The 71445-nt window shown below is 31.7% G+C and overlaps 6 protein-coding genes and 1 non-coding gene across 14 annotated transcripts in view; 6 read left to right on the top strand and 1 right to left on the bottom strand.

The window, feature by feature from the left end:
- The window catches only part of LOC8259334, a 7413-nt gene extending 4641 nt beyond the window's left edge, over positions 1-2772 (top strand). The window contains exons 4-6 of one of the 3 annotated variants that reach the window (XR_001536360.3): positions 914-1648; positions 1735-1838; positions 2423-2772. Coding sequence is in view for 2 of the 3 variants with exons in the window: in XM_015728495.3 (XP_015583981.1) it covers positions 914-1648; positions 1735-1779 (780 nt within the window). In the remaining variant the exon portion in view is untranslated. Of the gene's footprint in view, positions 1-913; positions 1649-1734; positions 2279-2422 lie in introns of those variants that run through there. The other 2 variants (XM_015728495.3, XM_015728496.2) reach the window with 2 other exon arrangements.
- An 18975-nt stretch (positions 2773-21747) lies between these two features.
- Positions 21748-24327, top strand: LOC8282060 (probable WRKY transcription factor 9). The gene is made up of 5 exons (XM_002527889.4): positions 21748-22344; positions 22517-22651; positions 22743-23126; positions 23200-23313; positions 23416-24327. Exons 1-5 carry the CDS (start codon positions 22057-22059, stop codon positions 24091-24093), a joined length of 1599 nt encoding a protein of 532 aa, XP_002527935.1. The 5' UTR covers positions 21748-22056; the 3' UTR covers positions 24094-24327.
- Positions 24328-29421: 5094 nt separating this feature from the next.
- LOC107261963 (uncharacterized mitochondrial protein AtMg00810-like) lies at positions 29422-30203 on the bottom strand. The gene is made up of 2 exons (XM_015724624.1): positions 30106-30203; positions 29422-30055 (listed from the first exon to the last, which is right to left on the bottom strand). Exons 1-2 carry the CDS (start codon positions 30201-30203, stop codon positions 29422-29424), a joined length of 732 nt encoding a protein of 243 aa, XP_015580110.1.
- Positions 30204-41897: 11694 nt separating this feature from the next.
- On the top strand, positions 41898-52250 carry LOC8273515 (pinin). 3 transcript variants are annotated; one of them, XM_048375589.1, is made up of 11 exons: positions 41898-42110; positions 42212-42328; positions 42740-42805; positions 43071-43247; positions 43331-43444; positions 43998-44069; positions 44394-44477; positions 44600-44700; positions 45000-45084; positions 45602-46023; positions 51777-52250. In XM_048375589.1, exons 1-10 carry the CDS (start codon positions 42030-42032, stop codon positions 45986-45988), a joined length of 1284 nt encoding a protein of 427 aa, XP_048231546.1. In that variant the 5' UTR covers positions 41898-42029; the 3' UTR covers positions 45989-46023; positions 51777-52250. The 3 variants fall into 3 exon arrangements, with proteins under 3 accessions (XP_048231546.1, XP_048231545.1, XP_048231544.1); XM_048375588.1 differs by lacking the exon at positions 51777-52250 and adding an exon at positions 46206-46405; XM_048375587.1 differs by lacking the exon at positions 51777-52250 and having other exon boundaries at positions 45602-46152.
- LOC112536282 lies at positions 45271-45416 on the top strand. Its single transcript, XR_003080327.1, has one exon. It is a non-coding gene; the product is annotated as a small nucleolar RNA snoR135 (small nucleolar RNA).
- Positions 45889-52250, top strand: LOC8273514. The gene is made up of 3 exons (XM_002527891.4): positions 45889-46023; positions 48417-49205; positions 51777-52250. The coding sequence occupies exons 2-3, from the start codon at positions 48507-48509 to the stop codon at positions 51861-51863; spliced, it is 786 nt and encodes a 261-aa protein (XP_002527937.1). The 5' UTR covers positions 45889-46023; positions 48417-48506; the 3' UTR covers positions 51864-52250.
- Positions 52251-62046: 9796 nt separating this feature from the next.
- On the top strand, positions 62047-67681 carry LOC8273516. Of its 4 annotated transcripts, none has more exons than XM_002527892.4 (8): positions 62047-62207; positions 62328-62463; positions 62706-62786; positions 63012-63100; positions 63199-63273; positions 64738-64799; positions 66342-66539; positions 67311-67681. In XM_002527892.4, the coding sequence occupies exons 2-8, from the start codon at positions 62341-62343 to the stop codon at positions 67394-67396; spliced, it is 714 nt and encodes a 237-aa protein (XP_002527938.1). In that variant the 5' UTR covers positions 62047-62207; positions 62328-62340; the 3' UTR covers positions 67397-67681. The 4 variants fall into 4 exon arrangements, with proteins under 4 accessions (XP_002527938.1, XP_015580106.1, XP_015580108.1 ...); XM_015724620.3 differs by having other exon boundaries at positions 62703-62786; XM_015724622.3 differs by having other exon boundaries at positions 62325-62463.
- The last annotated feature ends 3764 nt before the right edge of the window (positions 67682-71445 follow it).

Raw genomic sequence — 71445 nt, 5'->3', positions numbered from 1 at the left:
CTAAGTAGCAATTTCTCCACCGAGTTGTTTTTATTTCTCAATGAATAGAATCTGAAAACTTGAGGGGTATGTTTTCCTATATGTGAGAATGGCACTTTTCCCTGATGAAATTGTATTCAACTCCATGGTATCACCCATTTCTGCAAATGGTTTAATACTTCCCTTTCCACTTTGAAGCAAGAGGTCATGGACACAAGTACAGTACCTTGTAATTTTTCTTTGGATTTAGGAATAACTTATGCATTCAAACTGAACTTGTTGAAAGATAGACTTTTTGGAATGACATCTGATAGAATGTATCATGGATCATAGACATGCATGTGCTTACATATGTACATGTTCTAGTGTATTTGGTATGATGTGCCAGGGATGAAATATAAAGACTGTGTTCAGGGATGAAATATAAAGACTATGTACCTGTACCTGGCTAAAAGACTGAAATTGACTAATCTAGGACCGGCTAATTGGTGAAAGATGCTTTAGAATAGTAAGAATTTGTTTACGAGTATGATATAGTAGAAGGTAGAAGTGTAAATGTTCTAAGATTTATTGAACCACACACATCTGCTCTTCTTGATCATTAATGGTGGAAAGACCATTACCAGATTAAGAAGTTTTTGGATTATTTTGGCATTGGTTGGTTTTGCTTAAAGAAAAGGTAATTCATAAATTGTTTTGTTGTTATACACATAATTTCTTTTAGAGATTTATTTGGAAGAGGTCTTTTCCTTAATAATTTCTGTGACATTTTGTTTTTCTTTTCACCACTGCAACCATATTCAGATTTTTATACAATAATCATACTCATTTAGTTCTCTCAATAATAAGGGATGGTAGAAGATTCAGTTAGATTTGTCTTTTATATGATTTATCAATTGTTGACCCTTGATCCCTAAAGTTGTTTTCTTTGTAGGTAGTCAGTCCTTTGGAAAAATCAAAACCGAAAATTGTGCAACAGCAATCTTCTGCCCACTTTGCGGTGAATCATACTCGTGGTCCTGGAAGATCTGATAATTCAAAAATATCGAATGAAGGCAGGCTTCAGGTCCTCAAACCATCACGAGAATTGAACAGCATCTCTTCAGCTGTGAAAGATAGCTCGAGTCCTACAAATGGTAGCACACTATTAGTTAGCCCGCTTGGAACCACTCCTTTGGCTGCTTCATCTGGTCCCTTGAAGAGCTCAGGCCACAGTCCAAACCATGCCCGCTATTCTTCTGTTTTGCTGCCAACCATGGAGAAGAGGTCAATGTCTCAAGTCCAGAGCAGGAATGATTTTTTCAACCATCTTAAGAAGAAATCCTCTATGAACTCCACTTCTGCGGTTTCAGACTCTAGTCCTACTCCATTGTCATCCAGCTCTGAGAAGTCTGGTGAATCAGTTTCGGAAGCTGCTGCTGCTTCAGGTACTGGGCATGGTGGGGATTCTTCTTTACCAGAAATCTCCATTACAGGTTTGTCGAGTGACAATGGTGATGCTCACAACAGGCATCGCGAGTTTGGCAAGATAGAGAAGGATCCAAAATGTGATGCGACTCCTAACCCAGATGAGGAAGAGGCTGCTTTTCTACGTTCACTTGGTTGGGATGAAAATGCTGGAGAAGATGAAGGCCTTACAGAGGAGGAGATCAGAGCTTTCTATGAGGAGGTATCCTTTATTCTAGAATCTAAGCAATTTCTTTGCTTTCCTTGATATATGTAGTTTAAAGTGCTTATGTTTTATCATTTGTGCAGTACAAGAAAAAAAGGCCGTCGAAACTTCTCCATAATGGAACATAGCTGACAATGACACTTGACTATTAAAATCGGAGCTGTGGCGACGCCTCATCCGTGCTAAGGTCATCCGACTTGGGACTCCCTATATATGTAGACTGACTTGCAACTTTGAATGGATATGGTTTCTTTTGTTCTCTTTCATTCTTTGGTGATGGAGATTAAAATCTGATCCAATGGCATTAAAAGGAATAGCGCACTGTCTGAGCTTGTTGGAAATGGATTGAGATGAGTTATAATTGATCCACTGCTGAAGATAAATGATCTGATAAACTTGTGTGTGTAGCTTATTAGGGTTTTCTGAGGTGTAAAAGGTTGAGAGAAGAGGGAGGGTAGGAATAGTTCTTTATTTTCATTATGGTTTGCTACATAGGGTACTGGAGAAATAAATAGGGTATAAGAAATTTGGGTTAAATCTGTCAAGAGAAGAATTCAACAAAAAGATTTATTCTGTTAATTGCAAAAGCAAAGCAGCAAGAAATTAATTGTTGTTGGTTTTACTTTATTTCCCTGTTTTAGATTACTTGTTTATATTTGAAATAAGTGTTTCTTTTTCTTTAAATTTTTTGCGGAAGGAGGCAAACACAAGGTAAATATATGTGCCTTCACGTATGGTTTGTTTGAAATTACTGACATTTCACAGTTCCAGTTTATGCAAGGTTTGATGTTTTTGTGGTGTGAGCATTTTGAGGTGCGGCTATCTATGATGTAATAAATAGTGCATTTGGTGGTGAACGTAACCGGCTTAGGTATCCCCACTTTTTCAAAACTGGCCAATTCAGTCTCCAACAGGCCTACCTGGTTTGGTAAGTGCAGGGTTGGAAAGGGCTTTTGCTGGGTTTGCTTTCGGAGGTAGCTGGTTTGGGAAGCACATGGTTGGTAAGGGCTTTTGCTTTTGAGATAAGAGTACTTTCCTTCACTTTTTGTACTCGTATGGGATCTACAGTGACATTCAAAAAAATTTCATTTTCTCTGATATGAACAATTAATCTATACTAATCATATTTCTACCTCTAATAATAGCAACTAATTATACTAATCACATCTTTATTCAATTCAATTTAACTAATTATACCAATCACATCTCTAATAAAGAAATTATTTTTTTAATTTCTTTTTTATTACTTTTATTTCGGTAATATTTTCTTTTTTATTTGTATTTTGATTTTATTAATTGAGCAATTATTAAAATAAGTTAAAAGAACTTTCCAAATTAGTTTAAGTTGTTAAAAATTAACTCATTTAGACTAAATTAATTAATTATTTTAATACCCAAACGTGTTAACTTTAGAAGTATATCACTGTCAGACGCGTGTTAAAATCTGAGGCACGTGTGCCTTAAATTGGACCATATACCTACATGGACTGAGGTCTATATTATAAAAATTGATAACACTATGATTGGTGCATGTGGTAAAGGTTAGGCTTAACAATCCCAATGGCTTAATTAATCTATGAAATAAGTTTTATCTAAAACTAAATTCTCTCGTGTCTAGTAATTCATATTCAGTAGAACTATTAATCCATAATTAATAAAATTTTAATATCTAAAATAGCTTTAGTTTTTTTATTTTATTTTTCTAAAATGATTTTAATTTTTTAATTTATTTGTCAATTGCTATACTTATATCGGTATATCCTACAAAAAGAACCTCTCCCCCGCATATAAATAAAACATAGAAAATTACTCTACGTTGGAAGACCCTGGCCTTAACATGGGCCAAAAGGTCCATGTTAGGAATATCAACGAAATTATAAAATAAAAGGGAATTGCACAAGTCTTCAGTTGGACGTTGGTCTAAAAGGATGCTTAATCATATTGATTCTTATATATCATTTCTTTTATTTAGATCTCTTTTATAACTAAATTATGCCTATGAAATATTTATCAAGGTGAGAAAATCACCTTTTATTATAATTGTTATTATTATTCGACTCTTTTAAAGATTAAAAATCTATAAACGAATGCATATATTTTGAGTAATAATGTAATTAATTTAATTTATTTTTAATAATTTTTTTTTATTTTTTAAATTGGTTGATAAAGGAGTTTTACTATAAATTTTACTGTTAGAACAAAGTCCTATTCTTTAGGGACACTTAGTTGTACTTGACGTATTCCATGCTTCTGTTACCACTTAGCTATGTTTTGCTAAAGTGGGCTGTTTTCATATTTTCTGTTAAGATTATATTTTGTGCGGCTATATAAGCCAACATTATTATCAATAAACGCTAAATCATTGAAATCTAGCTTGTTGTGTACTTGTTCTTTTCTCATATCAAATCAAAATTCTCAACAATCTGGTATCAGAGCCTGCACTGGGCCTGAGAAATTCTAGCAACAGCATAGAAGATGACTCAGAAAATGACTACTGATAACTTCATACAGCCAGCTATTCCTCGCTTTGATAGTCACTATGATCATTGGAGCATGATAATGGAAAATTTTCTGCGGTCTAAGGAATATCAGGAGTTGGTGAATCATAGCTACGTTGAACCAACAATTGAAGCATCATAGTCAGAGGCACAATGAAAGAAGAATGAGGAGATAAAGCTGAAAGATCTGAAAGTCAAGAACTATCTCTTTCAGGCCATTGATCGCACAGTTCTTGACACCATTCTCGAAAAGAATATTGCTAAAGAAATTTTAGATGCCATGAAAAAAAATATGAAGGAAATGCAAGGGTTCAAGAGATCTCATCTTCAAGTTCTCCGCAGAGAATTTGAAACTCTTGAGATAAGGAATGGTGAAGGAGTGACATAATACTTCTCAAGGGTCATGATAGTGGCAAACAAGATGCGAACTTATGGAGAAGATATGCAGGATGTTAAAGTGGTAGAAAAATTCTACGCTCTTTAACTGAGAAGTTTAACTATGTTGTTTGTTCTGTTGAGGAATCAAAAGATATTGATGCTCTCACTATTAATGAATTACAAAGCTCATTAATAGTTCATGAATAGAAACTTCAGTGAAGAGGAACAGGCTTTGAAAGTAACACATGATGGAGGAAGAGGTCGTGGTCGTGGTGCCTATAGAGGAAAAGGAAGAGGGAGAGGCCGAGCAAGTTTCAACAAGGAAACGGTGGAATGTTACAAATGTCATAAACTTGGACACTTTCAATATGAATGTCCTGAGAATAAAGAAGCAAACTATGTAGAATTTGGTGGCAAAGATGAAATGCTTCTAATGGCTTATGTAGAGCTGAATAGGACTAGAAAAGAAGATGCATGGTTCCTTGATTCAGGTTGTTCAAATCACATGTGCGGTGACCGAGCTATGTTCAATCAACTTGATAAAGGATTTCGGCATTCGGTGAAACTCGGGAATAACACAAGGATGAATGTAATGGGTAAAGGAAGTGTGAGTCTATTACTGAATGGAGTCAATCATGTTGTTACCGAAGTATATTATATTCCTGAGTTAAGAAATAATCTTTTGAGCATAGGGCAGTTGAAGGAAAGAGGCATGGCTATTCTGATCAAAGAAGGAATGTGCTAGATTTTTCATCCGGAGAGGGGCCTGATTATTCAAACCAATATGACCAATAGAATGTTTATCTTGCTAACTCAGTCACAAGCTTTTTCTCCATCGCAAGTTGGTCAATGCTTTCACACAAAAGCTGAGAACTTGACTCATCTTTGGCATAGAAGATATGGGCACCTAAGCTACAAAGGTTTGAGAACCTTGCTGAATAAAGAGATGGTACATGGACTTCCTCAACTCTCAACATCAAATGTGACATGCACTGACTGTATCAATGGGAAACAACATCGTGATCCTATTTCAAAGAAGAGTAATTAGAGGGCATCTTAGAATTTGGAACTCATTCATGCGGATATTTGCGGCCTGATCACTCATACTTCTAATAGTAATAAGAGGTACATCTTTTTATTCATTAATGACTATAGTAGAAAAGCTTGGGTGTATTTTTTGACAGAAAAATCAGGGGCTTTTAATTCTTTTAAATGTTTTAAGACCATGGCTGAAAAGGAGACATGGCTATTTATCAAGTGTCTACGCACTGATAGAGGAGGCGAATTCAATTCAAAAGAGTTCAATGAATTCTGCACAGAAAGTGGAGTAAAGAGGCAACTGACCACCGCTTATATGCCACAGCAAAACGGTGTGGCTGAATGGAAGAATAGGACCATAATGAACATGGTCTGATCAATATTGTCTGAAAAAAGCATTCCCAAAACCTTTTGGCCAGAAGTAGTAAACTGGACTATTTATGTCCTAAACAGGTGTCCAACATTGGCAGTTAAAGACATTACACGAGAGGAGGCTTAGAGTGGATTGAAGCCATCAGTAGAACATTTTTTAGTTTTCGGCTGCATAACACATGTCCATGTTTCGAAAATAGGGAGGACAAAACTTGATAATAGAAGCATTACTTGTGTGCTATTAGGGGTTAGTGAGGAATCAAAAGGTTATAAATTATTTGATCCTGTTGCTAAGAGAGTCACTGTGAGTAAATATGTAATTTTTGAAGAAGGGAAACAATGGGATTGGGATGAGAGTCTTCAAAAACACATTGTAGTAGATCTATAGTGGAGTGAAAGTGAAGAAGGGGTGAGTGAAAATGAGAATAGAATTAGTATGATGAAGAAGTTAGTGATGAGGAAATTAGAAGAGAGGAAGCTAACTCTAGTGAGGGTGAAGAGAGGGTAAGAAGACCACCTGGTTGGATGAGTGATTATGTTAATGGTGAGGGCCTATCTGAAGATGAGATTCATATAGCTCAAGTGGTATCAAATGACCCATTATACTTTGAGCAAGCGCTGAAAAGTGCAAATTGGAGGAGGGCCATGGAAATGAAATCAAATCCATCGAGAAGAATAAGACGTGGACTCTTACTGAGCTGCCAGCTGGAGCAAGAAAAATTGGTGTGAAGTGGGTTTACAAAATAAAGTACAACGAACATGGAAAGATTGACAAGCACAAGGCACATTTGGTTGCGAAAGGGTACTCTCAACAACAAGGAGTAGACTACACGAAAGTTTTTGCACCAGTAGCAAGGATGGATACAGTGAGGATGATCATTGCTCTAGCCGCACAGAAGGATTGAAAGATTTTTCAATTGGATGTTAAGTCAGCTTTTCTCCATGGTGAACTTAGTGAAGATGTTTACGTGGAACAGCCGAGAGGATATAAAAAATGGAGCAGTGAGCATCTGGTCTATAAATTACACATAGCTTTGTACGGATTAAAACAAGCTCCACGAGCTTGGTTTAGTCGAATTGAAGCACACTTCAGCAAAGAAGGTTTCTAAAGGTGCGATAGCGAGTAGACATTATTCATAAAGAAAAACAGGGAAGGAAAAATTATCATTGTAAGTGTTTACATTGATGATTTAATTTTTACTAGTGATAATGAAGTTATGATGTTTGAATTTAAAAACTCTATGTTGAAAGAGTTTGATATGACTGATTTGGGAGAGATGAAATTTTTTCTTAGAATTAAGGTGTTATAAAAATCTGACTGGCATTTTTATATGCCAAAGAAATTATGCCATAGAAATTTTGGAAAAGTTTGGCATGAATGATAGTAATTCGGTAGGGAGTCCAATTGTTCCAAGTTTTAAAGATGGAATCTCTGTTGATGAAACTTATTACAAGCAACTAGTTGGGAGTTTGATGTATCTCACTACCACAAGGCTTGACATATGATGTTTGTCACTTGTCTCATAAGTAGATATATGGCAAAACCAAAGGAGATTCATCTACAAGCAACTAAGAGAGTGTTTCAATATTTAAAAGGGACTGTGGACTATGGAATTCATTACAAGAAAGAAGGAGAAGGTGAATTTTTAGCATTTACAGATAGTGACTATGCTAGAGATATAGAGGACAGGAAGAGTACATTCGGATATGTGTTTTTTATGAGTTCAGGTGCTGTTTCATGGTGTTAAAAAAAGCAGCCAATTGTAACCTTATCCACCACAAAACTTGAGTTTATAGCAGCTGTTGTTTGTGTTTGTCAAGAAATTTGGATGAAAAGAATCTTAAAAGAGTTGGGATATTCTAAAGAAAGCTGTATTACTGTGATGTGCGACAACAGTTCAATCATCAAGCTGTCAAACAATCCTGTTATGCATGGTTGTAGTAAACATATTGACATAAGATTTCATTTCTTAAGGAATCTTACTAAGGATGGTGCACTTGAATTAGTTTATTGTGGCAGTCAAGATCAAGTGGCTGACATAATGACTAAACCATTAAAGATTGATGTTTTTCAGAAGCTTCGAACAATGTTTGGTGTTTGCGAAATTTCAACCATAAACTAATTGCTTAAACTACATTTAGTTTAAGGGAGAGAATGAAGGAGCTTTACTGCAGATTTTATTGTTAGAATAAAGTCCTATTCTTTAGGGACACTTAGTTGTATTTGATGTATTCCATGCTTTTGTTACCACTTAGCTATGTTTTGCTAAAATGGGCTATATTCATATTTTCTGTTAAGATTATATTTTGTGCGGCTATATAAGTCAACATATTATCAATAAACGCTAAGTCATTGAAATCCAGCTTGTTGTGTACCTATTCTTTTCTCATATCAGATCAAAGTTCTCAACAGTTGAAACCGGTTAAAGTTAAAACCCTAAACTGAAATTTATTGGTTCATTGTCACAATCTCTAATTTTGTACGTGTTAGAATAATTTTAAGATTCATATTTAAGAAATAAATTAATATCAATAACAAATATTTGAAATGTATGTTTTATAATTATTTAGTTTATATTATAAAATTATAAAATTTTAAATAACGATTGATTAATATAAAATTATCTTCGATTATAAGGTATATAAAATTTATCCATCATATATAGATATAAAACTAATTTATAAATAAAATATTTAATTTTTTTAATAAAATATTTAATTGAAGCCAATTTGTAGAGAAAGTTGACCATTCAAGTGAATTTGTATTCCATGTATTTTAAAGTAATTGCCAAAAAATCACATACTTGTTATCAAATCTAGCACATAGTTTATAAATTTTTAATTTTAACACCATATTTTAATATTGATTTTAATTTTAATTTCCGGTAAAATTATCAATCAGATTTATTCATGTGACGTGAACTCTGGCAACAACAAGAAAATAAGAGACTGAGGTAGCACTATTAAAATATTATTGTTTAAGTAATAAGATTAATGAAATTTTAAAAAAAAAATTAATTTTATATGCTTAAAACGATAATATTTTAGTAATGAGACGAGTCAATAACTCTAATATTGAATCAACTTTTTTCTTGATGTTGTCAGAGTTCACTCAAAATCAATAAATTTGGTAAATATTTTTACTACAAGTTAAAGTTGAAATTAATTTTAAAATATAATGCTGAAATTGAGAATTTAAAACTACATATTAGATTTGATCAAAAGTGTAAAGTTATGATTTTTTTGATAATTATGTCTTATTTTAAATCATTATTTTTTATGATTATTTTACAAATTAAAATGTTATTTTTTCTTTAATAAACGAAAGATCTAATCAATATTATTCTGCTAAAAAATAGGAGGGTTTGTTTGTTTGTTTGTTTTTTTTTTCTTTTTCTTATGGTTTGGGGAAGTGTACAAAGGCACTTAGAGATGAAGTATACAAAAGTAAATATTAGAAATAGGAAAAGAAAAACATGTGGCCATTTTTCTATAATGATATTTTTGAGATACGAAACATTGCATGTGATGTCAGAGAGATTGGATAAAAATGAATGAAATGAAATATTTGATATACAAAAATTGTGAGGTGAAGAGAAGCTTCCATGCAACATTCTGATTGCTTCCTTTCTGTACTTCCAAAATCAACTGCTAATATTAAGTTCTTTTTCTCTGAACGAACTTGCTACAATGGAGTTAGATGGCAATGGGGAAATGTCCTAGACTTAAAAATAAAGTAGTAAACTTGGAGGCCAGGTCTTCCTTTCATGAGAAGTTACTGCAAGAAATAAAAATAAAAAATGATACTGAATCTGCATGAGGTCCATGATGAGATTAAAGTGGATGATAATGAGGATGAGGATGGTATTCTGCTCCAATTTCTTTTTGTCTCAGAATGAATGCCAAGGAATTGCTTGCAGAATCCTGGCATAAGGCAGTCATAATCAGACTGTTAGGCAGACCCATTAATTGGATATGAAGCTTCATGTTGGATGTGATATGGGGGAAGTGCAGTGAATTTAGGTGATTGACATGAAGAATGATGACTAATTAGGAGGGTGGGAGTGTATTACTTTTAAATATTTTTATAGTTTGTTTTCAAAATACATTGTTTTTATACTATATTTTATTAAAATCTATTAAAAATTTTATTTTATATAATAAAATAGAAAAATAAAATAAAATAAAATAATAAATTTGAAAGAAATATTTTTGTGTTATGAAATACATTAGCTTACTAATATTGAATTCTTTAGAAATTCTATTTATTTTGATAGAGTTTAATTTAGTTATAGCTAATTTTATACAAATTTGATTATATAGAATTCTATATTAGCTTTCACTTCGTTTAAAGCACGTAAATTTTAGAGTTGCAAATGAATTACATAAGTTTTATGGATATCAACTAAACACGATATTAACGAATTCATAAATTTTTAGTGACTTTATAGAGTTTATGAATGTACGAGTGATTTTTATAGACTTTACTTTAAAAAACAATTATGTTAACATTGATAGACTTTTATTAATTTTTATTGATTTTCACTCAGTATTATTTCAATTACTTAAAAATAAAATTAATTATTCTACTTTTTTTTTCTTCTTTTTTTTTTTTTTCTGTTTTTTACTCAAGCATTTTTTAGTATAATGTCATTTGCAATTCTATACATAAATAGTAGACTTCATTTTATTGATGTGTCAAATGCATACCTACTTTTAGTTTTTCTACCTTACAATAGGTACATTATTTTTTTTGTCAAGATAATATTTTTTTTCAAAAGAAAATATTATATCACGATTTGTTTTCAATTAAACCACTTATACTCGCTATATCTTGTTTATTACCTATTTGATAACTACCTAAACTAATAACAAACACCATTACCAATAGAAACAATTATCCAAATAATATTTCTAATAAAATCTAGAAGTCTGTGGTGGGGTTGTTTGCTCAAAACAATCTTTCAAAAATCACTACTCTTTATTTGAAATTCATATTTTTTATTAGACCTCCTCTTAAATTTAACTAAAACTTTGATTAATAATTTTTTATTTATAAATACAATAAAATATTATTAGTAAATAATTTTTAGCTCTTGAGTTTTATCCAATTTCTTATTTTCTTAAGATGAATAATATAATAAAGAGAAATAATGACGATAATATAGGAAAATTTGAGAAAAAAATACGAATTTTTTAAAAAAATCTATTAATTCTTAAGGAGATGTGTAGGAAGATTTTGAAAATTTTTATTTATAAATAACGTATAAAAATTATTTAAAGCATATAAAAATCTATGTCTATAAAAGTCAATAATTTTTAAAACTAATTTATTTTTGTAAGCTTTTATAAAATTTATAATTAAATAACTCTTAATTTTGATAGATTTTTTTTTTAAAATTTAACCCTATGTTTGAAATAAGGTAAAATAAAGAAGAAAGGAAAATAAGGATACAAAATAAGGAGTTATTTCAACTTTAGCTTATTTGGAAAAAAAAGAGAGAAGATAATCTTTTTATTTTTCCCTTAAAATGGAGAAAAAAATAAAGAGATTGAAGGAAATGTTGTACTATTTATATTAATTTTAGATCTTACCCTTCTTCTTTATGAACCTCTCTTCATTTATTAATTAATAGGGAAATTAGATAATAATTTGCTTTCCTTCCATATTTTTTATTTTCAAGAATAGGAAAATACATTTATTTTCTTTTCTCTTTCCTTAATCCAAATATAGAAAAAGAAAAATAAAAGAAACGAAAATAAAATTTATTTTTCTTCTTTATTTTTTTTTCTTCTAAGAAGTGTTTAAACATAACATAAAAATTTATATTAAATATCTTATAACTTATATAAATTTATATAAATCCTTTTAAAAATTATTATCGAGTACATCTTAATTTTTAAATTTTATCAATTTTTTTAATTCTTTTAATTTAATTAAACCCTTTTAATTCGATCCTCAAACACCTTTGATATTGAGTTTTAATACCTTTTTTATCATAGTTAATGACCTCTCTATAAATTTATCCTTTGAACTTCCAATTACATTTTTAATTACCTTTTTCTCTTTTTTTTTTTCCTTTTTTTTTAATTATTATTATTTTTTGACGTTGGGAATAAGATGAAAGCTAAAGTGCTTGGCCTTCAAAAGTAATGATCTTGGCTGCCACTCTTTCCATTGCCCCTCTAGCGATTCGTCATGCTTCTTGTTTTCTATTTTTCACTCCGTATTTGTTACTTTAGTACTTAAAAAAAGATTTCCTTTACACTTCATTTCCACCTTTCTATCTTCAGAGAAAAACAAGAAAAAAAAAATTAAATTTTGAAAGAAAAAAAAAATTCACTACTAATTATTAGTAAAGATGACAAAATTTGATTCGTCTGAAATATTATTTAGAATTATGCTGATTTACTTTGTCACCATTTCTAATTATTGATTTGTTTCAAGGCTAAAATACCAATTTGCCTCCTAAACCTGAAGTGAAGTCAACGAGCAATTAACTTATATTTTAATTTTTTGATTAATTTATCGGAATGGGTATCGAGCAATTCCTAGATCTTAATCGCTTAGGAGAACCGGTCTTATTTAGTTCGGTCTTTTTTGTGACTCTATTTTTTACTTTAAATATTTAAAATTTTTTAATAATATTTTTTATCGATAACTATCATTTATGATAATTTATAATATACATAAAATTTATATAAATAACTTTAAGAAAATTAAAAAAATATTTCAAGTAAGATTTAGTAATATTAAATTAAATTAAATTATAATCTTATGCGAGTTTGATAATATTATTTAATTTAAATTTTTAATTAAAAGTTTTATTTAATTATTTTTATTAGATAATAAAAGTAAATTATATTAAAATTAAATAATTTCATCCTAAATCCATAAAAAATTATTTTATAGAATTTGACGTTTAGTATAAAATTCAAGGATCAATTGGAAGTTTTTGTATTAGTTAAATCTTTTGAATTGGTTGAATTTATCATATTTATCAAGTTACTGAGTAAATTGACCAAAAAATTAAAATATTTTAGCTAATTATCCATTGACTCCAAATTTAGGGGAGGAGATAATTGGCAATTTAATCTTTATTTAATATACATTTTAGTTGTCACTAATTCAAAATTAATGATTTTAGATTTTTCAATTTTACTATCTGACTTAATTCTAAAAGTAAGTTTCTCAAGTTCAAGGTTTTGTAAAATTATATGATCGAGCCTCTTATTATATTTAATTTTTTCCAACACCAAACTTTCATATTAATTTTTATATGTGATTGATTGTCGAGCATGTCAGACTAATTACCTTAAACAATAAATATAAAATATATGACCGTTTGACTTCTAATTTAGATTATCTTAGATTCTTAATTAAGTATATATAGTTTTATTAAATCTCTATGCAGAGCTAAAAGATAAACTATTAATAAGCTAAAGATGTAAAAATAAGTTATGAACATACAAGAATGAGCTAGGAACATGTAATTAATGAGCCGAGAATATAAAAATGAGCTTAAGAAATAAAGTCAAGAATTAAATTATTATAAGTTAAAAGCAACAGTGTTAAATATGAGCTAAGAAACAAAATATAATAAATACAACGTTGAAACAATAATTAAAAAACTTCAGAAATTTGATTACATAAGTGAGTTATAGAATTATAATTGATCGATGCAAATATTTAAAGAGCTTTATCGTCCTGTAAATTAACTATTAATGATTGCTTGACCAATCTAAGGATTGTTATTCCAATCTAAGAATAAAGATAAAAATAAAATTTATAAATTCTGGATCTATTTTGACTTGATTGGTTGATTGGTTATGAGATTTGCCCATTAAAGAATCCTTGCCTATTTTTTATTTTCATGGCATATAAAATTCTTTTGGAGTATTCTTGGTTTACTCCTGAATTAATTCCTCACTTTAAAAGCACATAATGCTGCTTTTTAGATTTTATACATATCGATAAGGATATAATTTCTAATTTTCTGACTTTATTCCACTCCACTTCCTGCTTATTACGTAATATATGTTAGGTTTTTTAATTGTCAAATCATAATATCACTAGTAATTGTTTATTTTGTTTTTTACAAATAGGTATTACTTGAAAACTGGTTTTAGAAAATGGGAAATTATCAAAAAAATATTTTATTTTTCAAAATTTAATTGACTGTAACTCAAAGCAAATTTCTTTTTTCTCAATAACAATATCCAATAATTACAAGGTCCAATTAAAAGACTTTCAAAACATGTGCAACCCTAACCCCACTCTTACAAAAACAAAAAGAAAAAGAAGTCTCCCAGAATGCATATATTATTTTAAGCAGATAATAAAATTTAAAATTAGATGCTTCATCATAAAGAATTTTGCATGCAACGAGCTCCTGTTTCTTTGTTATATTCTTCGCTCAAAAGAAATACTTTATTTTATTAATAAAGACACTCTTTGCTTTCAACATTAACTTATCTTTAAATATTCCACCACAGCTTTGCAATTATATATATATATTCACTTGTGAAAGATTGTTACATGATGGATAATACTTGCCACAATAAATTATTAGTCCAATAGCAAAACATGTTACAATATATATATATAGTAATCATTCCTATCCTTAAATGAATATAATTTCTTTCAACAAATAATATTAGTTTACAGTTATAGGTTAAGCCAAAAGTTCATATATATATATTTTTTTATTATTCATAAAGGGCTAATTCCGTCGATTATATAACTGTGAATAATAATTTTCTTACATTTAATGTAAAAATAAAAATTCATTTAATATAGAGGAAACGACTCAAATTCAAAAATCCAAAAAGTTTTAAAATTTTGATAAAAAAGAAATTTAACATAATTAGATTGTCGGATGCATTTATAAGTTAGTGCTACATATGACAATATAGTTGTTTAGAGTATGACACTATTTGAATTATTAAACTTATAAAATTTATTTGTAAATCTAAAATTATATATTTTGATTAAAATGAAAATTAATTTATATTTTTATATAATTAAATGTATGATATTGATCATAGTTAAATTAAATTCTAACAAAATAAATAAAATTTTTAAATGAATTTCATATTAGTAAATTTACCTCTTTCAATTTTTCATTTCTATTTTACTTTTCTTCATAATGAATTCTCCTCTCAAATTAAATGAATTGTTTAATGGATTTCAACTAAATACAATATTATACATAATTTTTCTTATTATAGGCTATATCCACTTAAGATCAACTATGATTTAGTTTTGTTTAAGCTTCATTATCAACAACAATTGTGGCGTAATCTGCTTTTAAGGCTGATAATATAAAGCTTACTGTTGGTGCAAAACTTCCACAAGGATTTGTCTTTATGTTCGAAAGGGGGGGAATTATAAGAGATGACCAAAGTCTGAATTTGGTGGCTGCTGTTCAGAGCTCTTATAGAAGTACTTCACTGCTTATTTGTAAATTATATGGCATTGGGATGGATTGGTTTGGGTGAAAAGTGACTGTATTGAGGCTATTGAGCTTGTGAGCAACCAGAATTCTTTGGCTCTATTATTTAGAGAGGTTGATGTTAATTTTGGGGTCATCATGTGGAGTGCTAATTTTGTAGCCCATGGGCATTAGCTAAATTCATGTGATTGCTTGTGGCTTCATAATCTTATAATCTTTGACTTATTGTAATGCCTTTTTTGGATTGTATTATTATGACTTCACCTCTTTATTGATTGCACTCTTTGTTTTGAAAAGTTTTGTCCCTATGGATTTTTCTTTCAAAAGTTGTTTAATGAGACGACAATCTTGAAAAAAAGACAGATTATTATGAATCCTTTTCCTCTCTAAAAGAACTGATGATATTTGATGGTTAAGAGAAACCCAACATTTGATTGTAGTTATTCAAGAAAAAGCTGAGTTGAATGCCAATAATACCTTTATTTATATGGTTTCTTTTTATTTACGTCTCTTGTTACCAATTTTCCTTTCTTTTTATTTTCATTTTGTTTTTAATTTTCATGCAAAGTGCCACTGTACCATATGATATCACATACGAAGTTAATTTCTATTCGGATCAGGACTTTCTAAAACATAAAACTAATGAAATTAAATGTATTTGACCAAAAAAATACTTTAAAATCTAAGCGGCATACCATTAAATTAATATTATATTATATTTTTTTTTTTTATTTTGGCCAAATGCATATTTTTACTCCTGAATTTTGGTCATTTAATAAGTTTAATATTCTAATTTTTGATTTAACCTGTTACTTAAATTTATTTTTTTGTGATATTTTAACATTTTTTGATGTGTTTTCATTCAATACGCCCACATATATTACACAAAATATGTTTAAATATTACTATTAAAAAAGTCCATGTATATGTTAGGCTAAATTGAAAGTTAAAGTTTAGATATTAAGAAAAAAATAATTTTAAGTGTCTGTTAGGTTAAATAAAAAATTAGAGTGTTTAACTGATTAATCAATACAAGTTCTGGGATATAAATATATAGTTGGTCTTTTAATTTCTTTAATGCAACATATATATATATATATATATATAGGGATTCAAACTTATATGTAATTTAATAATTTTTCTATTACTTTATTGATTAATAAGTTATATTCTAATTCAATACTGACTCTAATCCTAAAAAATGGTATATTAATTATATTTTAATATTTATATTAACTAATAATTAGTTTTCTAATCAGATAATACTACTAATTCTATCTTAAAAATATAACATATTAATTATATTTTAATATTATATTAACTAATAAATTAGTTTTCTAATCATATAATAATTCTAATTTTAGAAAGTAACATCTTAAATTATATTCTATTTTATATTTAGTAATAAATTAATTTTTTAATTATATAATAAATTTGTAATCCTAAAAATAGTAATATTAATTATATTGATATGATATTAAAATTAATCATAAATATTTTCAAAATAATTATTATATTATTACATTAATAAAATTCAAGGAATTTTAAAAAATCAAGATAGATATTTAAAAATAATTAATTTACTATTATTTTTTAAAATATTATAAATTAATATTAAATATTAAAAATCTTATTAGATTGAATCATCAACTTAATTTTATAATTAAAATAATAATCACGATTGCGCGCATTATATGAATAAAAGAGCAGTTAAATGTAATACTAAAATTCTTTTGCATTAAACATGGAAACCTTTTCTAAAAGTAATAGCATTATTACAATCTAATTAGTAATAAGAAAACATTTACATCTATTGGCGCATGACTTTTTTCATCTCTCTTGAGTAAAAGAAAAATCCTAATTCCTTGAACTTTCAATCGTTAAAAGAAAACTTCATATAGCCTGAACAGAGAGTTCGAATTTATAATCTCTTGTGGTGAAAAAAGGAATTATAGAGATTATCTTACTTGAAATTTTAGTTTTTGTTGAATTGGTTTAGATTGCATTACTTTTCTCTGTGTTTAAATACTATATTTTTATTGTTGTTGTATTATTAGCTTAATCATTGCTTTCTATTTTACTAATACTAATTATTAATATCTTTCAAAATTTAATAGGTAAAAAGGGTTTAAAAAGTGAGCATTATCCATCTTATTTTTTTAATCCATTCACATAAATAAATAATTTAAAAATTTATTTTCCAATCAAATACTCATAAAATCAAAAATTTATGTGTTCGTTATGAAAGTTAAGGGAACATAAGAAAATATTCAAATCAAAGAAAATATTCAAACCAAAGTAACTCATATCACAGGGGTTACTAATTCAATATTAACTAGCAAAAAATTATTATAGTGGTAAAGCATTTTTGATATACTCTTTATATTTGTCAAACTCTATTTAAAAAGTGATAGGTCCAAATTATATATAGATATTTAGGGTATTTTAAAGCTTAATGATATATTTTCTATATATAATATGGTGAAAGTACGTACTTTACCTCACTTAAACTTAATTGTCTATTTTGAGGTAATATTAGCAAAAGAGGAAATTATGAAGAAAAATACTTAAAAAAAAATTTAATTGAATATATTCGTGTCAAGGCTTAAGATTAAGACACATAGACCTGTTATTTGTTGTGGTAATCGAAAATTATAAGACCCAAAGGGGGGTATTTTGGTCATTTTATATAATTATTAGGATTTATATTAAGAGCTATTTATGAGATAGTATTTGGTGTAGAGGATGATACCTTTAGTCTTATCTATTAGATAGATTTATATTAGGTATATTTTATTTATGAGATAGTATTTGGTGGAGAGAATGATACATTTAGTCATATCTATTAGATATATTTATATTATGTATATTTATCTTTAGGGAAACTTACTTAAAGGAGGACTCTTCTCTATATATATTTATGTTTATCTAATTCTAAAAGAGTGAGAAGAGGTTTTTCCTATGAGCACTCTGCTACATCTCTCACCTATACCTGCTCACCATTATTCTCTATACAATTTTCTACAGTTCTTCATAAACATTTAGTTTTAGTTTTCATTGTTCTTTTGAGATCTAAGGAGTTTTTCAAGAAGTAGAGAGTGATAACCAATAATCTTCTTACTTGAAAAAATTCTGGATCTAGAGAAAGTTTTTACTTTATTGTTTTATGTCTTTCTATTTAATACCATGATCATTGGGTTAAATATGTTAGACTAGTTTTCATAAGTGTTTAGTTTAGTCTTTTTATTTTTGTATGAATCTTGTTATTTATTTATTCAATGAATGATTTCTTTACCTTCATATCTTTATTAGTTTCAGTTGTTATTATTAATTAACCATCATATTAATTAATAAAAATAATTGTTATAAACATATTTAGATTGAATGTATTAGAGACACCAACTTTGCTTCAATCTTTGTAGGTACAAGAAACTTCAGTTGCATCATTAGTTTGAATGACCAAAGGAAAATGCATATTACCATCTCATTTATTAGATCTAAGTTTAAAGTAAAACAAGAATTTTACTAAGTAAATGGCTAGAAATTTCTATGTATTTAATTAATTAATATTTATAATTTTATTTATTATTTAAAAAAACTAAAAGAGAAAATAAATTAAAATTATTAATACTTATAAAAGTAAAACTAAAATATTAAAAGGTTACTAAACATAATTTTTTCATTTCTTATATTTAAATATTCTTTAGAATACTTTTTGGAATAATTGTACTAATAGTCACTTAACTTACACTAAGTTTTATTTTAGTTACATAACTTTTTTTTGTTCATTACACTCATTTAACTTTAAGTTTGGTAATAGATCGGTCACTTGTCTAAAATTTAGTGGTCTATTCATTGAAAAAAAATTCTCTAAATCTCCTAAAAACATAACATAAAATCTCTAATACTTTAAAATGAGATCCTTAATTCAGAAGTTCTGAGAAAAACTGAATTCAAATTCTCAAAAATTGATTTGAGTGAACTGTAGTTGCAGACAATTTGAAAAAATGCACTCGTACACTGTAAGTTCTATATACTCGTTATTTTACAATTAGCATTCAGATTTAATTAATTTGGTGGCTAGATACTCGTATGATATTGAATTTCTTACACCAAATAAGAGCTGACCACTCATCCTCAAATAGACATGTTAAAATATAAGAAATAGAAAGAACAAATAGCTTAAATACAAACAAGTGCAAAAATATTACTAATTTGGTGTTTGGACACTCTCTTTTTTTTCTTTTTCTTTTTTCACTTTCTTTCTTTCTTTATTATTATTATTATTATTATTGTTATTATTATTTTTAATTTAGAAATATTATCTTGAATAAATAAATAAATAAATAAGGTAATTACTTTGGATTAATTAATCTGAAAAATAAAAAATTATTATAATAATTAAGAAAATAGAAGATAAAAAGGAAAGAAAAAAATAACACCCAAGATTTATTATCAAGCCTAGCAAATTTTTGAAGATTAAAATTAGATTTTTAGTTCTCGATTAAATTAATAATTTAGTTAAATGGTATGATAAATAAAATAGCAACTTATTAATTTTTCAAAATATATACTAGTCTAATATTAGATATTTTAGATATGTTATTATTTTAGCGAATTAAATAATTAAATTCTAGAAAAGTGATTAATCTACTATTCAACTTAGAATTAAGTGAATATAATAAAAAAAAATATCAACAAATGAAACTTAGGATGTTAATTGTTAGGCATGTAACTCTGTTCCAAGCATATATAACATTTGTATTGTTTGAGATTGGAGACAAAAAGAATAGATTTGACTTTTGTTTAGTTTAGTAATCCAAATTTTACGTAGGAAGAATTTATAAATAAGATTTTATAATGCTATGAACGTGGAGTATATATATATAATATATATATATTAGAGAGGGGTCTTCGAGTTGACAAATTCAAGATCTGATCCCAAGGTTCTCCCTGTTATGGGATTTCGTACGGGGCTCATGTTCCAGGGAGATTAAGAAACTTAAGATGATGTCAGAACTATTCTTTTTTATTTTTTTTCATTTTACTAATTATATTGTTGTTAATTGCCATTTCTTTTATATTTAAATCACCAAAATGAATCTCCCCAACCCTTAATATTAGTATTTTATTTTTATTGACAACTAAGATTATGTTATATATTGCTGCACCATATTTATATTTTCTTTCCCCCACAGTTATCTTAATTGTTGACTTATCTAAACACATGCATACAGGTCAAATCAATAATTCAGCATAAAAAATCTGATTTACTATGATTATGTTTATTTATAAAAAAATTATATTAAAAATAAAACAGAAAATAAAATTTTATATTTATTTATACTATTTTTTAAAATAAAAATAGAGAACAAGTTTTTATGTTTTTAAAATCTTTTTAATATAAGTTTGACATATTTTCATTGCTAAGAATATAAATAAAGAATTAAAATATAAGTACGATATCCTTCTTTTATAATAGAGTTATATAAAATTGTTAGCAAGTTGTAATTATCTGTATTTAAGTGAAAAGTTCTGATAATAGATTAAAAATTGGGTTCTACCAAATGAATTCTCCAGGGAAAAAAGAAAACCATGAATAAATATGAAATTCATACCAAGCAATAATTTAAAAATAAAAATAAAAAACTTTCATACATATATTTCTTTTCACCGGTCGATTTCAGAGGCCTAGAATTATACACATTCATGCTTAGTTAGCTGCAAGTTAGGCTCTTTAATAAATTATGAGTAGGGTACGACTTCAAATGCTAGTTTTCTCTCAACATCAAACAGATGAAAGTGGGGCTTTTCTGCTAATTTTAGTTCCCCACCTATAAAGATAAATTAGTCATCTATATATATATATATATATATATATATATATATATATATATATATATATATATATATGGCCTAACTTAATTGTAACCCATTATTTTATTTATCAGTTTCTGAGTTTGTTGAAGAAATTTCTCTTTTTCAGAATTTGTGCATAAATTAATTAGAAGTTTAATGGGCTGTGAATTATATAAAAAAAAGTATTTATTTTTTTATTTATATTCATCGTAAAAATAAATTTTTATTTAGTATGGAAAGGATAATTTGAATCTAAAATGTCTAATTCTAAAAATAAATATTTTTACCATTTGAGTTACATTTAGTGCAGAAATATTTTTTTTATTTATTTCATATTAATTGTTAAAAATTTTAAAATAGGTTAAAGTAAGGCATATGTATTGTAGTATTAGTTCATAAAATAAATATTATTTTCTATTTTATAATTTTTGATACGTGATATGGATGTTGAACTCACATGACCCATCAAACTTGGTTAAAGGAAAAAAAAAAAGGAAAAAAAAAAACTTTGCTAAAAAAAAGGCAAATAAAGGGTGGGTTGTAGGGGTGTGATGGTAATTTCGGTAGGGAGAAAATCTCAATAATGAAAAATTGGGAAGCCCTAGTTCATAAATTAAAGATTAGTGTTAATTAATTAAGGTTAATTAAAGTCAAACCTTAGATGCGTCCTAGTGTGTCTAATTACACTTCTTTGAGACGAGGGAATTGACTTTGGTGCCTCAAAAGCAGCATCAAGAGAGAAAGAGAGAGAAACTAAAAAGCAAAGAGTTCAGAGAGAGATACCGAATCTAAATTGTTCTCAAAAATGGGAAGAGAAGATATGAAAATGGATATTGATCTGTCCCTTAGAATAGATACTGAAAATAAAGAAGATACTGAACTAAAAGAAGAAGAAGCAGAAGAAGAAGAAGAAGAAGAAAAGGAAGCTAAAAAAGTTCAAGAAATAATGCAAGAAAACAACTGTCAAGAAGATGATGCACAAGAAACAAATGATTATAATGAAGCCACAGCAACTACAGGTGTAGCTGAAGGAGAAGTAGTTGATGATTCATGCATAGAATTATCTTTGCAAGATACCACAAAGACAGAAGAGGTACTTCTTTGAAAAAAAAAAAATACTTAATTTTCTAGCCTTCTTGAATTATGTGAAGTTTTCTCAACTGCATGTTTATAATTGCATTCATGAAAGGCTCCATTTTTCATGGTTATTAATTGCTTATTAAGAGCTATATATAAAAGTAAAGCTATGAATTATTATATGCCAGTTACCTGCTTTACAAATGGAGATAAGTAGAATGAAAGAGGAGAATGAAGTGTTGAGGAAAGTAGTAGAACAAACCATGAAAGATTACTATGATCTTCAAATCAAATTTGCAATTGTCCAGCAAAATACCCACAAGGTAATTAATCACCCTTCTTAATTTCAATAAATTATTTACAGATGTATATATTTATGTATTTATTTCTTGTATTTATTGATGTTTATTATAGGATCCACATGTGTTTCTTCCCATTAGAAATAATGAGAAAGATCTTGATCAAGAACCAAACTCAGTTCCAAAATTTTTGGATACCAAAACTAATGATCAAAGATTTTTATCACATTTATCAATGAATAAAAGGATAGTTGAAGAAAGTGAATTAGGGTTGTCATTAAGGCTGCAAACTGATCACTCAGATCAACAAGAAAAAGAGGAAGACAAAGAAGAGAACAAGGAAGAAAATGGAAACTACATGCCGCCGTTCCCTTCGGTGCAAAATAAACATCCAAGAACTGATCATCATCAGTTGGCTGCTGGAGTCACTAGTCCTGGTGCTTCTTTAGCCAACAGAAAATCTAGGGTTTCAGTCAGAGCCAGATGCCAAGGAGCAACAGTAAGCTACAACAATTTCTCAAAGTCCATGATTATGTAGTATAAAAGATAAAGATTTGAGCTGTTTTTTGTAGATGAATGATGGTTGCCAGTGGAGAAAGTACGGGCAGAAAATTGCCAAAGGCAATCCTTGCCCCCGAGCCTACTATCGTTGTACTGTGGCACCAGGATGCCCAGTCAGGAAACAGGTACATATTGATCAGTCTATGCAAATTATGTCTAAATTCAATAAAATTCCATCAATCTCTCAATTTGGAGGACTAATTATGAACTGGGTATCTTTGTTACAGGTGCAAAGATGCCTAGAGGACATGTCAATCCTGATAACAACTTATGAAGGAACACATAATCATCCACTACCTGTTGGTGCAACAGCCATGGCATCAACTGCCTCAGCAGCTGCTTCATTCATGTTACTCGATTCAAGTAATCCTTTCTCCGATGGCATTTCTAATTTCACCCCACCATCCATCCCATACCGCGGCGCATCTCACGTGTTTTACCCTCACTCCTCGCCTTTCCGAAGCGTAAACCCTAATGATCCTTCTAAAGGGATTGTTCTTGATCTTACTAATAATTATAGCACTCATCATGATCATCAGCCTCCGCCACAATTCCCATTAGCTAGCTCATCATCATCAGCTCGGCCGGCATTTTCTTGGTTGCAAGGCATGAAGTCATCAACTCACCAAAATAATGGCAATAGTACTCACTTTACTAGCGCTAGGGTAGTAGAAGGAACAAAATCACTGCTAGCTGAAAATGTAACTGCTATTGCTTCTGATCCAAAGTTTAGGGTTGCTGTTGCGGCTGCTATTACATCACTCATCAATAAAGAAAAGGGTGGTGCACCTCCTTCTTTGGTTGCTAATAAGGAAGCAGGAGAGGGTGGCAGCTCATCTAGTAGCAAGAATTGGGTTCTTGATTCCCTCTCTGCAAATGGTAAGCCAATTAGAAACTCACCTTGAAAGGAAAAGAATCTGTACAATGATCATTTCTTCATAAAAAAAAAAAAAAAAAAACTAACACAGATTATGTGATATTACTTATAGTGTTCTACTCCATTTTCTTATCATATACCCAATAAAAAACACATCCCAAAATTGTAATTTCTTCATGTCAAGATCATAGCTGGCTTTTATTGCCTTCTGTAAGTACTTGAATTTAATATAATTCAAGAACAAGACACTTCTCACTTTTCAGTGCATGTCTTTGTTTATGCTTCTTATTTACTTGCTTTGTTCCTACAATTTACATATTACTCATGAACACATCACAGAATTGTCTTAATAAAAAGAAAACACTGATAAAAATTATTTTTTATTTTTAAAAGTTCATTTGCTGGGGAATTTTGTGAACAGTATGCTACATGCCTGTAATACTGCCATGTTTGAAGTACAAGAAAAGGTATCTGAATTGGGCTTAGCTATAGCTTGATCCCAAAGAATATTCCTTAAGAAAAGTTGAACCTTGAATAGCCAAACCTTTTGTACTTTACTTGGCAAGTTATCATCAATTTAATAATATGCTTATTAATTTCAGCAGCCTTCTTTTTAATTGTGTACTGAGAAGTAGTAATGATATATAATTAAAATAAAGTTGTAATAGAATAGGGATAATTATTAGGGGTTTGTTTAGTTTGGAAAAAAAGTCATTTCATCTTGTAGTTTTCTTGTTTATTTTCTTATTTTCAAATTGTTATTTTCTAAGTGAAAAATTGAAATATTTTTTAAAAATTACAATCCATTATCTCTTTTCTTTTTATAATTTTACTAATATCTTTTCAAAATAACCAATATTATAAAATTAAATAATTAGAATACATACGAAATTATAAAAATAAACGAAAAACAGAAATACTTATTATAAGAATGAAATTCAACATGATACTGTCTATGAATAAGTTATAAATACATGTATATAAATATATAAAGTTTTGAACCGTCATATTTTAATATGGTGGTCAAGCATTAGTGCCGGAGGTTGAGAACTCAAATTCAGTCCTTTCTTTGAAATGTGGTGGTTTATTCCCCACTTTGTAAAAGAAAATTTCCCCTTTTCTCTAACTAAACAATTACCATACTAACCACATCTATCAATAATAAAATATTTAAAATTTTGAAACAAAATGAGAAAAGAAAAAAGGTAGGAGTATTTGCTGAGTTTACCTAAATGTAACGGCAAATTCAATAAAATACTTGGAGAACTCACTATCTTCTGAAGTGTCTCTAGATAAAAAGAAAAATATAAGAGATAAACTAAATTTTTTTCTATATAATAGTGCAAATGTATAAAATATTTTAAAAAAATTGATTTCTATTTTTTCATTTGGAAAAATTGTAAGGATAAGTACAAAACTAAAAGTTTTATGTAGTTTTACAACTTTAAATGTGTGTTTGTTTATAAAAAGAAATATGTGGTTAAAAATTGTGACAAAAAAAATATCTCATCATTATAAAATTACAATTCACAAGGATTTAACCATCTTTATTTCGTTCAACCATCATTATTATGTTACCTAGATTTAGTTGTTTAGCAGTCAAATTGCAGTTTAATAATTCATTGATATATGATGTAATCGATTTAATAGACAAATAATAAAATTATGAGTTATTAAGCTCTAAACTCATGTAATTAAATATAAGCAACATGATAATAATGATTGATCGGAATAAAAATGACTAGATTTTTTACAAATAACAACATATATTTTTTGTCATTAATTACATATCTCTATTTATCTGGGAAAAAAATATTCAAAATTATAAATTAGTAAAAATATATTAATTTTCTTTTAACTACATAACTCTCTAGACCTAATTATTTCTTGTCATCTAAATCATTATTTTTAAATCTGGACTAAACTGGTTGGTTTAATAAAAAAACTTATTAATAGCCTATTATATATAATTAATATCTTAAAATATAAATAATATTTATTATATCGGTCAAAATGTTGATTCACCCAATCTAACCGATTGAATCAATAAATGAGGTGTTCAATTTTGAAAATATTGATTTAACTAGTTAAATTGACTCTATTTTGTGACGATAGTACTTATGCTCTAGCATTAATACGTGTGTAGCAAAGCCAAACTTTAGTCGAATTCTTACAAATATTTCTTTCTAAGTCCTCAAAGTTTTTATATTTGTTTTATTCTTATATATTTTAAATTTCATATATGAAATTTTATAATACATTTTTATGATCTCTCAATTCTTTTGTCATATAATATCTATAAAAATATTTGTTGGCTCTACAAAATATTTTTAAAGATGTATAAAGCTGAATAATATATATTTATAATTAATTGAGAATTTCCATACACAATTAATTTTTTTTTTTGAGCCAGTTTAACCGATAAAACAAGTGAACTTTAGAATACTAAATATGCATAGGGCGCATAAGATAAAGGGATAAGGATAAAAAGAAAAGCCGTAAAATAAAGGGATAAAGATAAAAAAAATATATTGTAGTTTTATTATTTTATAATTTTTGGTATGTAATGCTTTTTGGATAAAAATAGATATATAGTTACCAATTATAGCAGTATTTTATTATTAAAAAGTTTTGATTTTTAAGAATTTAGTTATTTTCGTTTCGATTAGTCAATATTATCATACTGTTTGTATATGATAATATGAATTTAGAGTTTAATAACTCATAATTTCATTGTTTGACCGTCAAATTATGGTTTAAAAGGTTACTAATATGATGAAATTGATTTGGCAGTCAAACAACAATGTTTGAGTTATTAAGTTCTAAATCTATATTATTAAAACAGATAATATGATAATAATAGTTGATTTGAATAAAGATAGTTGAATAATTGTCACACCCTTTAATAATTCTTAATTATATATTCTCTTCATTTTATACGAATTGTCTCTTTTTCAAATAATTTTTTTTTTAAATTATATGTTACTTTTAATTTTATCCTTCTATTAAAATATGTGTAATAAATCTTGTAATATCTATAAAAATAATAATTTAATTTAATTTCACTAAAATTTTTTTATTATTGAACTTATTAAATATATATTTTTTAATTCAATGAACTATTTAAAGAGGATAACAGTTAATATAATATATAATAGAGAGTGTTTTTTTGGTATTTATCCCTAAAATAAAAGTAGTAGGAAGGAAGGGTTCACATGTGTTGTGTTGTTTTGTTATGTTACATAGTCTTGTGTCAGATCAATTAATAAGGCCTTAATTGTATCCTGGATTTAAGGATCTTTAAGGAGTTAGAGTATTTAATATTTTATTTTGGAATTGAGCTTAGCTAATAATTAGCCCTCCAACTCTATTTTCTGAGATCTGAATCTGACCCCAATTAAAATTAAGTGCCATGGGAATGAGATTCATAATATATGCAACGCCACGTGTGCACCTCTTGTTTTTTTACTGTTAAAGATAATAATATTCTTTCATAATTACTAATTTAATGGATTAAAAAATTAGTGAATATTAAAAGCATTCATTAATTAATTAATAAAGAATTAAAACTACAAAACTATATACTATTTATATATATATAAACTTAAAACTAATTAATTATTTTATAAAAACAAAAATTATTATAATAAATACAAGCTAAATATAATAATTTTTATGAATCATTAACTAATTGTTATAAAAAAATATTTAATTAATTTTAAATAGCTATTTGATTAATCAGATATATATCCTAAATACTTATAATTTATTTTTTATCTAAATTAACTAATAAGCATACGAATTTTTCTATTAAAGATGTTTTAGTCTACGATATCTTTTTTATTCATTTAATAAACTAATATGTGTACTATAAAGGTAACAAATAAAAATTAATAAAAGATTCAAATTTTTATAAAATAAATAATATTAATAAAAAATAAAGATAAAATAAAAATAAAATTTTTGAATTATTTCATTAATTATAATATCTATTAATAAATATAAAAATTTACAAAAATAAAATTATATACATAAAAATTAATTTTTAAAAATAATAATAAATATTCAATATTACTTAACCCAATATTATCATGATATAAATTTCATTTAAGAATTAACGTAAATACTGTTAGTAAAAAGTCTTTTGTGAGAAAAAAAAACATAGAAGCTTTATGAGAAGATAAAATTCATTTGTTTCTTAGGTTACACATTTGTGGGCCCAAAAAGATTAAAAGATAATATCACAAACAATTTATCAGTTTTTCTCAAAGATTTCGCCCCCCTTTCAGATTTTTTCATTTCAAATTTGTTATTGAAATGAATATTTCGATACTGGAGTATTTCGTTATGTCCATGTCATTTCAGACTGTTTTGAATTATATATACTATTTAATTTTAAATTATTAAAATATAATACTATAAAGTCATTATTTATAACATAATTAGATAGCATATTAGAAAGGAACAAATAAATAAATACAAAATTTTTCATGATTATAGAATTATAATAATAAAATCTTTTTTCTATTAACATAATCAATTAAAGTACAAAATAGTATCTTGTAGTCGACAAAGCCATGAAAATCAAATTACATAAATTTTGAGTTGTTATAAAAAAAAAATTTGATAAACTGGAAATTGTTCTTTGTATTAACGTGAGCAAGCATTTGTTACAGGAAGAACTCTAAAATATATATAGTAAAGCTATCACAACTAACTAGATAAAAAGATCAATTCAAAAATACAATCTGTTGCATAAAATCAGCTGTAACTAAATGATGAGCTGGAGATAACCGCTTGTACCATGATTGAGCTGATCTTGAATTAACTAAACCACTGAAATATATCCCTTAGATATGATAAGAGGATCACTTGTAGCCTTATTACTCCTAACAACCTTATCACTCCAAAGTGTCCTCATTATGCTCTTTCAGACAAATATTTGAATTCATGGCTGGTCTGTGATGGTTAATATCCCCCCGCAAACTGAGCCGAGGCTAGAGGCATAGTTTGGGACGATAAAGAGCAAGAGTAGCTTTGGACATAGGCTTAATGAAGATGTCAGCTACTTGAGATGAAGTCGGATATATTTAGTGACAAGAAAACCAAGAGCAACTCTCTCACAAACAACATGATAATCAAGCTCAATGTGCTTGCTTCTTGCATGAAAAACTGGATTGATAGTCGTATGTAAGGCACTGAGGTTGTCACAGAACAAAATTGGAGGATGAAACTGTGTGACTTGAAGATCGTGGAGAATATAAGTTAGCCATGTGACCTCTACAGCAGTGTGTGCCATGGCTCGATACTCAGCTTCAGTGTTGGAGTGTGAAACTGTATGTTGTTTCTTAGCACACTAGGAGATGGGATCACGGCCAAGGAAGGTGTAGTAGCCAGTAATGGAACGACAGGTGATGGGGCAGCCTGCCCAGTCTGAATCTGAAAAGGCACAAAGATCAAGTGTAGTGTTGGAGGTAAGATCCAGACCAAGAGTGAGGGTGCCTTTAACATAGCGCAGGATGCGTTTAGCCATTTTTAGATGAGACTGAGTGGGAGCATGTATAAATTGAGACACATAGTTCACACTATAAGCAAGGTCAGGGCAAGTCAAAGTGAGATACTGAAGGGCTCCAATAATAGCACAATATGAAGTAGGTTCATAAAGAGGAGTCTGATTGTGAAGTCCTTTGGTTTTGGCTTCAAGTGGCGTACTCATAGGTTTACAATCAACCATTTCAGCTCGTTCTAGGATGGTGAGTACAAAGTGAGATTGAGACAAATGCAAGCCATGAGATGTAGAAGTCACTTCGATTCCAAGGAAATGATGAATGGGACCAAGAACTTTCATAGCAAACTCTGTATGCAATAGCTGAATAAAAGTAGAAAGAAGTTGTGAATTTGAACCTGTGAAAAGCATGTTATCAACATATAATAGAAGGATTAGCGAGCCAGAGGAACAATGAAGAATAAACAGAGATGGATCAGCAAGACTACAAACAAAACCATATTTTAATAAAAAAAAGTATTGAAACGATCAAACCAGGCACAAGGTGCTTGTTTGAGACCATAAAGGGCTCGTTGAAGTTTGCAAACATGATTAGGAAACTGTAGATCAGTCATGCCTGAAGGTTGTTCCATATAGATATCTTCTATAATGACTCCATGTAGAAAGATATTTTTGACATCTAGTTATCTAATGCCCCAGTGGCGAACAAGAGCAAGACTAAGAACAAGGTGAATAGTACCAGGTTTGATGATAGGGGAAAACGTGTCAGTGTAGTCGATGCCATCAACTTGATGATATCCCTTAGCAACGAGGCGTGCCTTTAGTCTGTCCAGAGATCCGTCAGGTTTAAGTTTCGGTTTTAGAACCCATTTGCATTCTATGACATGCATAGAAAAGACACGAGGAACTAACGTCCAGGTCTAATTATGATGAAGTGCTTGCATTTCTTCATTCATTGCAGATTGCCAACCATCATGCTTGAGTGCAGACTTGATAGATTTAAGAACGCGAGGGATGTCTGATCCAATAGCCAAGAGTGCATACTTAGGATTGGGTTTATAAATACCATCTTGGGAGTGAGTGATCATGGAGTGAGGTTGAGGTAGAATGGGGACAGGTAATGCGGGCTCTTCAGAGGAGAGGTCAAGTGGGGATGCACCGGGTGAATGATCAGAAGAAGGGGATGATGAAGCAATAGGATAAGAATGAGGTGGGAGTGGAGATGAAAGGAAAGGTGAATGATTTGGAGAAGAAGAGTCAGGTGGATCAGGACTGATGAGAGCTGGCCTTAGTGGTGTGTTAAGTTGTCCTTGTGTTGAGATAGGAGTAGACACTGATTAAGATAGAGGTGCATTCAAGACAACTTCAGGCGTGATGGATTATTGTGCTAAGTGGAGCGGAAGGGAAGGATCAATAGTAGTGCATTCCTGCGAGGAAGAATCAGCATTAATAAATGGAAGATCAGTCCAAGAATCAAATATACTTATCCAATTGTTAGTGGAAGAGTTAATCACATGAGGGGCATGATTCTTAAAGGAAAATTTACTCTCGTCGAATACAACATGTCTTGAGATAATAATTTTTTATGTTGATGGATGAAAACACTTATAACCTTTATCTTGATCACTGTAAACTATGAAAACACATGGGACAGTCTTCAGATCAAATTTATTTTTTCGAGTATCCCATGTGTATGGAAAGCATTTGGAGCCAAAAGCTCTAAGAAAGGAATATTTGGGATGAACTTGATGAAGCTTAAAATAAGGTGTGTCAGAATCAAGTGTAGTGGATGGCAAACGATTGATAAAAACACAGCAGTTTGAAAGGCTTCAACCCACAAATATAAAGGAGCATTACAGTGAAACATCATAGCCATACCTAGTTCTCGAATGACATGATGACGATGCTCAACCATACCTGTTTACTCTGGTGTGTGTGGGCAAGAAATTTGATGAACAATACCTTATGCTTGAAAATGAGAACCAAGCCTGGAGTTAACAAGTTCACCACCTCCATCGGAGTGAAATATTTTAATAGTTGTGTCAAATTGCCTTGCAACATATTTCTCAAAAGCCAAATAAGCAACAAAGAAATCAGATTTAACTCGTAAAGGAATGAGCCAAGAATATCTTGAGAAATCATCAACAATGCAAGCATAATATCGAAATTTTCTAAGTGATAAAACGGGTGATGGACCCCATAAGTCACAATGTATTTTATTGAAAGCAGAAGAACTAATACTGTCCGAAGATGAAAAAGGTAATTTACTAAGTTTAGCTAATTGATAGCTATTACAAAGAGATTGTGCCTTATTGGAGCCTTGAACATCAATCAAACCCTTTTATTGTAACAACTTAAGAGTGGACATTTGAGGATGTCCCAGTCGTTGATGCCACAAGTCGATGGTGCCAACTTTGAACCTACGGGAGAAATGTGACTCATGCAGACTTGAAATAACGTATAGATCACCTTTGCGTTGTCCTGTCATCACCTTATAACCTGTCTCCCTTTCCTTGACAACTATCATTAGAAAATTCACAATTAACAGGGTAGTTATCTGTAAGTTGGCCGACTGATAGCAGATTCCTTTTTAGTTTGGGTACATGTAGGACATCATTTAGAGGCAGATTTTTATCACCATTAGTAATACTAGCATCACCTATAGAGTCAATACCTAACAGAGAACCATTACCTATGAGTACTGAGTCATTGCTTATGGTTGTTTATTTGTCAGCATTTTAGAGTTACCTGTCATGTGTTGAGAAGCTCCATTGTTTGTGGTCCATTTGGTGTCATACACTATGTTGTCGAGGGTGAATGCGGCCAATGCCTTAGGGAGTTCTTCTGTAGTCGATGAATGCTTACCTAAGTGCCAGCATATTTTTGCAATATGTCCTACGACACCACATATTTGGTAGGTATCATTTCGATACATCTCTCTTTTTTCTGGTGTCATCCTTTTTTATCCTAGTAGAGGTAGATTGCAGGCTCTGAGGTCTTGCCTATTGCTATTTGTATAACCTTGATTGCAATTTCCTTGATTGTTGGAATTTGGGTTGTGTGCTTGAAAGCGTGCTTGAAAGCCTCGACCACTCGAGTTGAAGCTATTTTGGCTCCTGCGATTTGTGAAGCCTGGATTTTGTTTTTGTCCATAGAAAGCTAGTTGGTGAGTTGGTGTTTGTGTGGTGAACCAGTTTTGTCTCTGTTCGTAACCTTGTAGCAGAGATACGAGTTTAGGGTAGGATGGTCTGGGTGGCTTCGACATGGTTGTAGTAAATGATTCATATTTTGGTCCAAGACTAGTAAGCAAGGAAAATACCTTCTCCTTGTGAGGAACGGGACTTCCAATGGTGACACTGTCATTTTTGCAGAGATAGGTGAGTTGCTGTCGTAGAGTGAATTCTCTTTCTTGAGAATCTTGAGCATATGCTTCCTTCAAAGCATCCCAGACTACTTTTGATGTGTCTTAGCCTATAACAAAACCAAGTGCCTCTTCTGAAAGTGTGCCCATCAGCCATCCACGAAGTAGCCGATATGATTTTCTCCAGTTTGTCGTCTTGTTGTTCGTCGAAGTGGTCTCAGTCTGTGTAGTTGAGTCTGTTGCTGAGTTGTTTATGTAGTTATCAGGTTTGAGTTTAAAGGTAATGAAGTTGCTGATGTTGTGTGAGAGTGAACTCATGTTTGTTGATTTTTGTTGTTGCTCATTTCGGTGCTTTAATACTAAAAAAAAAAAATTGATAAACTGGAAATTGTTCTTTGTATTAACGTGAGCAAGCCTTTGTTACAGGAAGAAGTCTAAAATATATATAGTAAAGCTATCACAACTAACTAGATAAGAAGATCAATTCAAAAATACAATTTGTTGCATAAAATCAGGTGTAACTAAATGATAAACTGGAGATAACCACTTTGACCATAATTGAGCTGATCTTGAATTAACTAAACCACCGAAATATATCCCTTAGATATGATAAGAGGATCACTTGCAACCTTATCACTCCTAACAACCTTATCACTCCAAAATGTCCTTGTCATGCTCTTTCAGACAAACATTTGAATTCATAGTTGGTATGTGATGGTTAATAGTTATTACTAAATAATATAGATTAAATCATAAAAATAAATTTAATAAATTATTAAAAAAATACATGATCAAACTGTAAAGCATAAAATGAGATGATAAATAAAAATAAAGAAATGATTATACGATGTTTTTGAATTTTTGATTTTGAAATTTTAGATGTCAATTCATTTTTATTAATAAAGTCAAAAGAGATTTTATTGGGTTAGGGTTAAGTGTTAATAATCTACTTAACTCAATTCAATAATATATTTTTTTTATAAAATTATCTCATCTTGATCTATCTCGTTAATATAAGTCGGAATGGCCATTTCGGTCTAATCTCGATCGTTTTGTTTTGAAATAACTGAGATTTTAATCGATACAAAAGAAATATTTTATTCCATTTTTTAATAAAAAAAGATAAAATCAATAACTTTAATTTTTCTCTCCTACAATATAAAGGTACTTCTCTTTTATATATAAAGTTTTAATAAGTTCTTCTAAGAAAAGCTTGAAAGACCAGCCGAGTCAGCTATTATCTAGACATTTATATGCTATCAACAACTGAAAAGATGAATACAGCCTGTAGGAGCTATAAATGCTCTTGCAGAATCTGTTTTCCAGCCTATAAACTTATAGTGGTGCCCCCACGCTTTAAGCAGTGAAGATTTAGATCTAAGTTCGTGGCGTTGTAACCAGATTCACGCTTTAAGCAGCCTGTAGGAGCTATAAATGCTCTTGCAGAATCTGTTTTCCAGCCTATAAACTTATAGATCTGAAAATAAATTTGAATAGAAAGAAACAGCAAGTTTCTGATGTGCAGGATCCTCTTACGAGGCAAGCACAGAGCATACGCTTGATGTTGGGGAAAGAAGAAGATGATAGATAAAGAAGATAAACTTTGAATTGCTTTATTAATAATAACAGACTTTGAACATAAACATATAAACAATCTTTGAAAGCTTTAAATAAACATACAACTTTGTAAGACTTTGAAACAGAAGAAAATATAGACTTACAGGAGGAGTTACAAAGATTCTCTCTCTCTTACTCACTCTCTTTTACTCTAATCTCTTCTGTGAGATTTAGACTCAGGAAGAGCTTTCTTCTCTCTTCTAAGTTCTGAATTCTAAATTCTGAGGGATGAAGAAGGAGGACTCCTCTATATATAGAGGTCTTGGAGCTTTGGATACTTGTCACGGGCTTTGGATGCTTTGCTTAGTGGAGTAGAAATGATTCCACTTGTCTTTGGAGTCTTGTAGAGATTCTTCACATGCTTTGGAGTCTTTTGATAATGCCAACCGCCTTTTGAGAAAGTTGTCGGCCATGTCTTGAAAGAATCTTTTGCTTTTTTGACTTTTGTTTTTTCTTTTGTCTTTTCTTTTCTTTTCTTTTCTTTTTCTTTTTCTTTTCTTTTTCTTTTTCTTTTTCTTTTTATTTTTCTTTTTCTTTTTGTGGGCTTTAGTGTGGGATTTTTGGCCCAACACAAATAACCTTGGGCTACCATTTCTGGTTTTTAACCCATGGGCTTTAAAAGAAGGAGATAATATTTATGAGATTTTGAGTATCCCATAACAATCGTCTCCCATTTGGATCATCCAAATCGAATGCGTGATCTGCTTGGAAGAGGATGATGATGAGGCTTTGGATTTGCCTTTAGAAGAAGTATTTGGACAACTGTTTTATAAGTTGTAGGAAATCTTCTTGATTTGGAAATGCGAAGCTTTGGAAGGAGAAAAGACTTGTGCCAAGAACGTTGTTTGTTCTTTAGGAGGAGGCAGAAGCTATGTTTGGTCAAGAAGTTTTGAGCGGCTTTTAGGGACGATTTGTCTTGGTGGTTGAATTTATCCCACCATTTTACTTTGAATCGACGGATAAGTGTAATCTCACCATCTGGAAGCAGTTGAAGTGAAAGTACCATACACATACCCAGGGTAAAAAGAAATTTGAACAGAAAAGGAGAAGCGGGGGAAAACGCTTTTCCATGGAATTTGGTTTGTAATTTGCTTTGAATAGGTTGAACAGGGGTAAGACTTCGGGAATAAGAGTCTCAGGGGCATTACTGGTAGTAATTCCACCCACTGTTTAAACCAGTAAGGGATTTTGGAGGTTTGGATATTGGTGTCGAAGTAGAATAGCCAGGAGTGGCTTCTTCCTTCGTTTTGGATAAGAAAGGTATTGAACCAGGCTTGCTGGTAATCCCAATAGGAGAAAGAGGTGTTAAGATTTGAAGGGTAGGTTCTTTTTAGAGAAGTAGGGAAGGAACGAAGAGAGTGTAAATCCATACCCCAATCAGACGGGTGAAGGATTCTTTGGATTGTGCATGTTGAATATGCAGGGTCTTTATGGGCTTTGTCTTTTTGAAGTGCTTGAATTTGGCTGAACCGGTAACCTCAAGGGATTGACCGGTAATAAGCTTGAGGCTTTGAAATATTCCAGGGTTTAAAAAACCAACTGGAGGGAAAATCTTTGAAACCAATTTTGAGGGGCTTTCATGCGAATCCTTCCTCAATGGTTAGAACATTTTGAAAATAGGTTTTCCAAATACTCATTTGATTTAAAACGTTTTGATTGTGTCAAAACAATCTCCTGAGAGTTTGGCTTTGAAAGACTATTTGAGTTTTGAGATAGATTTGGAGGGAAAATCTCTATCTCGGTATTTTGAAAAGGGATAGATAATATACCTTTACCCTTTGTAGAGGAAGAGGACGACTTTGGAGTCGCTTCTGGCTTTGGAATGATTTGCTTTGTAGATGGTTCAGACAGGGATTGAACCATTTGTCTTTGTATTCTTCTACTCTTTGAATGAATTCGGGGATCTTACTTTGGGCAAGCCATTCCTGAATTTGTTTGGCTTGATCGGCTTTGAAGGGATCCATTTATTGTTGAACTGGATCCGGTTGATTAATTTCTTCTTGGATTATCTCAGTCCAAGTCCTGATGGGCTTTGAAGTTGAAGGGAGGACTTCCTTCACTGGGCTTTGAATTTTGGTCGGTTTTGAAGAGGCCGTGGACTTTTCTTCTTTAGATTTCGATTTTCTTGGCATTTTGTATCACTCTTGTTTTTGTAAAAACTCTCTGGTTAGAAAGTCAGGAATAGAATTTGATTCTCCACGAATAAATTCAATTTCAAAATCAAAAACAGATAAGATAGCTTGCCAACGGGCGAAAATCTGTTTTGAAGCTATATTTTGGACATCTTTTGTAAAACTTCTTTCGCAGGATTTGCAATCAATCCTTAAAAGAAATTTTTGATTTAAAAGATCGCTTTGAAATTTAGAAATCTGAGAGAACTATCGAAAGGATTTCCTTTTTGATAGTAGAATAATTCTTTTGAGTATCGTTCCAGTGAGCAGAAGTAAACTGGACAATATATTCTTTGGAATTTTGGACTTGCTTAAGAATCCCACCGTAACCTAACTCTGATGCATCCGTTTCTACAATCTTAAATGCGGAAGGATCAGATCTGAGGCAAGGAATTTCTAAAACTTGTTTTTTAATGCTTTGGACTATCTTTGTATGTTGATCGGACCGAGGAGGGGGTTTTTCCTTAGCCTATCATGCAGGGGTTTTGCAAGACAGTTTAAATTAGGATAAAATTCCATAACATAATTTAAACTACCAAGAAATCTTTGAAGGTCGGGTTTTTCCAAAATTTTATCCGGAAACTTTGGAAGTGAATGCAAGGGATCTCTCAATTGGAGTAATTGTACCCTGAGAGATGTAATGACCAAGAAATCTAATTTCGTTTGAAAAGAGATATCTTAGACTTTGAAACCACTAAACCATTTTTCTTAACAACATAGAAAAACGTTTCTAGGTGTTTAAAATCTTTATTCAATGGAATTTGAAAAGATTAAAACATCATCTATGTAGACAATGCGAACTTTGAAATGGATTAAAAATGTCATTCATGATTTTCCGAAATTCGGAAGGGCATTTTTAATCCAAAAGGCATCACATTCCACTCATATTGGCCGAATGGAATTTGTAAATGCCGTTTTGTAACGATCTTTTGGATCAATCCGGATTTGCCAAAATCCCGATTTCTTGTCAAACTTTGAAAAGATGAATGCAGAATGCAGTTTTTGTAAAAGATCTTTCTTATTTGGAATAGGATACCTAATCCACTTAAGAGCTTTGTTCAATGGTTTGTAGTTGATCACTAGCCTAGGAGTTCCTCTTTCTATCTCGCTATTCTTATTGACATAGAAAGCTGCGCAAGACCAAGGTGATCTAGACTTTGAAATTAAACCTTTAGACTCAAGATCTTTAATCTCTAATCTGCAATGGCTTTCTAAGGACTCATTCATCTGAATGGGTCTGGCTTTAGTAGGGATTTGCTTATCTGAAAAATTGTTTTCATATGGCAAATCTACCATATGTTGCTTTCGATTCCAAAAAGCATTTGGAAGATTAGAACAGAGTTCATTCTCAATCTTCATTTGAAAATCAGAAATTTTTCTTTGAATAAAATCATTTTGCAGTTGATCTAGGATTCTCTTCAAACCCACATCTTGTTGAAGATGAGAAAGATGGGTTTGTTTACCTTTGATCAAAGCATTGATTTCAAAATTGTAAATGGAATGCGCTTTGATAAGATTCAAATTTCTCTTTTTTGGTTTTTCTATAAAAGGAAAAACAATCTTTGAATCTTTAGCTTTGAAAATGATTCCAGCAGTTGTCACTTTAAAGGGAGTTATCAAATTGATAAACGGAGTCCCTAAGATAACCGTTTGCTGAAGATCCTTTGTAAGAATAAAAACATTCTTTAAAGCAATGTTATTATTAAGAATTGCGGCTTCAGTTTTACCAGCAATCTTAATCTTTGAAGAATTGGCTGAAGTCAGCCTTTCTTTGGTTTCTTGGTGAAACCTTTTAGGAACCGATTCATGATTGATACAATTGAGGTCCGCTCCTGTATCAAACAAGGCGATGGTTTCTATCCCGGAAATCACCAGGGAAAACAAGCTTTATTTGAATCAAATATTTTCTTGAAGTAATTTCCTTTAAAACATTGATAAAGTTTTCGGGAACATTTCGGAAACTTCAAGGTTTTGAAAATCATTTTCCTCGTCGAATCGAATCACTATTCGCTGAGGATCGAGCTTTGAAGCAAAAGCAGAATCATTTTGTTGTTTTTCTTTCAACTCTTTGAGTTCTGTTTTGATGGTTTTAATCTCCTTCCCAGGTTCTGAGCGATGGGAAGAGGGTTTTTCAACTTCTTTCCTTTGTCCAAAATCATAGTAAGATCATAAGTATTCTTACTAGATGAAGGAACCAGAGATTCGATTTTTAAAATTTCTTTTAAAACTTGCTTTTGAATAAGAGGATCACTAATATGCTTTACGACGAAGAGCTTCTTGTTGCCTAGTGAGCATATTAATGTTCTTTGAAGAGCTCCACGAATCATCTCGAACAATCGATTGAGGTTTTGATTTCATCAATTTGAAATTCTTCCTCACTGTTTGAGAACTCGATTCGGATGAATCAACTAAGAGCGAAATCTTTGCAAAACTTCTTCTTCTATTTGAAGCTCATGGAGTCTTTTGGAAAACTTACAATACTTGAAGTATGGCCTTTCTTACCACATTTGAAGCATGTAATTTTTGAAAAATCCTTTTTGAATCATTCTTTGGAAATTTAGGATGAAATTTGGAAGAAGATGGTTTTTTATAGAAATTCTCCTTGCTTTTAGAAGGCTTTCTATACTTTGAAAATCGTTTCTTTTGAAAGATTTTGGATAAGAATCAACTTTGCATTTCCCTTTGCAACTAGACACGGGCTCTATTGGGTTATACTGTTGTGAAACTACCTAGTTCCTGCCTAGTCTTTTCATTTCCCATTTGAAATTTGTCTTTGAAGCTTAAGGTCATGACAAATCTTTAAACCTTCTTTCCGGGTTAGACTAACTAACTCTCCATAAGTGTAGAAATCATAAGGGATTTGTAGTTATGGGTTTCTCTTATGGTATTCTAACTCTTTCACCTAGAATCTTAGGTAAACTCTAAGAATTTTTCTTTCCGGAAAGGTTGGCTAGAATCTTCCCTAAGCATGACTCTGGTTAGGAAAGTGTCTTTGTAACTTTGGAAGTTGCTAAGCTTCTTACAAGTAAGATTGCTAAGGAGCTCGGCATTCTTGTCTTTGAAGCGGAGAAGGGTCTCCTATGAAATGTAGGGAAATAGTGAGGATTAGGGTTGAAACCGCATCCTCAATTGGATTTCCTATTTCATCTAGGATTGGAGTTCCTTCTACTGTTGTTTGGATAGCACCTAGGATTTGGAGTTCTTTGTGCTTGAGTGAGATGATAATCCCACCATCCTTTTAAGCGGCCGGAAAAACCGGTATCGGAGCTCAAAGAATGGCTCTATCGGAGGTACCACTTTGGGTTTTGTAGGCATTGGTACGCCATGGTCATCCTGTTGTAAGAGACCAAGGATGTTGTATTCGGACATTCCATCTATATTCCATTCATAGACGGAGGAGGCATTGAATCTAGACCGGGTTAGGATGTTGTTCTATTCTCGATTCCTAGATCGGAGCGGTACTCCAGGAGTATTCCAGTCAATCTAGGGGCTTGGATTCCCAATCTGTTGATGTTGAAGGGTTTTGGAATGGGGCTTTCAAGCTCTGAATCGTTAGACTCATCGCTTTGGGCTTGTTCTATAGCACTGATATTCCTACTACTTTGAGGAGTATCTGGTACTAGGTTTTTGGACGACTCAGAGGTTGCTAATCTACTTAGCTGTTCTCTGACTACTTTGGCAAACTCAGTTTGCTTTTGGAAATGGTCTTGGCTCGGCTTTGTAAGCTGATATGGCTTAAAAACTGGGTTTTTAAGCTTCTCTGACTGGTTCGACTCTTTTGGTTGACCAGTACTAGGGATTGGAGATGTCACCACTATAGGGGGCTTTTGAATCTGGTTTTCTATTCTAACCAGTTGTTTTCCTATAGCTCCTACAGGCTGCCATATATATATATATATATATAATAATAATAATTATAATAATTTTTGAGATTTAAATTCTTTTTGGTTTCGTACTTAATTTTTGACATATAAAATTTCTGTTTTGACATGTATATTTATTTATTTTGACATGTGTATTTATTTTTGACATGTGGAATTCAAACTTATATGTAATTTTATATTTTTCTATTAATTTATTAATTAATGAGTTACATTCATAATTAAATACTAACTTTAACTCTAAAAAATAACATATTAATTATATTGTAATATTATATTAACTAATAAGTAATTTCTTAATCTAATTAGATAATGATACTATTTCTATCTTAGAAAATAATAAATTAATTATATTTTAATAGTATATTAATTGATAAATTAGTGTTCTAATTAGATAACAATTCTAATTCTAGAAAATAACATACTAATTATATTTTAATATTATATTAATTAATAAATAATTTTCTAATCAAACAATAATACTAATTCTATCTCGGAAAATAACATAGTAATTATATGTAATATTATATTAACTAATAAATTAATTTTCTAATTAAATAACAATTCTAATTATAAAAAATAACATTTTAACTTATATTTTTAATATTATATTCAATTATAAGTTAATTTTTAATTATACAATAAATTTTTATTTTGATGGTATTAATTTATATAATATTAAAATTAATTAATTAATATTTTTAAGATAATTTTTATATTATTACACTAATAAAATTTTGAAACTTAAAAGATTAAGAAAAATATTCTAAATAATTAGTTTGCTATTATTTATTAAAATATTATAAATTAATATTAAATATTAAATTTTTTATTAAATTATATCTATCAACTTAATTTTATAGTTGAAATAATAATAACAGTCGTGTAACATAAGCAACCAATATAAATTAACAGCAAAAAACAAATAAGCTATTGTTTCCTCTCAACTGAATCAAAAATCTTCATAAAATTTACTTTAATAGAAAAAGATTTGTTATGATACCGTACTTTTAATCTCTTAGTAATTTTTTAAATTTAGTTTTCTTTTTTCTCTATATTCTCTTCTTTTTAAAGCAATGAAAAATTTAAATTATATTGTTTCAACTTTTTTTATTTTCCATGTAATTTTTAGAAATTTAAAATTATATAATAATTTATTTTTAAAAAAGAAATGGACAACTGATGAAATTTCGATCCTCACGAATGTTTGGGCTCGTTTCCGAGCCAATTTTCAGAAACTTTGGGCCACAAGCCCACAACGCCAATAGAACACAACAAAAATTCTCAAACCCTGAAAAGGGTTTTCTTCCTCTTCAACGCGACCAAACCCCAGCCATACACACAAAACAATCAAACACTTAGAGAGACACATTGCTGATACAAACATCGAAGAAAAGAAAAACCCAACAAATCTCCCCTACTACTATTATGGGTAGCGCCACAGCTATTGAAAAAACTGAGGAGGAGCTCCAGCGAGAGATCGATGAACTCCATCGCCAGCAGCGCCAGGTATTACCACTTTATGTTATGTTGCGTTTGTGTTTTATATATTCTTTTTGTGGGTAACTTGTTTAATTCATATTCTTGGTTTATTTGTTTGTCAATTATAGATAACAGAGCGGTTGCGTGATCCTCGGGGACTCCGAAGAGGTGGAGGAGGGTTTGCTGGTTCTGGTCCTCGGAACTTTGCTGCGAATGGTGCTCGACAGCGCGGCTTCGTTCGACCTGTAAAATTTTTTTTAAAGAAACATTTGTTTATTCAAGCCTTGATTTTATCATGCCCGCTTGTACGTTTAGTTCGTTCGGACTGGAAGTAGCTATATGGGACTAGAAGTCTTTTTTGTTTTTTTATCTGTTAGGTAGTGTTTGGAAAGTCTACGAATGTAAATTCAATTAAATTGGATCCTGTTTAATCAATTCTGGTGTTTTGAAAGGTCATAGTATTGCTAGAATTCAATTCTTTCAACTTAAAAAGAAGAAAACATTTTGAAGGATATGATATCATGCCAGAAATCACCTGATTTTGCAATAATTTAATTCATTCAGTTAATTATTGCAAATAGGTTGTTCCAAATGTGGCAATGTCTTTAAAAATTTATGGACATACGAGTTAAAAAGATTATGTGGTTGGTTTTCAGGCTGATAGAAATGATGCGGAAGATCAACCACCGGCAAAACGGCGGCTTCTGTCTGCTGTTGTAAAGGTAAGCTATGTAGTATATACTATCTTTCATTTCTTGGACTTCTTTTTTGGTTTTTGCTATTTTTTTATTTAGTATTTGGAGGAACTCGAGGAATAGTTTGTGACAATTCAAATTTTATGTTATATTTGCTTTAGGTTTAAATTTAATACTGGTTTATGTGTTATGACTTGTGAGTGAAAGTATGCCTATTCAGCTATTGTACTTTTACCTTTGCTATGGTTTGAAATTGTCCAAGGGTTATATAATTGAGTGTTTGTCAATGAAGGTAGAGGATGGAGAGATTGTTGAGGAACATGTAGCTTCAAAGGACTTGAAAAAGGAATCAACCGACGCAGAAGAAGATGTTGGGGCTATAATTGAAGATCAAAGTGATGGAAAGCCATCCAATGCACAGCAGAGTGGTTGGACCAGGAGGGATGGCATCCAGAGGGCAGGAAAGAGGGTAAATGTTAAGCCTTCATCTTATTACTGAGTGTTTCCTTGTGGATGTAAATCATAGTTTTTACATTGAGGTTTCATTGCTAGGAAACTGAACCTCCAGTTATCGAGCATGTGCCAAGGGTGTTGCCAAAGAATGAGGATCCAAGCTTGGTTAGCAGAAATAAAAGAATGCTGGGGCAACTTTTAGGTACTTTGGAGGTATATGCTAATTCCTTGATCTTTTTTACTTACTAGCAATTGAAATCGAATTTACTTTCATGCGCAATTTGAGCGTGAAAAGGCTGTACTCAGATACGCTAATAATATTCCACTAATAACCTGCTTTAGCATGATCATGCTGTGCAATAGAAATTCATTCTTCCTGAAATTTTCTTAACAATTCTACCTTTTGACCTGAGTAATGTAGTTAGTAAAGGGCACTGCGCCACAGAATAAATTTTCACAATTTTTGCCAAAAAGGAAAAAGGAGGAATTCATAAAATTTCTGTTTTTGACTGTGCTTAAACAGCCGGAGTTAATTCTAACTTAAGTAATTGTTTTACTTGATCTAGGATCTCTCCCAAATATGTACTATAAAAGCTTGCTTTTCATAATAAAGAATGTAAGAATAAGCAAATTAATTTGCATTTTGAACATGAAATATCTTTTTTGCATCTATGGTTTTTTATTTTCTGCATGCTGATTTTAATGTGAATTTTATTTTTTTGTGATTTGTGAAATTTAGATGTTTCATGATTTGATTCTGTTGCAGAAATTCAGGAAAGAAGATGTGAAACTTTCAGGAACAGAGGCGTTTAAACAAAGGTCAAGTGCTTTACAAAGAGTGAGTATATTATCTCATGTCAGTCCCACTTTAATGTAGCCTGCTTTTATTTGCATTGTTCCTTGTCTAAACAAAGCATTAATCATGAAGCAGTAATCTGATGCTCTTTATAGCTCCACTTGCTATAAGATTTACTATTTCGCTTGAGAGTTTTATGTTACAAGTAATTTGATAAGAATTATCACCTTTTGCTGTTTCCAAATTAATATGTTGTTACTTGCAATAAATAATGTCTTTGGTTCCCCACCAATACCACAACTTCTGTAAACATTTTGAGAATTATGTAGTTTCTATTTTATGGCTAATGTCTTGCAATTCCCTTAGGCTGAGCAAAGAGTGCGTGAAGAAAGTGAAAGGCTGAGGCAGCAAGAGCGTGAGCAAATTGCCGAAAAAAGAAGGAGAGATCTGGTTCGTTCTTGAATTTACAAATTATAACTTTGTCTGTGAAGCTTCAAAAGGTTTCCTTTACCTTATAGCAAATTTTATGTCTTTTTCTTACTCTCTTCACTTTTTGCCCTCTACTGCAACAGACTCTTAGAGCACGTGTTGCGGCCAAAACTGAAGAAAAGAAGTTGGAATTGCTTTTTCTTCGGTGGAGTGAGCACCGTAAAAAACTTTGCAATTTTATAAGGTCTGTTCTTCCATTTAACATAAAACTTTCCATGCCTGTGAAACTTTTTGACCATTATTAATACTGATGTTCTGTTATTATTCACTTTCTTCTGCAGGTTATTTTTAACTTTGGTCCAAAAGTGTCCATATTCACAGTTTTTTGAGACAAAGATAAGTTTCTGTTCATGTGTATAGTAGTGTTGAAGGAACTTTTGACAAGTGAATGTTCCTGCATTGCAGGATGTTAGGTAGAAATTCTTAGTACTTTTTGTGGTCACTTGTGACTCTTTTTAATTTTCTTTCGCAATGTGTTTTCAGGACTAAGGCAGAGCCTCCCATTTATTACTTGCCAAAGAAACCATTAGATGAGGATGCAACCCTGCTTGAGCAGCGCAGAGAACAGGTGAGTTTCTTGGCGTGTCTTGTAATTTGGGCGTCTTCCGCAGGTGTTCTGATGGATAGGCAAACATGTTAAATGCCATAACAACACCATACTCCTAAAATTTAAGGCTGAATGGCTAGAAAAGGGTTTGCATAATTGCATGTGTATGCTTCATTTATGACTTTTTTAAATCCAAGTTTTGTAGAGCTAGCAGGGATCGGCGTTGTGCTACAAATAAATGCACTCTGTTTTTTAAAGAGTTACCCTGCAAAAGGGAAAAAAAAATCTGCTGGAGGAAGATGGCAGTTGTGCTTCATCTGTTGAAAGTTTCAACAATCATCTTCCCCACATCACATTCTATCCCCTCTCTTGCAGAAGAGATGTTCTTCTGCATTTTCTCCCCCTTTAGTGATTGAGAGGATCCTCCTGCATGTGCTTGGATGGGGGCTGTGGTGCAGAAGTTGTGGAACATAGCCACATCCATTATTCTTTTTTTTTTTTTTTGTAGAATATCTCATGTATGTTCATTGCATTTCAGACATTTTCAGAATGGAAGGCTACAAGGAGAGAGGAACTGTCTGACTATCAGAAGCAGATTGCAGAGCAGTATCTTAGTAACGTTGAAAATGAATTAGAAAGATGGCAGAATGCAAGGAAAGCAAGGAGGCCAAGCAATGATGCTAGCCTACAGGAAACAATGGACAAAGAATTAGATACTCACAGGCTTGAGCATGGTCCTAAGACAAGAAAGATACCCGGTGGAAGCAACACTGAAGAGGAGGAGGATGTGGAAGATATCAATGTCGGGGAGGATGATATGATGGATGATGTGCTGGATGTTGAGGATAATGGCAGAAGGGGTGATGAAGCAGTCAAGCCAGAAGCTGGTAGCACCAGTCCGCATCCTGATAATGTGGATCAGTAAATGTAGAAGGCAGCCATGCACACCCTTTCATTCAGGTTATTCCTTTCTCTAGGTTTATTTTGTATTCCGTATTTGCTGCTTGCTATTTGCTCGCCTTTAGGCAACTGGTTTATTTTGTTTCTTTGATTTATCTCATCTTTCATGTCCTATTTTAGTGTGTTTAATGCGTTTAGGTTAAACTTTTATTTTATTTATTAATGTTTGTTAATTCATTTAGGTTGAGTTACTATATTGTACTGTTCATATTGAGGAATGTTTGATTATCTCAAGACAGATCATGGATTCGGCTCACGTTATAATTTGTCAGTGCTGATTTATAGCAGCTTTTTTTTTTTCTTTGTTCTCCAAATCATCAATGCAGATGAACTTTGTAGCATTTATTTTTTGAATTAACAATGCTGATAAATGTTTTCATTAGTCTTGCTATGAATGTGTGATTTACTATTTAACTGTCCAAGTATCACAACTTGTCCCAAGGAAATTGCTTTGCAGAATAGCCTTTTTTGTTGTTGAAGGTAGCCATCTTTGACACTAGAGAAGAAAGGAGTACATTTCTGCTTTTTTCTGAGTCTTACACAAGTCCTTGTTTAACTAGTTAAACTTGGTCTATCTGGTCTTTTTATTTTGCACTCTCCATTTTAATGCTAATGAATTTTGTTTTTATTTTTATTTTTATTTTTCAAATTGGCAAGAATTTGTTACAATATTCTGTTTTGGGTGGGGGGTTGGGTGGAAGGAGAGAGGAAAAGAAGGGATTGTCCTGACAAACACAAATAAAGGTAAATATGAATAAATTGAAATTGGTAATGTAGCTCCAAAATTCCATGTGAGGATGGAGATTTTTGGGTAGCAGCTCCACTTTGCTGATGTTCCTTTTTGCTGGTACAGTTTTCTTTGGTACAACAGGAAGCGGTTGAGTTGGGTTGGGTTGCCCGAGTCTGCTTTCCAACGTTACCTATTTTGTTTGAAAGGAAAAAACACTTTTTGGGTCTATAAATGAGAGAAGGAAAAAAAACCCTGTGCAGCAACAAACAAATAGTACAAACCCTTATATAATAGGTGGAATTCAAAGGAATTGCCAGCCTCAGTTTCAGTCAGCTTTTAGTGCTGCTGTCTCTGTGCATGCACCACCACTTCAATATTTTTCTTTATTCATTCTTATTTTCACAAGACAATCTGATTTTTGATTACTTACAGATTTTTTCAGGTAGATCAAATAAAAGATGAGTAAGTTGAAAGAAATTTGCATATTAAAAGGATTCTTAGTCTTTAGTTTGAATCCTTCTTCTGCTACAGTATAACATAATTTACATATTGTGAGTTCCATCCAAAGAAAAGAGAAAAATGTAGTATTTCTTGTGAATTAATGTGTTTTGTTAATATATAATTTGGTTTGAAAATATTTGGAGGCCAATTTCTGTTTCTTAATGCTGTACACGAGTCTGCCAGCATGGAATTAATTAAGAAAACCAAAATGATACTGTATTAGTATATATATAATATAAAAGTTTCCCAATGAGCTAAGTAATCTCTTCTTTTTATTCCTAAGTAAAGTTGACAAACCCGCCCAAATGCTGCTCTATTCTTTTATTATACAAAATTATATTTGAATTAAATTAAAGTACAAAAGTGTTAAATGGTTTTATAAGCTCCCATGAAATTTATTTTTAAAATCAAATTTGATATCTCTGGTTGGAGATAAGAATTCAATTCAAATTTTATTTATTAAATTCTACTAATTCTTCTATATATAGATATAGTTATGAATTTGGAATCTATGAATTTTTCTTGTATTGAATAATTAAACAACTAAAATATTATATTGAATTCTACCAACTAAAATAATATATCAAACATGAAAACTTATATTTCTAAATAATTTAATTAAAAAATTCAATGAATTCTACCAAATTAAAATTAAATCAAACACAATGTGCTTGGAACAAATCACAAAAAATAAGTCCACCCCGGATATCAATTAAAATTAATTATTAATTTTTAATTATTATCAGGCAATTCAGGATAAAGAATATAGCTTCTCCCTTTTATTACAAGAAAACGACAAGACTTCTGCTTACTCCAATTCTAAAAACTGAAGCTGTCACAAAGATTAAATTAGAATTTCATAAACACACATTTTATTTGAATTAAATTTCAGATCAACAAGTCTTCCCATACAAATTTAAATCTAATCTTCCCATAATACATAATAATAAGCATTTGTAAGAGCATAACAGTAGCATTCTCAATCAAGAAATTCTATTTCCAAGAATTATGATTGTTATTATTAGTACTATATTTTAAAACAACTTTATGTGGTTTGTTATGAGCAAGAAAAATAAAATATATGGCAAGCTAGTCAACATTCAATAAAAGTATAAACATCCAAATTCCCTTGAGACTCTGATCCCATTATTTATCTGTCAAGCAAAGTGACACTCTCGCTTACCAAGAGAGGAGAGAAGAGAGAAGACAGAAGAGAGAAGAGAGAAGAGAAAGGCAAGCAAAAAGACCCAAAATGCCACCACCAGGACCAGCACCACAACAGCAGCAGCACCACCACCCAACGACCACCTCTCAGAATGGCGAGCACAGACCCACCCAGCGTCCACCGCCGCAACAACAACAGCACCACCACCACCAGCATCATCATCCTTATTATCCAACATCATCCTCATCAGCATCCTTAAAAGGGTGTTGCTGTTGTCTCTTCCTTCTCTTCTCATTCTTGGCTCTTCTAGTCCTCGCAATCTTTCTCATAATTATTCTCGCAGTCAAGCCCAAAAAACCTCAATTCGATCTCCAACAAGTGGGCGTTCAATACATGGGCATTTCCGCTTCTAACCCAACTGCTTCTCTCGACCCCACCACAACCGTAGCGACCGGACCCACAACCGCTTCGCTCTCACTGACAATCCACATGCTATTCACTGCTGTGAACCCTAACAAAGTTGGGATCAAGTATGGTGAGTCTCGGTTTACTGTCATGTACCATGGGATTCCTTTAGGTAAAGCTTCTGTTCCTGGGTTTTATCAAGAAGCTCATAGTGAAAGACAAGTTGAAGCTACTATTTCTGTTGATCGTTATAGCTTGATGCAAGCTAATGCTGCTGATTTAATTCGTGATGCTTCCCTTAATGATAGAGTTGAGCTTCGTGTTCTTGGTGAAGTTGGTGCTAAGATCCGAGTTCTCGATTTTGATTCTCCTGGTGTTCAGGTCAGTGCTTTAGCTTTCATTAGATGTCCAACATTTACCATTTCTTCTTTTGGGTTTTTTCTTTTTTTCCCTTAAATTTCTTGACACGGGTTCTTTTCTTGGTCTTTTTCTTGTTATTATGGCTTATGAGTTGTTTTTGTGCCATTTTGATTTGGATACCCATTTCATTCCTGACATTTTTTTTTTCTGCATTTTGATTTCTTTTGGGCTTGTTTTTTAATTTCTTGATATGGGTTCTTTTCTTGGCTCTAGAATTCCTTAGTTAACTAATTTTTTTATCTCTTGTTTGGCTTGTAAAAATTCTTTTCTTGCCATTTTAATTTTGATACCCATTTCAATTCCTGACATTTCTCATTTCTGTTTTCTGCAATTTCATATTCTTTTGGGTTCGTTTTTTTTTTTTTTTAATTTCTTGATATGAGTTAAGAATTTTCAGTTGCTAATTATTTTACTATTTTTGCTTATGCTTCTCTTCTTGCCATTTTATTATTAATGCCCATTTCAATCCTTGACATTATTTTTGTATTTCTTTTGGTGTCTAATTTCTAGTTCTTCTTGCTGTTTACTCCTTTCTTCCTCTCTTATCATTTTCAAATTTGAATTTCCTTGGCAAAGTATTATTTGGAAAATCGGGGTTTTGGTGTTCGGTATTATTTTTCCAGTTAGCGCCGTGGACGGCTCTGTACAAGCGAAACCCACCGTCTTCAGTTCCACTCTGGGCTTTACTAGGGCTGTTCTTTTTGTTCTCTGCTAACGTGCACCGTCCATTAATTACTGTGTTAGCTAATATACGCTGAATTTTAGCTTATATTATTGTTCTTTGTGAGAGCGCATGTTTTTCTTGGATACTTCGGATATTCTTGCTGATTTGCCCTCTACGTTTGCCCTATTTCTATATTTGGCTGTTTTTGGGCTCAACTTTTTTTTTTTTGCTTTAGTGCCCTTAGCTTTTTGGTGCATTTTTGTTGGTGACCCTCATGTCATGTGGTTTCTTTTTTGGTCCCTGGTCCTTTAAGAAATTAGTGAATCTTGGGTTTCTTTATGCCTTAATACTGTCCTTTTTAAGTGTGTTTTTAAAAAGCAACAAAAAGGTTACGTACTTAGGCAATTCTTTAACTTTAAAATTTGTGTTGATGGGCCGCTAATTACTAACCATAGCTTCCTTTTTAAGCGCTTTCTTGAAACGCACCATTAATACTGTCGAGGCAATGTGCTTTAAGATTTCTTCAAGATGCAGGATTTCCTTTTTTTTACCATCATTGGCGCGTGATTCTCACTCTCTTGGAAACTTGACCTAACCTTTCCCACTTGGCCTTTTGTTCCTCCTATTTAGTTTCTACTTTTATTTGTATGCCTTTTCTGAAAAAATGTATAATGTAGCTTAGTGTCTACTCTTTTACTGTCTTTTGATATGGCTAGGGTTTAAGGTGCATTACAATATTTTTGGTTTTAATTTAGTTACCCCTTCAGGACAGGGATGATCTTTGATTCTTGCATTGCTGAGTACCCATTTGGATTTTATGATGTTCTACTTAGGTTTTGGGTTTCTAGTAATTAGTGTGTGCTTATAAGTGTATCCTTTTTAGTAAGAAACTATTAATAATCTCTTTCTTTTTGGGGAGGATAAGGAAGTGGCAGTACAGTGTAGAACAATAAATAAGAATGCATTATTTGCTTTCTGGTTACAAATGTCAAACTGCATTTTCCTCCTCAAAGGCATTCTTCAGTTTATTTGTTAGCATGTGAATTGGTGACTTTTGGGGCCCTAATGTGGCCCCTAGGGGGTGATATTATGTGATGGGATCCAATGTTTTGGTTGGGCCTGAAGGTGTTAATAGTTTCTTTCCACTTATCCTTTGTTTGGGTTCCTGTAATGGAAAATCTGGCATCATCCTTTGGATTTCAGTTTCACTGCTTCGGTTTCCTATCATTTGCCGTACCTGCATGTGCATTTGTGTTAATATCTCATACATACAGAATGTGAAGATCCTTGCATTTCCATGTAACAGTGAGTATCCTTGGCCTTGAGGGACAATTTTGTTGCCATGAGACACCCGAGTATTTTACATTTTAAGATTATTTGATTAGATAATTGACATATATTTAATTATTTAAAATTAATAAGAATTATATTCATCATTATATTTAATTATTTAAAATTAATAAGTATTATATTCATCATTATATTCAAATATATAAAATTTCTTCTTTGAATCTGCAACCTGGCATGTCAGATGTGAACTTCCTTGTGGTAGGCAATAATTAGCGCGTGGGTAGCACTCGCCTGAGAAGTCGTTTAGACCAATTTTCTTTTTTCTTTTGTGGTGTAATTGTGGCTTTGAAATTCCAACTTGCTTTTTGACAAAAATTAACAAAACAAGAACCCAGCATACTCCCATCCCACCCAAAACACAGCAAAACAACAAAATCCATGCCCATTATTGCTAGTCTGTTGCTAACTTGGAAATACTTTCTTTTTTCCCTTTTCTTGTCTTTTTATCATCTCTTGATTTTTAATGTTGCTTTCCAATTTTCATTTGAATTTACATCTAATTAGAGTTGGATTGACAGGTATCAGTGAATTGTGCAATAGCAATAAGTCCAAGGAAGCAGTCTCTTACATACAAGGATTGTGGATTTGATGGACTAAGTGTCTGACTAAGCAGTACAGGACGAAAAACTAAAGAGGAAAAAAATTGGAAAAAGAACTGTTCTTTCTTGTGTTATTCTTTTGCTCTCCAGAGATAAGCAAGAGAGAGTGGAGAAAAAAGCAAAAGAGAAGGCTAGAAAGCAGAAAGCAAGAGGGGTAGAAAACCCATATCCTCACTTGGATGGAAGTCGGATCAGAGGCTGAGGATTAGGTCAAAAAAGAGAAGAAAAAGGGATATTCCAAATGGGAAAATCAAGAGTTTTTCCCAAGATTTTGCAGTTTTTATTATTTTTTAATATTGGTTGTGGCTTACTTCACTTATAAGCAAAAATTTGCTGATTGCGTGTAAAGTGTAAAGACTCAGTAATGCTACCATTCCACACCCAATTGGCTTATCTTTTTGTCTGGAAAATGTGATGTGTCTTGGAATGTCGAGCATTTTCTATCCTCTGCATCTTTCAGGATTCTTCTCATTTTCAGAATACCATATTGCTTGGATTGTTAGTTGAACTGGAGGCTGAGTTTCCATTGATTTAATTTAATTATTCAAAAGAGTTTTTGGAAAATGCCTAGCATTAGACATGCATCACCACTTGTAAGAGGGAGATGAAAGAACCAAATATTACCTAGCGGGAGTACCCATATGGTCCATCCAAAAGTTTCATACTTGGATATGTATTTTTCACTTTTAAGTTTGTCCCAGTGAATTTGAGTATACTGTTTTCTTTATGCTCTTCTAATAATAAGCCTAGGTCATTTAAAAAACTATAACTAAAAATATAAATATTTTTAAAGATAGACCGAATTTATTAAAATTTAGATTTGTATAAATGACATGGGCTAATATTTAAATTAAAATTTAAAAAACTCAAATTGGATCAAGCTTGAGCCGAATAAGAGTTGTGAACAAATCTGCCTATACTCTTTCTCTATACACTTAGGATTCATTCATTTTGAAAATAATATTTTCTGAGGAAATAATTTTCACAAGAATAATTTAATTACAGCGCTAGGCACGTTGAGCAACAGTCAATCCATATGGATAGCTCATCACTGTGAAGAAAGGGCAAGTAATAGTCAAATGAGCTGCATAATTTGACAGTCTTAAGAACACAAGTGAACATAATTAACCAAAGGAAAACTAGTACAAGACCAAAGATAAGCAATTGTATATTTGAAATGCCAATTGAAGATAAAGAAATAGTAGACCGCTATTGTTTGCATAATATTTTGGCCTTTCACATGTGCTAGTTTTTCGAGACAAATTACTTCATAATTAATGTGCTTAATAAATAGTAAATAGATTACATCGATCTAGCTTTTATCAAATGATTGTGCGAAATGACTTCAAGGACCTAAAGTTAAATCTACTCTTAAAAACTTCGCTAAGTTTGAATAGAATAACTGTTATTTAAGTTAAAGAATTGCAGAGAAAATAAAATTAATAAAAGTAAAAACAAAAAAAAATTAAAATAAGAAAATTATATTAAATAATTACTAGAGTGAAATTAATTAAAGTGAAAGTAACAATAAACTAAGAAATTTTATTAGAAATATTGAAAATAAATTTAAGCTAAGGAAATAGAAAAACTATAATGAAATTAAAAAATTTCACTTCAGTATTTAAAAAACTGCTCCAGATAAAATATTTTGCTAAGTGTTATTAGTTTCCTAATATGCTTATTGGTTCTTTTGTAATGCTTGTTGCCTAATCTAGAATCTGAATTGAGCTCCCTTAGCTTGGTAATCACGTCTATAAGCATCGCCATCAATCTGCCACACTTGTTGAAATAATTAATCACATGAGGCTATTTTCAAAGAAGTGGTGCCATAAAAAATTTTGACTCAAAAAATAAGTATGTGAAGTCGTGCTAATAGTTCCTCATGACTCTTAAAATATCTTTTCACTAACTTCAATTTCTCAAAATAATTTTACTTCTCAAAATTTTTTTGATTCAATATAATTTTTTGCACTATGATTTTTCACTGTATTGTTTTAAGTATGAGTCAGTAAAATAATCAATGTTTGAGTCAATAAAATAAATAATGAACTGCTCAAGTATTTGAGTTAGTAAGATAATTAATGTACCACCTCAAATATTCGAATAAGTAAAATATTCAATGATTATTACTTAATATGAGTTCTGGTGTTTAAAACTGGTCAAACTTAATGGAATTTGGCCAAACAAATGTAATTCAAATAGTCTATAAAAAGAACAATACTGCTCAATACCAAGCGAATGGAGAAACACAAGCCTATCTCGGAATTCATGCTCGGTAAAAGTTTTCATCAGCAAATTGATCTTGGTCCTTCATATTAATGTGTATATATATCTTTACTTTTTATCAATTTTTATATTTTTTATATTAATAATGTATGAATAACTTAGTAAAAATAAATTATTTTTGAGAAACAAAATATTTATGCTTAATATATTTAGTTTAATTTGTATCCATCTTAATTTTGCACTTTATTCAAGTAATTCTTTCTTCACAAAATTGTCCAAAACCTACACCTTTTTTATTTCAATCGCAGATGTTATGCCGGTTATTTTTGTACTCTTTTTCCATTAGCCTTTGTTTGATAAGCTGTTGTAAGTATCCAATGAGATCTTTAATGCTGCCTAAATTATTCATGAATGATTCAAGAAAAAAAAAAACTAATTAATATTGGATAAAAGGGTCAAATATTATTCTGAATTTGTAGTTCATGGTCAAATAAGTCTAATTTTAACTATTTTAATAGATAGGTCATGAATAAAGCTTACGAGAGGGTTGAATGACTTTTTCTTAAAAAGTTATGCTTGAGTTGGGTTTTGATTCTAGATGGGTTTCCTTAATTATACGTTATGTCTCTATTTCTTCCTATTCTACCACGATTAATGGTTATCTTAGTAGCAATTTCTCTTCTAACAGGAGTCTTCACCAAGGCGACCCTCTCTCTCCTTATTTATTTTTGTTCTTTGCAGAAGCTTTCTCTTGTTTAATCAGACAGGCAAAAGTTGGAGGTAAGCTGCATGGTCTGAGATTTGTCATCTTGCCATTGCAGTTTGACATCTCTTCTTTGTCGATGATATCATTGTTTTAGACCGCGCCACAAGGAATAAATTAAGGATTGTGAAAGACATTCTTAATAAGTACGAGACTGCATTCGACTAATAAATTGATATAAATAAATCTAAAATTTCTTTTAGTGCCAATGTCAATGATAATTTCAGGGAAAGCATAGGCAGAGAGATAGGAGTGCTAAGTATGGATAAGCATGTAAAATACTTACGATTACCTGCTATCATCGGGAGGTAGAAGAAAGAGGTTTTTGGCCTAATTGAAGATAGGGTGAGGAAAAGCTAAATAATTAAAAGGAAAAGTTTCTCTCAATTGCAGAGAAGATTATTCTTATAACGACAGTTGCCCAAGCAATCTCCACTTATATGATTAGTTGTCTCCTCCTCCCTAGTGAGGTTTGCAACATGCTTAACTCCATTATATCTAATTTTTGGTGGGGTCAGAAGGATATAGAATGAAGAATTCATTGAGTTTCCTAGATGTTATGTAAATCTAAAAAAGATGGAGGATTGGATTTTCGAGATATTTCTTGCTTTAATAAAGCTATGTTAGCTAAGCAAGCATGGAGGCTAGCCAATGACTCAACTTCTCTTCTTGCTCAGGTGCTCAAATCTCATTATTATCCTAGAGGTTGTTTTCTTGATGCAAAAATTGGTTGCAACCCAAGATATACATGATGGAGCTGACAAGTACAAGTCAAACGTGAAAAACAAGCAAAAACCAACTAAAAGAAAGGTAATAAAGTTGAGCAAGGATTAATGAATAATAGTTCTATTACTGTTTTTCATTATGTACAGCGTATATTTATACATAGTATTTACAAGAGTAAAGAAATCTGTTACAACTAATGGAGCAAATTAAATTGCTGATTTTGTGGTATTTGTTACAGCATTAAATTGCTGATTTATGGCATCTGTTATAGCTGGTAGATCAGAATTGGATTGCTGATTTATAGGAGCAAATCTTGTTGATTTAGCATCCTTGGTGGAGGTTTTCGTTTCCTCTTTTTGTGGGATAGTCGATTCACTAACAGGCCCCCGCAAGACGGTGCTCCCATTGGAGACACCGAACTTGGGCTGAATTTTTGTGAAGGGGAAAGAGGATAAAGGCTTAGTAAGTGCATCTGCTAGTTGATCTTTTGATGATATATGAGAAATGTGAAGTTCTTTGAGCATATTTTGTATCCAGAGAACTTCAGCTGCACATGATGCAAGTGCCCGATATTCTGCTTTAGTAGAGGATCTAGCTATTGTTTTCTGCTTTTTCGAACACCATGAGATTGCATTGCCACCAAAGTAAACAATATATGCCGAAGTCGAGGTGCAATCATCTCGATTACCTGCCCAATCTGCATTAGAAAAGGCAGTGAGACACGGTTGTTGATGTCATTTGAGAAACAGGCCATGGTGCATGGTGTGCTTCAGATAACGAAGTAGACGATTGGCTGTTGTCCAATGCTTTTCTGATGGCAGGTGCATGAATTGGGCTAATTTGTTGACAGAGTATGAGATGTCAGGCGGCGTGAAAGAAAGATATTGTAGTGCTCCAATGACCTGCCTGTACTTGGTTGCATCTGTCAGCGAGGAACCATCATGTAGATGAAGATGTGGGGATGATGACATAGGTGTGGAACATTCTTTGGCACCTATCATACCAGTTTTGTGGAGCAAGTCAGTGATGTACTTGTGCTGAGTGAGCAGAAGACCCGAGTATGTTGGTAAGAATTTAATGCTTAGGAAATAATAAAGGTTACCGAGGTCTTTAACTGAGAAACGATTTGCTAGAGCTTTGAGAAAGATTGTAAAAGCCCCAGTGTTGTTACTAGTAACAATTAGATCATCCACATACACCAAAAGATAGAGAATAACAACATTCTTTTGAAAGATAAACAGGGAGGCATCGCTCTTGGAGTTAACAAAGCCATAGGAGACTAAAAAACCTTTCAATTCAGTGTACCATGCACGCGAGGCTTGTTTAACATATATTGCTTTGCGTAATTTGCAAACAAAGTTGGGATTGGTTTGATCCACAAACCCCGACGGCTACTGCATATAGACAGCTTCCATTAATGACCTATGCAAGAAGACGTTGTTGACATCCAGTTGACGGAGAGGCCAACCATTTGCCAGAGCAAGTGTGAGAATTAGGCGGATAGTGACAGGCTTTGCTACCGGGCTGAAAGTATCATGAAAATCAACCCTAGGGCATTGATGAAAACCCTTAGCAATAAGTCGAGCTTTGTATTTGGAGATTGTACCGTCTAGGTTCCGTTTATTTCGAAAGACCCATTTGCAAGCCACAACATTCTGAGAGTGAGATGCTGGAACAAGTTCCCAAGTGCCATTTCATAATAGAGCATTAAATTCTTCAGACATGGCTTGCCTCCATTGTTTAAGGGCTTGTGAGACGCATGAGGGTTCTATGGACACAGGTGGTGGATGTTTTATAGTTATTTGATAGAGTTTTTTTAGCTTGTAAATGTTGTTCTTTGATCTAGTAATCATGGGATGAGTTGCTTCTATTTGGCGAGTTGAAGGAATGGAAGTGGATGCTGGTGAAGTGGAAGCAGGAGAGTCTGAGGAGGTAAGTTGGTTAGGCTTGTCGATGGGAGGTATTAGATGTGAAGTAGAAACAGTCATACCTGAACCCGCAGCAGAAGGCGACATGGACTCTATAAACGGAGCAAGAAGAACTTGCAAGGCTGGAGCCGTGGTTGCAGCAGTGGTGGAAGAGGAAACAAACACTGGTGAGCGGATGTGATTTTTTGGAAAAATTGGCCAAGTGGCTATTGGAATAGAAAAATTTGAGTAGCATGTAGAATTAGTGGAAAAAGGAACTGTATTTTCGATGAATTTAACATGACGAGAGGTGTGAATCTTATTTATGGTGATATCAAGGCAATAAAAGACACTCTGATTTAGAGAATACCGAAGAAAAATAGAAGGAGATGATTTTGGTTCAAGTTTGTTTGAGTTGTAGGGCTTTAACCAAGGATAACATAGGCACCTAAAGACTTTGAGTTTGTTGTAATTTAGCTTTGCATGAAAGAGAGATTCATAAGGAGTAGAGAAATTTAGCAAAGGGGCAGAAAGACGATTTATCAAATAAGCAGCAATTTGAAAGGCATGATACCAAAATCTGAATGGAAGATTGGCTTGGTGAAGAAGTGTAAGACCGGTGTCGACAAGGTGTTTGTGACGTCGTTCAGCTGCACCATTGTGTTGAGGGGTACGAGGCAGTGTTTTTAGATGTTATATTCCTTCGGTGCTAAGAAAAGCTTGTAAAGCACGGTACTCACCGCCATCATCAGAGTAAATTGAGATAATTTACCGGTTGAAGAATTTTTCAACTATAGCTTTGTATTGACGAAAAACATGGAAGACATCAGATTTAAGATGAAGTGGGTACAACCAGGTATATTTAGTAAGATGATCAGCAAAAATAACATAATATAAATAACCATCAATTGATTGAATAGGCGAGGGACCCCAAACGTCAGTGTAAATTAACTCAAGAGGATCAGAGCTAGACAAAGTAGAATCACCAAATGGAAGTCATTGACTTTTATTGCATAAGCAAGAATTACACATAAAATTCAGAGGAATAGCAGAGAATAAAGAGAGTTGACCAAAATGTGCCAAAGATTTTATTATTTTAAGAGGGGGATGACCTAGGCGACCATGCCAAAGTCCAGGAGAGGCAGATGATGCTATTGTAGTAGATAGTGCCATGGCTTGTGGTTGATGTGGACGTGATGATATTGGCCACTCATAGAGATCCTGTCGATTCCTGCCGTGGAGTATAGGCATTCCTGTGTGGATATCCTTAACAATAAAATAAGAAGGAAAGAATTCAATTGAAGTATGATTAGAATGACAAAATTTAGAGGCAGAGATTAAATTCTGTTTTATAGAGGGAACACAAAGAACATTGGATAAGTTAAACAAAGGAGAAAGAGAGGTAGAACTAGTATGAGAGATGTGTAAATCTGTACCGTCACTAATATAAATATCATCAGGTCCTTCATATGGTTGATGAATGGAGAGATTGGACAGTTGTGATGTGACATGGTGAGATGCACCAGAGTCTAGAATCCGATGTTTAGGGTTAGGAGATGAAAAGTGAACATGATTTGCAGAAGGTCTTTGAGGGCGAAGATGTAGGAAAAGTTGATAAGATTTTCTGGCGTCATGTCCCCGTTTTTAACAGAATTGGCAGACCACTAGGTTGGGTTTGGCTGCGTTGGCTATAGAAGGAGTGGGATCAGAGGCTGATTGGTCCTGATGAAGAAGAGATGTCTCATGGTCAATAATCTTATCAAATAACTCTTCGAAGGGCATAATGGAATCTCTAGTGCGAACAGCAGTGACAAGTTCTTTATAGGCAGGGCCCAGTCCACGAGTTGAGTAAACGAGCATGTCCGCGTCACTAGGTGGAGCACCAAGAGCTGTCAATTCATCTGTAATTTTCTTAATAGAAATAAGAAAGTTAGTAACTGAAAGTGAACCACGAATTTTTGTGGCCAGTTTATCGTTGAGATGAATCATGTGGGTTGTGGATCGCTTTGCATAGAGACGGGAAAGTCTCTCCCAAGCTTCATGGTCAGTGGCGATGAGGAGACAAGAGGAATAACGACTTGATGGGGAGGCAAAGATGGCATGTAGTATGAGTTGATCTTGTCGGCGCCAGGAGATGTGTTCTTGATTAGCAATCTGGACATTATTTTGGGTGATGGTAGCAGGTGGACACGGGAGAGAGCCATCAAGATAGCCAAGAAGATTGAGGCCATAAAAAAGAGCATTAAACTGTGCTTTCCACGTAAAATAGTTAATGGAAGTGAGTTTGATGGGCAATGTTGCAGCATTGATGGTGATAAGAGGTTGAATTGTATTTGAGGGAACTGGTTCAGTAAGGGAGGGAGAGGACGTAGCAGTTGAGTGGGGGGTCCATTAGAAAAGGTTATGATGGAATGAAAAGGAAAAGTAAAAAAAATAAGGCTAGGAGCAGTACCTAGAGCTCGTGAGAGTTAGGCTCTGATACCGTGACAAGTACAAGTCAAACGTGAAAAACAAGCAAAAACCAACTAAAAGAAAAGTAATAAAGCTGAGCAAGGATTGATGAATAATAGTTCTGTTATTGTTTTCCATTTTGTATAACGTATATTTATACATAGTATTTACAAGAGTAAAGAAATCTGTTACAACTAATGGAGCAAATTAAGTTGCTGATTTTGTGGTATTTGTTACAGCATTAAATTGCTGATTTGTGGCATCTGTTACAGCTGGTAGATCAGAATTGGATTGCTGATTTATAGGAGCAAATCTTGTTGATTTAGCATCCTTGGTGGAGGTTTTCGTTTCCTCTTTTTGTGGGATAGTCGATTCACTAACAGGAGCATTATGGCCTCTTAAGAGGTTCTATCAAAAGGTATGCGTTGGGTTATTGGTAATGGTCATGATGTGTATGTTTGGAAAGACAAATGGCTTCCTAGCCAACCAGATTTCTTAGTTCATTCTCCACGAAATGACTCTTCTTAAGATCAAAAAGTTTCCCAGTTGATAACAGTAGATGGTAGAGCTTGGGATAGAGGTAAGGTTTGGACCCTCCTTGTTGCATATAAGGCTAAACTAGTCTTAAATATTCCTTTATGTCTTACTCCAAGGAAGGACTTTATGGCTTGGCATCATACAAAGAATGGCATATACTCTATGAAATCAGGTTATAAGGTAGTTAAGAAAATTAAAGAAGGTCTCTCATGCTTCTTCATCGAACGTATCTCAAAGCCACTAGAATTGATTATGGTGTTTGAATGTTTCTATGAAAACAAATTATTAATTTGAAGATGTTTCAGGCGTGCTATCCTAGTGAGAGTGGCTTTGTTGAGACGTGGGGTTCAATAAGATATCGTTTGTAACAAATGTGGTGTTGGGGAGGAAGCGTTGAGCATTCTTTGTGTGATTGTTATTGGGTGAGGAAGTTTTGGTATCTTAGTCCTTTGAGACTGCAAATTACTGCCTCTGATATACTTGTCCTTTTAGCAGGCTGGCTAATGAAGATTACATTAATTGATAGTTTTGAGTTTGCTCAAACTTTTGATTTCTTGATATGGTCCATTTAGTTTCTTGAAATTGCTTAGTGTTTTAGAATAAATTCCTAGATTCTCAAGATTGTTTTAGAACTACCACCAAATGCAAAGCTAATTTTCAAGAAAATGCCACCCCAACAAGATTGCAGGCTTGTCATCGTGATTCTAAGTGGAAAGCACCTCCTATTGTTAGTTTCAAAATCAACATATATATATCTATCATCCCTAATGCAAGTACTGGCTTAGGAATCATTATTTGTGACCATCTTGGCAAGGTGATTGCATCCAAATCTATACATATTGATGAGTATTTTGTTGTATAAACTCAAACTCTAATATTGTATAAACTCAAGCAAAGTGAATAGTAAAAACAACATACTTCCGTATAAACTCAAACTCTAATATTGTATAATTTGCTAATATTAAGCGAACAATTGACATTAAAACCACACTCTTTTGCTGAAACTTATAGAGTAACAAGCATATTATATTTTTATTTTATTTGGTATGACCTTTGTTCGAAATAGTCCATGCTCTATCACAACCATAGTTCGAATGTTTAAATATTTTATCTGCATTGTTTAGTTTGGATTCTGATATATCTACTACGAATTAATGCATATAAATACTTAGATATTTGATACCTTAAATAAAGATATTAATTGATCAAACTCATACCATTTAAAAATAAAAGCTCAATATTTAACTATAAGAATCAAATGTCAGATAATTAGACAACAAATATATAATATTAGTCAAAGCATTTTTGGTAGTTAATACATATCAACTAACATGGGTACAAATCATAGAATGGAAGTAAAATAATTGCAAGAAGGTCTTCAATAAAGAAGAAGAAGAAGAAGAAGAAGAAAACATACCTTAGTTCCATTAAAATAATCTTTCATGCATTTACCTTGTTGGGTCTAATTTTCTAAGGGTCCAACTCCAAGCTGCTACAATAATGGGGCCTTAGTCCACTATGAATAAAACGTCATGAATTATCAATCAAACCAGAAAATATAATCCAAAAACCGCCACGTAAACCCTAACCATCAAATCCAATTCTCCCCCACTATAAAACCCCAAATCTAAAACCCGCCCACTCGTGTGATTTTTTATTTTTTCACCCAACAAACAACAACAAACCGAAAGCTTCTGCTGCTAGTCCTCCTCCTCCTTTCAGATAAGACCGCCACCGCTGGTATTCAAATTTCCCTCTAACCCTAATTTTTATTGGTTTGCCCTTTGTAATTTGTTAACTTGAGGGTGAGGGAGCTTATGTGTATTTGTTCTTATTGTTGTTTTTGTTTGTTGAAAGTAGACTCAAAATAAATATGGATCGGTACCAGAAAGTAGAAAAGCCAAAGGCAGAAACAGCTATTAATGAGAATGAATTGAGGATTACTGCTCAAGGACGAATGAGGAATTATATATCTTATGCTCTTTCTCTTCTTCAGGTTTCTTTTTTTTTTTTTTTTGAATCCATATTCTTACTCAGGCTTTTCTTTGAATACTAATGCTTATGTGTAGTTAAGCTGCTTTGTTACATTATTTCAAAAATGTACTTTAGATATTTCTAATTTTGGTCATTTAACTTTATAAAATGGTATTTAGTTAGTTATTTGAAGTATTAACCAGTTTATCTTTGCTTTGTTTTTGGAAGATATATATATTTTTTAATTTATTTGTATTGCAGCAGGAGAAAGGCACTGATGAAGTTGTTCTTAAAGCGACTGGTAGAGCTATTAACAAGACTGTGATGATTGCTGAACTGCTAAAGGTAGAATTGTTTTGTTATTATTTAATATTATTTTTTTCCCTCTTGCTGCAATTTTGGCTCACACTTTTCTTTTTCTAAAGAAATTTTTTTAATAGGCAATATTGTTTGAGTAGTCCCCCTTATGAAATTTTATCTTTCTCAATTTTAGCTAAATTAATGACACAATATGCTTGCTCATAGCATTTTCTTTTATATAATTCTTGAAATATATTGAAATGGATGCAGAGACGGATTGTAGGTCTTCATCAGAACACATCAATAGGATCTATTGATATAACTGACACATGGGAGCCACTGGAAGAAGGCCTTCTTCCGTAAGAATTAAAAGTTCTATCTACCTATCTATATATCTATGATTTAATACTATTCTTTTTGATAATCTTTACTACTGACACCCAATCTATTTATGCAGCCTAGAAACTACCCGCCATGTTTCAGTCGTAACGATTACCCTGTCTAAGAAGGAGCTTAATCTGTCTTCTATCGGGTAAATAGTGAAACTAAACTAAATTATATTTAATATAGGTTTACAGTTGTATATTAGATGAATTCTGGGCTATATATATATATTTCTTTACATTGTTTTAGTGGTAGATGGATCATATGTTATGATTTTGATGTATTATTAGAGATGCTTGTGGGCTAAATTAAAGTGCAATGGTTCCTATATCTTTGTCTTTTCGTATGAGGATTGTATTATATTGGTCTTGGAAATGGGGAGACACAGCAGAGAAACAGGGGCTTGTTTATTAATTAATTCCAAATAAATTTTAAGAGGGTATACTTCCTTGGATGAAAATGGATGCATAACTTTAGAATTTTTTAATATCTGGTTATTGGGCTTAATCTTTTGGTATGAAGTAAGAAGGGTTTTGGAACTAGGATTCTTTGTGAGATCACAGCAGATAAGGCCTAAATTAATGTCTATTTATAGTAAATAATCAAACATGTGTTACTGAATCTTGCGTGGGCATGTGCAAAGTGTACATTTTTTGACACATTTTGGAAAAAAAGAAAAACTTTAAATACTGAGAATGTGAAACATGAAAGGAATATTTCAAAATCCAAGTTGGATTATTTTCTGAATTCAGTTTTTTTGGTATAATAGGAAGTCAAAAGACAAATGATGAACAAAGAATCTGTAAAGAGAATGAATACTAAATATCACATGCTGTATTTCACATACTTATTTTCAAGGCCTAAAGAACTATAAGATATTCTTCCAGTAATTTTCTTTCTATTTACTTCCGTCCCTTGGAATTTGTTAAAATTGCTTTCCCTTCCTCCTGCTGGAAGTTTTATATTCTTTTCTTGAAAATAGTCTTTTTTTTTTTTCAAATGATGCTGTATGTGTGGAAGTATTTGATAGTAGCAGTAATGTGGTTGTGGTTTATTTAAAGACATACTCTTCTCATTTAATTTGTTCTGTTCACTGATATCATATTTGACTGAAGAGTTTTCTTAGTTTTGTAATTCCTGGTTTTATTACTCGTATTATACGGAGGAGAATAGTTTATGCTCCAATATATATCTGTACTATATATCTGTCTTTCTTCTTCTTTATAATATTTCTTCATTTGTATGAAAGATTTTTTTCCTTGGCATCTGTTTGGAAGACCTTTTACCTCATATCTGATCTAATCTATAACCTATTCCAACCTCATTATGCTTCCTTTTGCACATGACTTGGGGAAATGCATTGTCAGCCTTTTTTTTCTGAATTCATTTTCTGTCTCGTGTTCCTGTTGCTCTTAACTTTCATCTTTTTCATATTGTTGCTACCTTATGACCTATATTTTGGGAAGCTCAAGTTTGATGACTCTGGAAGGTCAATGGGATTATAGACCTTGTGCATTTTCTACATGCTCTATAATCTGTGTACCTGCAGTTTTCTCTATAAGTATTGCAATTAGCAGACTCTATTGGACTTAGCTTTCTTTTCAAATGACAGATACCAGCCTCCAATTCCTGCTGATCAGGTGAAACCATTAGCTGAATATGATGATGAACGAGGTAAGCTAACATTCCTAGTTGTGCTTCCTCATTTCCTTTTCCTCTATTTTTGTTGGTGCATGTGCTTTTTCCACTCCTATATCTTACCTACTACTAGAGTTCGAAATTTGTACTGCATTTCTTCGTAGATGCCTCATCTAGCATGCGAAGCAAGGTTGCGGTCTAGAAAAATTGATGCTTAAATATTTGTTTTCTACATTGTCTTAAAGGAATGTATTATATTTGCTTTCTAGATCCAAAATATCATAAATGGTAATGAGAAAAAAGAAAAATTTTGTTGAGTATTTACAAAACCAGGAAAGGTTGATATTGGAACGGAGGAAACTTGTAGATGACAAAAATCAGTTAGTAAATCAGTAAGTGTTAGATAAAGGGAAAAGTACAGAAACATACCTTGTGGTTAGGTGCATTTGCACTTAGAGGACTGTGATTTTTTTTCGTGACAAAGAAATACCCTGTAATTTAGTTTTTTTACAATTTTACTACATTATATATTAATATCTTTGGATTTCTATGATTTAATATTCGTATAAAATTATTTTCAATAATAAAATTATTTTATAGGTGATTGACCACTAAATCAACTATCATGATACTCCTAAAAATATTATAATTTTATTTTAAAAATTATTCCTTTTTATTCTTAATAAAATTAAAAATATATATTAATTTTATTTAACATGAATTCAGTGTAGTTAGTTATATGCTAAATCACTTAATAAGTGATTTTATTATTGAAAATGAGTATTATACTAATACGAAATCATAGAAATCTAAAGATATTAGTTTGTAAGGTAGTAAAATGTAAGGAACTAAATTACATGGTACTTCTTTGTCACTAAAAATACCAATCCCTTAAGTGCAAAAGCACTAAACCACATGACACTTTTTTATACTTGTCCCTTAAATAAATCACACTAGAAAAGTGATGCTTGTCTAAATCTCCTTCAAATCTGTTAGAAGTTGTATTTATTCCACATTACTTGGTTACTGGACACTTACAGTGTATATAAGTGGATTGGGTACCCTCTTCATTTGAGCTAGCTTTTGGAAATGAGTTCCACCCAACTCATTTATCATGGCATCAGAGCCGGCCTTTTGTTTGCGATGGAGAGTTTGGACCCGGCCTGTTTGCATATCACGCTAAGTGTGAGGGAGTGTATTAGAAGTTGTATTTGTCCCACATTACTAGGCTGTTATAGTGTATATAAATGGATTGGGTACCCTCTTCCTTTGAGTTAGCTTTTGGGAATAAGTTCTACTCAAGTCCATTTATCAAAATCAAAGTAAACTTGGGCAGTCTTTTTATTGAGTCTTATACTGAAACTGAGACCGTTTAAGCTGTGGCACGGTGAAAAGTCAGTGAAGCTATGCTGGTCCATTCTTAGTTACCTCTCATTGTATCATGCATGGTTAGTTGTAGTCACATCATACATCTGCCATGGTTGAGGTTACTCTATAATACTGAAAAAGGTTAGAAATCCAGGCTGTATCATATTTACTTTTTTTATATTTATATCAAGTTGTATTTTCCTTATGCAGGTAATAGCAATGGTGTAGCAGAGCACACTAATGGGGTTTGGGATGGTGGTCGAGGATATGGTAATAGAGGCCGAGGTCGTGGAAGAGGACGAGGATTCCGTGGGCGTGGAAGAGGGTATGGTGGTGGAAATATGAAACAGGAGTCAGGATATTACAATGGTTATGGTGGATCAGCAGGGATGCCTGCTCAAAGCCGTGGTAAGTTTTTGTTTTGGTCGACGATTGTGTTTCAGTTCCTTTTCTGTTTTTTACTTTTCTTTATCATTTAATTTTTGGGATTTTAAATTAAATTCACTTGCTGCTGGAAGTCTCCGTTTGTGCTGGTTTAAGAATCATGCTGCATCCCAGACTAGGAATAGTTTTAAGTTTGATTCAAATGGTCAAGCTTTATGGTAAGCTTTTGCTTTATCACATTTAGAATTGAAGGATGCAAGTCCATCCCCACATGGTTAATGTGGCAGAGAGATAATGTAAACTAATGATTGCAAAACAATCTATTAACACTTGCTTCATAATACTTCAATCTCATCTTCTGTTGTCTTCTTCGTTTCTCTATATGTAAGAGTAGGACCGATGACACGTGTTGCTTTTTATTTTTATATGCTTTTACCAAAGTTTGTGAAGGCTCAGTGTTTTAGGGGAAAAAATGAAAATGTACATGACTTACTAAGTAAGGTGTCGAGTTACTTACATAGGGACATTAACGCCTGTTAGACATGCTGAAGAGAATGAAAAGTTTTAAAGTCAATTCACATTTTAGCCATTTAATGACTATTTCTTTTCTGGGGCGAGTCTCTTACATGAAGTACAGCACCCTTCCATATGATGTCCATGCATATGCAGAATTTTCTAGTTTGCCAGTGGATTTCCTATTCTACTACACATCATATTTAGAGTTCAGAATCATTTTTACCATGCTGTTGAAAAAGTTGTTCATTCTTTTTTATAACGTCTGATGGCCTTTGGCAGGTCGTGGTCGTGGAACTGGAAGGGGAAGGCCTCGTGGTCGTGGTCAGGGCTTTAGAGCTGGCGGGCCAGTCCAAGCAGCTGCTTGACTGGCAGTGCCAAGTGTTTAGAGTAAATCATAAAATTTCCAGCTTGTAAAGATGGGTTGGATGCCTGATCTGCATTTCATCTTTTCAGAATAGTGAGGTTGCAATTTTGAGTTTTGAGACTGGAAATTGTTTTCATAAGCTGCATTTTTGTAGGTAGGTCCAGTAATTCGCATTTTCATTAGTCTAGTTGTTATAGAAGTGTTATTTCACCCATGTTAGTGTTGTACAATTTCTCAGGTTCTATTTTTTTCCCCTTATAAATAACAGAGCGGTGCGTTCATTCGATTTTTTTGTATTAGAATTGACATGCAGCTCTCCCATATATTAACCGGCTTGCTACCACCTGTTGCCTCAACTGTTCATATTTAGACATTTATTTTTGTTGCTCGAGTAGAAAACCTTTTATTGCAAAATTTACAAAATATTATCTGCCATTTTACTCTTATTTAGTATTGGTAAGTAGTGTCGTAGCAAATTAAAGCACCTGACTTACTTTCTTGATACAATTTGTTATAACATTATCAATTCTTGTAGTTAATCGTTAATTTATACGATAATACAATGCTAAATGTATATTTATATCTTTGGATTTTAATTATTTAATGAATTTTTTTAGGTGGTTTTAATTTTTTTATATATTTTTTTATTCAATGCGTCTGTTTATATTGCATGGTGTTTAAGTAGTATCATAAAATAAAATTATGTTAGATTAAATTAAAAGTTAAAAATATTTAAATATTAAAAAAATAAAATTAAAATATTTATTAGATTAAATAAAAAATTAAAATATTAAACTGATTATTCGATAGAAATTTAGAAATATAAATATATATATTTAGTTAATAATATGTATTATCGAGGTATGAATTGATACATATTAATGCAGTACAATTCTTCAGTAATGTGATAGAAATGTCACACTCTTCACTTATATAGTATATTTTCTCTTTTGCTATGCAAGTGTCATCAAACTATTCTAAACGCTCTCATTTCGTATAAGGGCTTCGCATCAAGTGCTGATAAATATGATTTTCCTTTGCCCTTAATGATTAAGAGAAAGATTAAAAATTTCCCTCCTTATTAATTCTTATTAAGTTGTGATGACCACTTTCCTTACAATAATCTATTTGTACCCTTTCTGAGAAAGAAAAGAAAAATTCAGAGTTCTAATAATCCTGCCTCAGTTTGTATTAGCTACTTCTCCTGCTATAAGCTTTATTTAACCTTAACGAGGAGGAAGAGAAAGAATAAAAATTCTCATAATCCAGCCTACTTCTTGATTAACCTTTTATGACTTTTAGCCCAATTGGGATATTGTCACTTTATCTTAAGAAGAGATGACGGGATAGTTGATAATTTTAAATTATGAATGCACTTTAATGGTTACATTATGCACTTATAGTGCATATATTTATAATTTTATAGAGTTTTTATTTGATTTAGTTATTGAGTTGTGTATTGTGTATTTTCAAGGTATATTGACAATTCTAATCAATTATGGAGTTTTTCGAAGTACAAATCCACTCTTGGTTCGATTTGAAAAAGCATTGGATGTTAGAGGAGTGACTTGAATCATGAAAAGTGGAGTTTTAAGTTGAACCGGTTCAGAGGGGTCTAAAAAGCAAGGATTGGTTGAAGTGTTAAAAGAAATTGACCTACTGTTGTGAATCGGTCCTTGAACCGGTTCACTAGCAAAAATGCATCCAAGGCTGGTTGGAGGTTGGAGAGCCGGTTGGAGACGAATAAGGGAGCAGAGACACTATTTTGTGCTCTATGACTGGTTCACTAGAGAAAAAAGGCACAAGGACCGGTAGATGAATCGACTGGGTTACAAGAAAGGTTATGGACATATTTTGAATATTTTGCTTAAGGGTTTCAAAGGATTTTTAGGTCTAACCTAACTCTAGACTATAAATACTCTTTGTTTTATCTTAATAAGGGATTAGACCCTTTTTAGAAAGGGAACACATTGTTTTAACAAAGAGCTGAGTTTGGCTACAGGATTCAAGGAAGCTTTTGGCTTTCAAGATTTAAAGTAGTATTTATTTTAATACTTCTTAAATCATGTTTACTTTAGTTTTTGTTTATGATAACTCTTTTATGAATATGAGCAACTAAACTCTCATTCTACAGAGAATGATTTAATTTTTTGGTTTTGATTATAGATTCAAGATATAGTTGTTTAATTCTTGATCTATTCTTCTTGGGATTATTGTAAATGCTTTGATTGACCACCATAGTATTCTTATATGAGATTTGTATGATGAGCTGAAATGATAAGTATAGATCTAGATCTAGATGAATAGACAACAATAAAAGAATATATCTAATTATTGTGGTAATAGGATTGATGTCCATGATTAATTCCATTAGATGAAACCCGGATCTCCAGTATTCTAAATCTGTTAATTTATCTATTTTAATTGATTTCTTAATCTTTATAATTTTCACTATAAACTCTACGATTTCTTTTACACATTCCTTAGACTTATATATTAGATCTTATCCTCGTGGGTTCAACTTTTATTTATAACCTTATACTACAGTTCCTTTGTCCACTTGCAGGAGAAGATTTAAGTGATCAGTGGTGATTATTGCTACTAGACGGGCTTTGGTTGAAGGATTATAATGGTGACCTTCTTGTTAAGGTTACTATGAAAAAAAAAAACCAAATGTTCAAATTGGACTTGTGGACAATTGAATATGTTTGTTTAAAGACTTGTATGGAAGATTCTTCATGGATTTAATAAATGAGATTTTATAACCTAAATTTTGAAAGTCTAAAAGCTTTAGGAGTAAGAAAATTGCAAAGGGTATCCATTGACCACCTTAACTAACTGTGTGAAACATTTACTTGGGAAGCATTAAAGAAAGAGTTTCTTGAAACAATCATTATTAATTTAAGTGCCACCAAGCCACTCTAACCTATCCATATAGATGTGTGTGGTCCTACCAGACCTTAATTGTTGGGCAAAAATTCTTACTCTGAGCTATTTATTGACTATTACAATAGAAAGACTTAAGTTTAGTTTTTAAAAATAAATCTAAGGCTTTTAATTCTTAAAAATAAATCTGAGGGTTTTAATGCTTTTAAAAGATTTAAAGCATTTGTGAAAAAATAGGGTGAGTATGATTAAATCCTTAAGAACTCATAGAAGGTTCTGTGAGTTGTATGGAACTCATTGTTTTCTAATGGTTCTAGGATCACATTAATAAGATGGAGTCACTAAAAGGAAGAACCACACGATTTGAATATGACCAGGTCAAGATTGAAGCGTAAGAGTATTCTAGTGGAGTTTTAGACCAAGCAATTACTTATGCAATGTATTTTTCCAATTGAAGTCCAATCAAGAGTTTAAAAAATATTTCTCCACAAAAAGGATGGAATAAGTGAAAGTCGAATGTATTTCATTTATGAGTTGTTAGATTCATTAATGATGTGCATGTTCCAAAGTAAGAAAGATCCAAACTGGATTATAGAAGTGAGAAGTTTGTTTTCATCAATTATAATAAGAAGTCAAAAGGCTACAAGTTATACAATCCAAGCAATTGAAAGCTTGTGTCAGACATAGATGTTGAGTTTAATGAAGGAAAAATATGGGATAGTGTTTACAAACAAAAGGTTCATTATATATTTTCTTGCCTTATTTTTAAGATAAAGAACCAATTCTCCATAAAGTTGAAGCTACTCCATTAGCCTCACCAACTTCATCATCTTAGGCATCTCCATTAATAACTTCACCATCATCAAGTCCGAGTGATGAAACAAGAAGATATTGAAGTCTAGCTAACATTTACAATAAAACTAAAAGGTTTGATGATGTAAAATGTCATTTAAACCATTGACACTCACCACATAAACCAAGAATCACAAGTACAATCAATCATAAACCATTGAAAAATAGGAAAAGATTAAAAGTAGAACCTCTACTTATTATGTTTATTTATTGATGTTAAAACTTTAAATTTTAAAGAAGCCAACAAAGATGAAAAGTGGATTAAAGCTAGAAAGGAGGAGATTTATTTAATTAAAAGGACTCAAACATGAG

Source organism: Ricinus communis, chromosome 6 (genome assembly GCF_019578655.1).
Source record: "Ricinus communis isolate WT05 ecotype wild-type chromosome 6, ASM1957865v1, whole genome shotgun sequence".
Classification (NCBI taxonomy): Eukaryota; Viridiplantae; Streptophyta; class Magnoliopsida; order Malpighiales; family Euphorbiaceae; genus Ricinus; species Ricinus communis.
The sequence above is the reverse complement of the archived record's forward strand: the minus strand, read 5'-3'. Positions and strand labels throughout refer to the sequence as shown.

Bases quoted from the DNA above. Each gene is read 5' to 3' on its own strand.
- LOC8282060 (XM_002527889.4), top strand. From the start codon at position 22,057: ATGGGAAGAGAAGATATGAAAATGGATATTGATCTGTCCCTTAGAATA. The intron at 22,345-22,516 runs GTACTTCTTTGA...ATTATATGCCAG, and splicing joins ATACCACAAAGACAGAAGAG to TTACCTGCTTTACAAATGGA. The intron at 22,652-22,742 runs GTAATTAATCAC...TGTTTATTATAG, and splicing joins TCCAGCAAAATACCCACAAG to GATCCACATGTGTTTCTTCC.
- LOC107261963 (XM_015724624.1), bottom strand. From the start codon at position 30,203: ATGGAACAACCTTCAGGCATGACTGATCTACAGTTTCCTAATCATGTT. The intron at 30,056-30,105 runs GTTTGATCGTTT...TTTTGTTTGTAG, and splicing joins AAACAAGCACCTTGTGCCTG to TCTTGCTGATCCATCTCTGT.
- LOC8273515 (XM_048375589.1), top strand. From the start codon at position 42,030: ATGGGTAGCGCCACAGCTATTGAAAAAACTGAGGAGGAGCTCCAGCGA. The intron at 42,111-42,211 runs GTATTACCACTT...TGTCAATTATAG, and splicing joins TCCATCGCCAGCAGCGCCAG to ATAACAGAGCGGTTGCGTGA. The intron at 44,701-44,999 runs GTCTGTTCTTCC...ATGTGTTTTCAG, and splicing joins AAACTTTGCAATTTTATAAG to GACTAAGGCAGAGCCTCCCA.
- LOC8273514 (XM_002527891.4), top strand. From the start codon at position 48,507: ATGCCACCACCAGGACCAGCACCACAACAGCAGCAGCACCACCACCCA. The intron at 49,206-51,776 runs GTCAGTGCTTTA...TTGGATTGACAG, and splicing joins TTGATTCTCCTGGTGTTCAG to GTATCAGTGAATTGTGCAAT.
- LOC8273516 (XM_015724620.3), top strand. From the start codon at position 62,341: ATGGATCGGTACCAGAAAGTAGAAAAGCCAAAGGCAGAAACAGCTATT. The intron at 62,464-62,702 runs GTTTCTTTTTTT...TTTGTATTGCAG, and splicing joins ATGCTCTTTCTCTTCTTCAG to CAGGAGAAAGGCACTGATGA. The intron at 63,274-64,737 runs GTAAATAGTGAA...TTCAAATGACAG, and splicing joins CTTAATCTGTCTTCTATCGG to ATACCAGCCTCCAATTCCTG.